General features: G+C 36.5%; 2 protein-coding genes, 1 non-coding gene and 1 pseudogene across 3 annotated transcripts; 3 read left to right on the forward strand and 1 right to left on the reverse strand.

The window, feature by feature from the left end:
* The first annotated feature begins 270 nt into the window (after nt 1-270).
* Nucleotides 271-1,224, forward strand: LOC100588343 (olfactory receptor 6P1). The gene has a single exon (XM_030823167.1). The coding sequence runs from the start codon at nt 271-273 to the stop codon at nt 1,222-1,224; it is 954 nt and encodes a 317-aa protein (XP_030679027.1).
* Nucleotides 1,225-15,486: 14,262 nt separating this feature from the next.
* LOC100604848 (olfactory receptor 6Y1) lies at nt 15,487-16,464 on the forward strand. Its single transcript, XM_003258670.2, has one exon. It carries the CDS (start codon nt 15,487-15,489, stop codon nt 16,462-16,464), a length of 978 nt encoding a protein of 325 aa, XP_003258718.2.
* An 18,977-nt stretch (nt 16,465-35,441) lies between these two features.
* LOC115837699 lies at nt 35,442-35,548 on the forward strand. Its single transcript, XR_004032759.1, has one exon. It is a non-coding gene; the product is annotated as a U6 spliceosomal RNA (small nuclear RNA).
* A 4,917-nt stretch (nt 35,549-40,465) lies between these two features.
* On the reverse strand, nt 40,466-42,365 carry LOC100604513 (annotated as a pseudogene).
* Nucleotides 42,366-72,089: the final 29,724 nt, after the last annotated feature.

Here is a 72,089-nt window from a genome sequence, read left to right on the forward strand (position 1 = left end):
CAGTTCTGAAATCACTCAGAAAGTATTTATCAAGTAACCACTGTAGTTAAGATCGCTATGTAATTGAGTACTCAGGTCTGTTAACTTTTCCTATAAGGTGAGAGTAAAAACAGCAAAGTGAAGAGGAAAAATGATATAATAATTAATATACCACTAAGCATCTTCAGTGGTTACAACCTGTGAGAGTATGTTGGTGGTTTGTTGCACCTATCTTTCAAATCTCTTGTTCTTCCTGTGATTTATTTTAGGCACTCAATTGGACAGAGAGCCATGAGAAATTTGAGTGGAGGCCACGTCGAGGAGTTTGTCTTGGTGGGTTTCCCTGCCACTCCTCCCCTCCAGCTGCTCCTCTTTGTCCTTTTTTTTGCAATTTACCTTCTGACATTGTTGGAGAATGCACTCATTGTCTTCACAATATGGCTCACTCCAAGCCTTCATCGCCCCATGTACTTTTTCCTTGGCCATCTCTCTTTCCTGGAGCTATGGTACATCAATGTCACCATTCCTCGGCTCTTGGCAGCCTTTCTTACCCGGGATGGTAGAGTCTCCTACGTAGGTTGCATGACCCAACTGTACTTCTTTATTGCCTTAGCCTGTACTGAATGTGTGCTGTTGGCAGTTATGGCCTATGATCGCTGCCTGGCCATCTGTGGACCCCTCCATTACCCTAGTCTCATGCCTTCCAGTCTGGCCACTCGCCTTGCTGCCGCCTCTTGGGGCAGTGGCTTCTTCAGCTCCATGATGAAGTTTCTTTTTATTTCCCAATTGTCCTACTGTGGACCCAACATTATCAACCACTTTTTCTGTGATATTTCCCCACTACTCAACCTCACCTGCTCTGACAAGGAGCAAGCAGAGCTAGTAGACTTCCTTCTGGCCCTGGTGATGATTCTACTCCCTCTACTGGCTGTGGTTTCATCATACATTGCCATCATTGCAGCCATCCTGAGGATCCCTACTTCCAGGGGACGCCACAAAGCCTTTTCCACTTGTGCCACTCATTTGGCAGTGGTTGTTATCTACTACTCCTCCACTCTCTTCACCTATGCACGGCCCCAGGCCATGTACACCTTCAACCACAACAAGATTATCTCTGTGCTCTACACTATCATTGTACCATTCTTCAACCCAGCCATCTACTGCCTGAGGAACAAGGAGGTGAAAGAGGCCTTCAGGAAGACAGTGATGGGCAGATGTCACTATCCTAGGGATGTTCCAGACTGATATACAACAGGTCCTGGGAGAGGTGAAAATAGCAGAATCTTAATAGAACCTCCTCAAGGAATCAGAATGGGCTTAAAGGGAACATAAATATAATTTGCCAACATTTTCTCTAAATATTGTCTGGGACCTTCTGATACAAATGAAAGTTTATGAATCATTTATTTTTTACAGGGGTTTTCAAACTAAGGTTGGACTAGCTACAGAAGAATCACCTGAGAATTTGTTAAAATAAAGATACCCCCAAAAAATACATGGAGAGTCTTACTGAGTGAGTATGTGTGGAATGTAACCCTGCCATGAATAATTTTCAAAACTTCCTGGGAATTCCTATTTCATAGACAGTTTGGGATTCCCCAGTCTAGACCAAACCCATTATTTTATAAGTGAGAAAATATAATATGAGAAAAAAAGGGAACTTACTGGTGGACATGCCAAGAAAAAAATTTGGTAGACTTCAATGTAACAATTTCAAAGATCCAGATTCTTAAATCCCACTTTCATAAGAAACTGCACAAGTATGTTATACCCCAAGACCTAATTTCATATCATCTTATCTACAAAACTCATATTCACTGAAAGTCAAAGCAGAGAGAGATGAAGTGCTGATATTCAGCTATATATTCATGACTTAATGTGGCTAACTGTCCTCTCCATCTCACTTCTTTGAATCTCAGGGGCATATAAAGCTGGTTGACCTAACAAATATTGACCAGGTAGTAGGTAAAATGTTCTAGAAAGCTTATATACAGCTCTTCTCCTTCACTATGGCCAGCACCAGTTTTAACTAATTAGTGCCAGGGCTATACCGATTGTGAAATATTTTAAATTGTGTTCCTAGTCAAAGGATTGTAAGAACAGAAAATGCCTTCATAAGAAAGAAGATTGAAGAGCCATAGATAGGATGCAGATATCTCTATGGCAATTGGGATGTCTCGGGTTCATAGCCTGATTCATAGGTATTCTAGCAAGTTTCTTTGATTTTTGTAAAGTTACTCGAATTGCTCAGAGAAATTTTTCTTATCTTGAATCTAGGCTCATTTATGCAAATTTCTGCATATTGAACCAAATTCAATAATTATTTAGATGTGGGATATGTGAAACAAAATAAATATGCAATAACAATAAATATGCATATTGGAACAAATTCCAATAAACACGGATTGTTGGTCAGTGCACATTTGCCTATTCTGAGACAGATTTTGAGGGAGAAAAAGACATGTGTCCATCAGTGCAAACTACTTTATCAACAATCATTTTAGATTTTCCAGTATTAAAAACAAAATAACAATAAAAGACCTGACACTTGAAACAGTTTTTTGTTTTCATAAAATTTCTAAATAGACTTAGAAACAGCTCTGAACATAGCTCAATTTACATTACATTCTCCTCTCCCTTCATAGAATTATGAGAGACATGGAGTTCAGAATTCAGACCCTAGAACCAGCAAATTTCAATTTGATCCTGGCTTTACTAATAACAAGTTATGTGATCATAGGCAAGAAACTTTACATCTCTGCTCTTAGTTTCTCTTTGATAATAAAAATAATATCCTTTCCATCATATGGGCTTGTTGTGAATATTAAATAAATAACACATATGTGGGCAAAAGGTTAGCACTTTTTTTCTCTTTCTTTGTGGATAAATTTGATCTTGGATTAATTTCTAGTTCTGGTTCCCTAGAAACCTAATAAACATTACTACACAAAATTACATATGGCACAAATTATCTCTGAGCAGCAAATGACCTCTGGACTGGGAGGATGATCAATGTGTTATAGATATCTAGTGGGAAATAATAGCTTCAAGCTACTTTTGTAACTTGGCATGTCTTTTGCAGGGAATTCTAGAAGCTATGGATGCCCATGAAATTGTTACAAGTGATATAGGCACTTACAGGGCTTGAAAATTCCAAGTTAAGGTGGACTCTGCACCCCTTAATGAAAATCTTATGTCCTCCTATCTGAGCTAAGACTTTAAATGACAGAGTCTATTCCTTCCACTGCTTTCAGGACTTCTTTTCTGTAAGAGAAACTCCTAAAACTGCCCTTCTGGAATGTTGGATTTGCTATCCTGTTTCCCTGAGTTAATTTTATGCCAGGTGAGGCCTTTGATAGTATGTGAGTTTGTTTGCTGGACCCTAAGAAGACCTTCTGGCATGTAATACCGTTAACTCACAGTAAGCATTTAATAAATGCCAAGTTCCATCATTATTATCATTTTATCATTACATATATCACGATATGCTTTCTAAAGGATATGCCTGTTCCATTAATCATGTATTAAACTCACTCTTACTCAAACTGAGATTGGAGAATTGGCTTTCTCTAAGACACATATAGAAAGGAAAGCTACAAGCAACTTTGTAACTATGTGGAGTAGGCAACAAGTTGATCACAAAGTTTAGCATTCCCAATTATACAATCTAAAATTGGGCCAAGATGTCATCAGATTGAGTCAGTGAAGTTCCTCCTTTAAAAAATGATTAAAACATGCTATTTCTATGACTCTCATGATGTCATAGTCATATTTTTTCCCATTGGAAGATCACAGTGCCTTGGATTTATTCTTCCCCTACTGTGAGAGCGTCCCATAGTGCATTAATTGGTGTTGGTGGGTTTCTAACTACTTACTTCATAGATTTCTTCAAATATTCTATTTTACGCCAATATTTTAATATAAAACATGCTTTGCAAATGGTTCTTATTTGCAACTCAGTTTCAATTAAGAAAATGAGTTGTTGTTTTTTGGTTGCCTGGCCAAAAGTTACCTCATTTTTCATTGCTAGGATAACCTAATTTTTTGAAGCTGAAAACATGCCTGACCCGGGCAATAAACTACATCTCTGCCATACAGTTGATAGCTTATCTTGAAACTAAGACTGGCTGTGTATTTAATATTTTCCCAATAAAACATAAATAGAATTCTGCTGGAGAGGTTATCTTTTAGAGAGAAAGAGGTGGCTGGTGCTCATGCTAGCACTGCCCCTTTTCCTTTTCTGAACCTGGATTTGATGCCTGGAATTCCAGCAGCCATCTAGAAGGTAATAAATATGGGACAAAATTTCAACACACTAAGGCTAGAGATGCAGAAATATATAAAAATCATGGGTGTTTAGTAGTATGGCTGAAAAATTGAACTAGGTTGGTGCAAAAGGAATTGTGGTTCTGGACTGTGAATTTTAAACCATTGTAACTAGGCTCAACCACATCTTTATTAACCAAAATAGGAACCATTACAATCAACACATTTTTGCCAATGAGAAATACGTTTGTTTATTTCTGTAGTGTAAAATTCCATGCTTCAGGGTTTGATGAAATCTTGGAAAGCATTTTCTGCATCCTTCTGATTGTGGAAGTGTTTTTCCTGCAAAAAGTTGTCAAGATGCTTGAAGAAGTGATAGTTGTTTGGTGACAGGTCAGGTGAATGTGGTGGATAAGCCAAAGCTTCATAGCCCAATTCATTCAACTTTTGAAGCATTGGTAGTGTGACATGCATTTGGACGTTGTGGTGGAGAATTGGGCCCTTTCTGTTGACCAATGCCGGGTAAAGGTGTTGCAGTTTTTGTTGCATCTCATCGGTTTGCTGAGCATACTTCTCAGATGTAATGGTTTTGCTGGGATTCAGAAAGCTGTGGTGGATCAGACCGGCAGCAAAGCACCAGACAGTGACCATGACCTTTCCATGGTGCAAATTTGGCTTTGAGAAGTGCTTTGGAGCTTCTTCTCCATCCAACCACTGAGCTGGTTGTCGCCAGTTGTTATATAAAATCCACTTTTCTTCACAAGTCACAATGCATTTGGCCCAGGAACTGCTAACGAATGTACAGTGCAGCAGTGGTTCAAGAAGTTTTGCAAAGGAGACGAGAGCCTTGAAGATGAGGAGGATAGTGGCTGGTCATCAGAAGCCGACAACAACAAATTGAGAGCAATCATCGAAGCTGATCCTTTTACGACTACATGAAAAGTTGCCAAAGAACTCAACGTCGACCATTCTATGGTTGTTCGACATTTGAAGAAACTGGAAAGGTGAAAAAGGTCAATAAGTTAGTGCCCCATAAGATGAGTGAAAATGAAAACAAATAGTCATTTTGAAGTGTTGTCTTCTCTTATTCTATGCAACAACAATGAACCATTTCTATCAGGTGTTATAGTTACTGTCTCTTTAATGTTGCAATTCAAAGGCCTAGCCAGAGAAAAGCAGGTTATTTTTTTCCAGACATGATATGTGCAATTCCAGTAACTACTACTGAGGCTGTTTTGTTTTATTTTGTTGCACTGTGCTTTGTTTTATTTTATTTTACTTGATTTTGTTTTGTTATTTTTTAAGGTTCTTAATCTGTACTCAGTGCAGCCAGCTTTTCAGCAGATAAAGGTAACAGAGAGGGAACAGTAAAGTAGCATGCAGTGAAGTTTATCATGATTTATTTATTTATTTATTTTTTTGGCCATCTAATTTGTTTTTAAAAAATTTGAGTGTGTAGTAGTTGTATATATTTATGGGACACATGAGATGTTTTGACATAGGCATGCAATGTGAAATAAGCACATTGTGGAAAATGCAGTATCATGATTTTTTGAATGAAATTTACCTTTTTTAAAATAGCAGCACTATTCATCCAATTGACTAAAATGTGCTTAAATTTAAAAAGAAAATAACAGTTTTGTGATCTTTATTTACAAGACACTTTATAGAAGACACAAGACATGATTATCTGCTTCAAAATTTTTGTGACTTTAGAGAGGATATAGAAACTTTACAATTTTCAGAAAGAATTATAAAATACTAACACAAACGAAAAATAGGTCCCTAGTAAATTTTAACTTACTCATTTAAAAATTACCCTCTTTCTTCTCACCAAAGATAAATGCATAATCATTCTGAATATTTCCTCAGAGCCAAACTTCTTGCAATATATAAGCATGTGTTTTTGTCACTCTACTTGTAGATATAGTCTACCTATTCTTTTTTAATATTAACTTTTAAAAAGATTTCTTTTTTGACAGAAAATAATAACAAACAGATTTTTTTTCATTTTAAGCACTGATAGTTCTAACTACATATTTTTGTGTCGAGAAATGATTATAAATGAAGAAAAGACCATGTTTTCTTTGTATTCATTCCTCAGTTCACAATACTAGTTAGGAAGATTTTTTTTAAAGATCTAAGATAGTAACCATATTTTTTTCTACAAATCTCCCCACAATAGTACTTAATCAGCCAGGAGCTTCTGCGATTCCTTATTTTTCTCTCCACTAAAGTTACATATTTTATTCATTTAAATAAAATGGGACTCAGCTCATTTCCTCGTTGAGCAGATATTTTAGGTGCCTACTATGTACCAGACATTGTAGTGAAAAGCAATGACTTGGGAGAAGTCTCTTTCCTTGAGAATCCTTAGTCCAGTAATTTTTAAATAATTTTTAAGAGTGTCAATCATTCTATATTTCATCAAATTTTACAAATTAAGTCAACAGAACTTATTTAAGAAGTAGCATACAGTGGGTTCTTTCTCCACTTTCACATGAAAACTGGAAAAATGAGCCGATCTCTTGATGAAGAAGCCAGTTAATGCATGAGTCACTTAGTCAGAAACAGCTTCATTGTTTCTTTCAAATATATTAAAAATTTCAAAAATGGCAAAAATTCTTATGTTCAAGTGCAAGTCAATTGTAAAGGAAATTGGAAATTAAATTAACTTTTCTGAACACCTTCTATTTGCTTGACATAATACAAATACTCACACATAAAAACATGTATTTGTATGGAAGTGTTATTCTGAACAGCTTACCTATATAACCCATACCATCATCACAATAATTCTAAGAGATAAGTACTGTTATTGTTTTATTTTTCCAATTAAAAAAAAAAACTGAGAGACAAAATAATTTTCCCAAGGTCATGTAATAGGACATGGATGAGCCAGGATTTCAACCATGGCACTCTAGCTGCAGATTCTTTACTCGGAGCTGGTACTCAAGACTAACTTTTGGTTTGACGTATCACCTTTTAAAGATGAGGAATGTAATACTTCCAGAGGTTTGAGAACTTACTTACATCCGAGAGCTGACAAAGAGCAATGCAAATCCATGTTTTGCTGACTTGAAAGCCATGTCCTCTTTCTTTTACATTTCGCAGCAATTTTTAATTATCTGTATCATGTTTTCCTTCTCTATTTCAAGAGAATAGAATTAAAACTGAGTGGTATTAAACTTCTGTTTCCTACTTACTGAACTTTAGATAACAGTAAATAGGAAACAGAGGTTTAATACCACTCAGTTTGAAACTCCTCTGTTATTAGAAGAGGTTCCGGTTCTTGAAGTCTATCATCAAATTCCTAAGGGCTGAATAAAACTATTACAGTAAAACTATTTGAAAAGAGTAGTGGCATGTGATCAGAATGGCTTCTGACACTTAGAAGATACTCAATACATATTTATTGAATGAATGGTCAGGTTCCTATAGAATGGTAACACAGAACATCACCAAAGAACCAGTAATGAGCTAAGAGACTGCCTGGAAATAAATGAAGTGTTATTCCAGTTTTCTATGGGAAAAAATTTCCTTTTTAAATTTTTTATCAAATTGAAAAATGGTGAGGAGTAAAGAGTGGTTACTCCTAAAAATATGAACTAGGCCCTTTGGAATCTGAAGGGTTTTGTTATTTTCCTTAGGGGAATTCTGTTATTTTAAAATAAAGAACTTAATTTTTTATTGGGAGTAGTTATTCTTTTTTGGCTAGTTCTCATCTTTCTCAACTCCAGAAAAGCACAGTCTCCTACAATGATCAATATCCTTCATAGTAGTGCATATCAAAACCCAACAGAGCCTGCTCTCTACTATAGACCTGGGTCTGTGGTTCTAAAGCTAATTATCCTGGATGTGCAGGTATCCAAACCCAGGAAGCAACATATATACCTAAAGAGATAACAGTCCAATTTCCATGCCAGTTTATTTTCCATATAATCTTATTGTCATCTACATTCTCTGAGTATCTGTATGCTTCTGAATGTGTACTAGTTGTAGATAATAAGAGTAAATACAAGCCAGACGTGGTGGCTTACACCTGTAATCCCAGCACTTTGGGAGGCCGAGGCAGGCAGATCACGAAGTCAGGAGATCAAGACCGTCCTGGCTAACACGGTGAAACCCTGTCTCTACTAAAAATACAAAAAAATTAGCCAGGTGTGGTGGCGGGCACCTGTAGTCCCAGCTACTTGGGAGGCTGAGGCAGGAGAATGGCACGAACCCAGGAGGCAGAGCTTGCAGTGAGCCAAGATCGTGCCACTGCACTCTAGCCTCGGTGACAGAGCGAGATTCCGTCTCAAAAAAAAAAAAAAAGTAAATACATAGCATGTTCTTACTTTTTTAAAAAAATACAGATACCATCTGAATGCAGTATATTCATCATTCACATCTACTGAGTTACTGATGCATTACAGTTACTTCTGTGTATACTTATAAGCACAATATCTGAGTGTGTTTGGAGTTTGCAAATGTGCATGTGCTCCTACACTTTGGGTCCCCAAATAAGGAAGGGTACTTATCATTTTTATTTTCTGAATTACTTGGATTATAGCACTGTCTTTTTCTGGAAGACCTTTTTATTTGTGAGATTGTTCCTCAGAAAGAGGACACACACACACACACACGTACACACATTTCCCCTCGCCACCTTCCTTTTCCCAAGTCTCGTTGGGGAGGACAGGTGTGTGCTTCCAGCCAGTTTAAGGTCTCTTTTGTGCCTGGAGACTCCACTTAGCTTGCTAGCTCTTCCTTAATATCCTCCCAGGATCCCCTTGAGCCCTGGAAAGGCCAAATATGTGCCTGAAGGCTGTGCCTCTTGGGAGGTCCCTGTGGATAGAAGGGAGTTGGTTTGTCTCCTCCAGTAGCTTGAAAGCAGGCAGAAGCACAAATAGCTCCATTCTGTGCCTTCTTCAAGCAGAGACATAACCAGACTTGCCCAGAAACTCTCTAGGCTTATGTACATTGTTCTCCTTCTCTTGGTCTACATGATTTCTTCTCTTTTCTCAGCGCAAGCTGGCCATCCTTGATAAAGCTAGGTGGGAAAAGGGTTATATTCCTGAAAAAATGGTGAGTTGAAAAAAAGACTCTCAGATATTTCCAAAGGGGAATTTAGCCATCTTTTAATTATTTATTTTTATGAAGGAAAGTAGGGAATAATTGAAGATAAATTGTATGTAAATTACTGATTCATCTAATATTTTATTTTATTGATTTTTAAAGATAGTTTGTCATCTTTAAGCCTATAATGGGTAGTGATACAACAAGTTATAGATGGAGAGGAATTTAGTGTATATATAGATTAATTTCAGTTCAACAAAGATTTTTTTCAGCATCTATGTATATCTAGCCATATGAAATATGTTAAGGATTCAGAAATATAGTGTAATATGGATTCTCATGTCATTTTAAGACTCTACTGTGATAACTTACCCTAGGTGAAATAGGCCTGAGTATGAAAATTTCCCAAAGGTCTGTTCTGAAGATGCCTCAACTTAATGCATCTGCCTAACTCTGCCTTCCAAAGCACAGATTCCAGATCTACTCTGACATAAGGGACTAAAAAAGAGAAAGTGGAATAGAGGATGAAATTAATGGGCCAGTGTAGATGAATGAATACATGTATGCGAGAAGTGGTGGATAGAACATGAGTATGTGAGTAAGCATGTGTGTTTAATGTTAAATAAGAGCAGGGACTGACAAAATGATGTCTGGAGGGTCGGATGGCTTATAATATTATTCCTGCTACATTTTTTCTTTTATTTTTAATTAATATGTATATATATAATTGTACATATTTGTGGGGTATATAGTGATGTTTTGATCCATATAATGAACCATGATCAGATCAGAGTAATTAGCATATTCATCTTCTCAAACACTGACAATTTCTTAGTGTTGGGAACATTCAGTATCCTCCTTCAAATATCTAGCTATTTGAAACTATGTATCATATTATTGCTAACTACAGTCATCCTACAGTGCTATAGAACACTAGAATTTCACTTCTAGTGATAGTGCCATAGAGCAAGAAAAATTCCCTTTCTGTTGTCCTGGTTAGTCAAAAAAAATGCATCACATTATGTGACCACATTTATTTTCAACTTGAAATCCTGAAATAAAATGCAAAGATTAATCATGCTCAAATGAGACCCACAGAAATTAAGCCACTTTTCCCAAAGGACCTAGTTGGAAATTAAATTATTTCAATATACAAGTCATGGTTTTGGAAAGTCATAAAGTATAGAGGATCAGGGATATGAAATAGATATTTTTTCGCTAAAGTCTTCAAAGCCAACTCACAGTAGAAACAGAGAGGTGCAAAGGGGCTTACTACATAGCATCAAGGCAATCTGTCCTACCACAAACCTAGGAGCTGTTACACATATCACCCTGACGCATATTTGTTCCTGAAAAGGCCTAGGAAAAGGGAGCTGGATTAGAATTGTACCGCTTTAAAATTGATTTGAAGGAGTAAGAATGTGTTCCTACCCTTTAGAAAATGGCTATTGAGGGTCCAAGACCCTCAATGTCCACCTCTGGCTAACCTACAGTTTTTTTTCCTCACCTCCCTGCAGGAATTAGTAGAAGATTAGACTGAGCACAAGTGATTGCTCTGTTACTTCTTTCACTACCTATGTTCCATTTTTGAAGACTTCTGAGACCTTCAGATTGGCCAAACCAATCCCCACAGAGCTTGTATGGCAATTTTTAAAATGCCTCCATTACCAGGAGCAATTTGACCATATACATTTTCTTTCCTATACCTCATTTTCCCACAAACAACAGGTCATTTCCTAGACCCATTATTATCCTGGGCTCATTGCCCAGTAGCTATGGGAAAGGTCATATCCACCCTCCCTGGGAAATCAGAAAGAGAGCCTCTTGGTCCTCTCTGGTGGAAGTCTCAAGGGGAAAAAGAAGATATTCTTACTCTCTGATTCCAGAGTGAAACTAAGCCTTAAATACCAATTGTACTTTCCATAGCTTGATGATATTTGTCCCCATTAAATGTCCCAGTTAAGCTGGAATCATCCGAAGAGGATGATCACAAACTTCAGGGAACTGATAACCTGGCTATATATATAACCATACATATATATGGAACTTGGGTGGCTTAATTTAAAAAAGGAGACATGATGAGACAGGGGTAATGGGGGTGATGAGGGGGGCAATTGGAGGTTTAATGGACCTTACAGCTATTTTCAAACAGTGAAATCTATCCTTTGAAAAGGTGACGAGACTTACTTTCAGAAACAGAACCAGGACCCCTGAATGTGGGTGCATTGGGTTTCAGAAGAGAGAGCCTTCCATCTCCCAAATCAAAAGTTTCTCTTATTTAAAGTATGGCTAGTTTTATAGATATTGGATTTCCATTCCTGGAAAAAGTCAGGCAAAGTCTGGGTGAATACTTGTGTCTATACATTGGTGATTCACAAATGTGGTAGGGAGCTAAATCATATTACCTCTCAGGTTCTTTGCCATCCTACAATCCTGTGTTTCTAGAGCTGAAGGATCTCATTCTACTTGCTTAGCAATGTGTGTGTGTGTGTGTGTGTGTGTGTGTGCACGCGCGCGCGCGTGTGTGTGTGTAATCAATACAATGGACAAGCAATTGTGAAAGCTAAAATATATATTTATTGAGAAAATCATAGTTGTAAGACTCGCACTAACTTTTATGATTCTATTCAAATCAGGCTAAAACTTAAGATGATTTGTCCTTCTTGAAAATTGGGTCAGATAAGCAATTAATTTGAATGAAGTTGTGTAAGATAACAGCGAGCCACAGAAGGAATTAAATTGAATGAATTGTATAAGACAATTGGGGATTAAAGCTTGCCAGGGACTAAAATGTAATCATTAATAAATTATTACTCTGCCACTATATAGTTGTTTAAACTTAGAGAAAATCACTTAAATCACTCTGGGATTTCCTTATCTGAGGAAAATAAAGAAGTTTGAATTAAAATACCACTGATTTTAAAATGCTATTATTTCATGAGACAAGTCCACAATGCGTAACTGAGAGTTGGCTACAAGAAAAAGTGAGATGGTTTAACCTGCTGCTAGGTAATATGTTTGAGATCCGTAGTACTGGAACCTTCAACTGACTCTTGGCTCTCAGCCCAGCCCTTTGATTCTCCTTAAATTTTCATTCCTTTCATACAGTGCCATTAAAACTATTTTTAAAGGTACAATTTAATTCTCAGAAGAAAAAAAAAGCCTCACCCAATTCATAGATCATCCTCTACATACTCATACACAAAAATCAGTGGATTATAAAAAATAAATTTGCTATTTAATTTCAATTCTGCTGTTAAGCAATTTAGCTGTGTATCATTCAGCTAGACATTTAATATCTTTGGGTCAAGTCAGCACTGTGACATTGGTGCTAACTCCATGATGGTCAACATCAGATAGAATGATGTGAAAGTGCTTTCACATACACAAATGTGAGTTATCATCCGGCAGTAAAGATGCTTCCATATATTCAGCATAGCCTCCTCAGAATCCAGTTGCTATAAAACTTCCACTGGAGGGAAGGCTGTTAACTATGTGAGCCTTGCTCTTTTCCTCACAAGCCTGCCCAATGGACTATCTAAACAGTCTTAGAAGGCACTAGGATGTGACTCAGACAATCTAGCTCTAGAAATTAGGAATCTAGACCCCTTACTATAGCTACAATGTATGTGCCTTTTGATAAAGTACTCCAGCTTTTTATACATTAACTTTCACACTTATCAAAATATAATTCTCTATATACATATGTGTGAATAATTTTGAAACTTGAATGTGAGCATATTGTGCTCTGAATTGTTTTCCTCTTCTACTTGACTGCTAGGGACCTCAAAGCTAAATTCCATGCTCAAATGATAAAGCTGCTTAATCAGATGTTCTTTATATATACTGTATACTCCCTTTCCTTTTTATTTCTTTGTATTTTTACTTTGTGGAGCTTCATCTGGACTGTGCTGGAGTTAGAGGAAGAATGAATGAATGCATATTTCTGTGAAAATATCCCCTACTTTATTTACTTATTCTTATTCTTAAAATTAAATTAGATGTTTTTATTTCCAGCTTCATGTCTGAAGCAGCTACCCAAGAATGACAATATCTATTGCAAAGGAATGGAGAATATATTACATTATTTAGTAGAATTATTCTAACTATGCTTTTTAGGCTAGGCATCTTCTACAGGACACTGTGGGTGGTTCCAAGAAAAGAGGACATTAGGGTATAATGTCTTGCCTGTAGTTTTCCAGAATATTTTTTAAAAATAGACGCAAAGATTAAGCCCAAGAACATGGCTCTGGAGACTGGTATCCTATTACTATGGACCAAGAAAGTGCCTCCCAAACAGTAATACTACCTTCAATAGCTAGAAACATGTTCATTTCATCAATTCATTATAAATGGTGGTGATGTAGTAAGAGAGAGCAAGATGGAGACTGGCCTACACTCTTCACAAATAGATTTTAAGTTGGTTTGAATTTTTGGACTCAACGATACTTTTTTAAATCAGGATAAAGAAAAAGATAAGGAGGATTCATAAATCTTGCCTTGCTTGTAAGTCCCACTCTCACTCTGCCTAGTGAATACCAAGCTGCGGTGAGCAAGGACAAGTTTTGTGTTGACTGTGTGTGTGTTTGTGTTTGTGTGTGTGTTTCTCAGGAACTGTATTCCAAAAGAAAAGAAAATTATTTGCATTTACACTGTTATATATTCTTTGCCTTTTCTGAGTTATCTGTGTCCATTTCCCTCTCTAAGAAGGAATAATCCTGCCTTTCTATTCTGCCTTTCTTTCAGGAATCTGAAGCTGAAATCCAAGTGGGAGGAGGAAATGGATAGTATGGGCAGTAGTTTTCTGGCTCTGCAACCTCATGATCATTACTTAGAAAAAAAAACCCCTCCCCTAGTTGTCCTACATATTTATGCCATAAAATAGAGCTGTTGAGAAATGGGGAGCAAGAGTGACTGTGGCTCTGGAGAAGAGCAGAAAAGAGAATTGAAGCAATAGGACACAGAGCAAGACTTGAAATGGGAAGGTGTTTAGTATCAATAGGTTTGGGAATGATTATCAGCCTAACACAAAAAGAGGTCACACATTTTGCTAAATTAATGAACAGAAATGCAGAAGAGTCACTAATAGAATTCTTGCTTGTTTTCTCTGATATTACTCCCAACAGATTACGGTTTTTAAATTTATTACCCTTGGAAAATTCCCACAGTCCTCTCCCTTTTCTCGTTAACAATGGCTGCTGTTTGCACCAGTTTTTTTGCTGTTTTCGGCAGGGGTCGAAGTTGGGGTGGGGGAAGCTTTGTGTGGGGTGGAGTGTGTGTTGTTTTAAAAGGAGGAGGAGCTATGTATGTGGGTTAAGTAGAGTAGCCTGGAAAGGTAACAGCAAATATCATAGGAACTGAATTTAAACTCTAAATCCCATTTGATGTTCACAAAATGTGAACCCCATTGTATTATCCCCATTTTAGAAATAAAGTAACTAATATTCTAAAAGATTATGTGGTATTCTCACTTAGCTATACAAAGACAAAAGTTGGATTTGAATGCACTTTTGTCAAACTCCTAAGCAAGCATTTTATACAATGGATTGTATTGAAGAAACTATTACCCTTCATGTTATCCATTCAATTTCGTTCTCTGAAAAGCTGGTGAATAATTGCATCAAACCTGATTTTGCTGTTAATCCTGTGGGTATGCTCAACTATTGCTTCATTCAAGCTTAAGCACCTTGTTAGACAAAAGCAAGAAAGTTCTCTCCATTTTACAGATAAGTGGGGTCATGCAACCACTCCAGAGTCACACAAATTGCCCCTAAAGAATGGGAAATTGGGCCTTCTTTCTCCTCTCCATATTTAGTAGATGGGGATGTTTTGCCTGTAGTGAAAGGATGGTCTGGAGACCATGTTTTTATGTGCCCAAAAGTGATATATTGGCAAAGCACAGAACTGGGATTTAGAAAGTTATAACCTCTATTTTGTATGACCTTGGACAAGTTACTGCTCTTGAGAAAATTTGAAAACAAGTTAAAATATAAGCTCTCTAAATTCCATCTTTTCTCAAAAGCTTTGGTTCTCTTCATAATCCAAGAGGCAGTAAGATAAAAAAGCAGAAAGCTCCTATTGTGATAAATTTGCTGGTAGTGGGCTCTATCAATACAAATAACCATAGACCAGTGCTTGTGTCACGGAAGGAACTGACTTTGTCTGTGCCCACAGCCAATCATGACCACCATAATTCTGGAAGCAGATAATCGTACAGTGACAACATATTTCATTCTTCTGGGGTTTCCAACAAGACCAGCCTTCCAGCTTCTCTTTTTCTTCATTTTCCTGCCAACCTATCTGCTGACACTGCTGGAGAATCTTCTTATCATCTTAGCTATCCACAGTGATGGGCAGCTGCATAAGCCCATGTACTTCTTCTTGAGCCACCTTTCCTTCCTGGAGATGTGGTATGTCACAGTCATCAGCCCCAAGATGCTTGTTGACTTCCTCAGTCATGACAAGAGTATTTCCTTCAATGGCTGCATGACTCAGCTTTACTTTTTTGTGACCTTTGTCTGCACTGAGTACATTCTTCTTGCTATCATGGCCTTTGACCGCTATGTAGCCATTTGTAATCCACTACGCTACCCAGTTATCATGACCAACCAGCTCTGTGGCACACTGGCTGGAGGATGCTGGTTCTGTGGACTCATGACTGCCATGATTAAGATGGTTTTTATAGCGCAACTTCACTACTGTGGCACGCCTCAGATCAATCACTACTTTTGTGATATCTCTCCACTCCTTAACGTCTCCTGTGAGGACTCCTCACAGGCTGAGCTGGTGGACTTCTTCTTGGCCCTCATGGTCATTGTTATTCCTCTTTGTGTTGTGGTGGCATCCTACGCTGCTATCCTTGCCACCATCCTCAGGATCCCTTCCGCTCAGGGCTGCCAAAAGACATTCTCCACCTGTGCTTCCCACCTGACCGTTGTAATTCTCTTCTATTCCACAACCCTTTTCACCTATGCCCGTCCCAAACTCATGTATGCCTACAATTCCAACAAAGTGGTATCTGTTCTCTACACTGTCATCGTTCCACTCCTCAACCCCATCATTTACTGTCTGAGGAACCGTGAAGTAAAGGCAGCCCTCAGAAAGACCATACATTGCAGAGGAACTGGGCCCCAGGGAAATGGGGCTTTAAGTAGTTAAAAAATCTATAGATTCCTTTCAGCCTTGAACTGAGAGAGGATCACTACACACTTTCCCCCTCAGTCTTGTCTTTGGTTATTCCCCAATCTCCAGTACTGTAACACTGCTCTCCTCTGTGTGCGTGTGCATGTGTGTGTGTGTGTATACACAATCATGATCAGAGAAAAATGTTCTCAAGAAGTAATGTCTGCTATCAGGCTGAGAGAAAAGTTTTAAAATGTTAGAAAAGCTATTTGAAATCAGGAAGAAACACAGAGAGAGAGACAGAAAGAGTGGGTGGTAGGAGGGAGGAAAGGAGGAAGATAAATACTTTTTCCACACAACTTATCAAAATAAATGCCAGACAGGACAAACAATTAAATATAAAGAATAAAACCATCGTTTATTTCTCAGGTGGTTAGAAAAGGGTTTTTAAACTCTCTATATTGTAGAAGTAAAAGAAAAAGATCGACATAAATTAATGCCTGTTAGGCACAGCGGCACATACCTGTAGTCCCAGCTACTCAAGAGACTGAGGCAGGAGGATCCCCTGAGTCCAGGAACTTGGGCCCAGCCTGGTCAACATAGGGAGACCCCATCCACTTCCCTCCAAATAACATAAATGATTAATTTGTTAAGGCTTTTAAAAACAAAAGATTAAGTTTATACCAAATAACAAAGTGAAAACTATTACTAATTTTTATTATTAATGTTATAATAACATATACCAACCTTAAATATTAAAAACTGCTTTAAAATAAACTTATAAAAATTAAACTGTCAATGGAAAAACAAGTATATAAACACAATATTAAAAGTAGGTAGTTGTTACGGGCAAAGTTATGTCCCACTCCTCCCTCCCTCCAAAAAAGTACGTTGTCCTAACCCCAGTCTCTCAGAATGTGACCATATTTGGAAGTAGGGTTTTTATAGTGGTAATCAAGCTAAAATTTGACTGCTAGGGTGGGCCCTAAGACAATATGACTGGTGTCATTATAAAAAGGAAAAATTTGGACACAGACACACACAGAGGAAAGACAATGTGCACACACACAGGGCAGAGAGCAACCATGTTTCTGCAGTAATGCATCTATAAGCTAAGGAAGAAGTATTGCTGGCAAACACCAGAAGCTAGAAGCAGCAAGGAAGGATGTTACCCTAGAGCTGAAAGAGAGAGAGAGAGAGTATGGCCCTCCCAAGTACTTGATTTCTGATTCCTAACATCAAAAAATACTGAGACAGTATTTGGCACTTTGTAATGGCAGCCCTAGGAAACTAATATTGGAGCCAATAAACCTTAGTAATTTTTAAAAAGATATTAAAAAACAAAAATTGACAAATGGGATATAATTAAACTAACAAGCTTCTGCACAGCAAAAGAAATTATCAACAGCGTGAACAAACAACCTACAGAATGAAAACATTTTTGGCAAACCATACAACTGACAAAGGTCTAATATTCAGCATCTATAAGGAACTTAAACATATTTACAAGATGAAAACAAACAACTCCATTTAAAAGTGGGCAAAGAATGTGAACAGACACTTTTCAAAAGAGAACATACATGCAGCCAACCATCATATGAAAAAAAGGCTCACTGATCATTAGAGAAATGAAAATCAAAACCACAATGAGTGGTTTTATTTTATTTTTTTATTTTATTTTATTATTATTATACTTTAAGTTTTAGGGTACATGTGCACAATGTGCAGGCTTGTTACATATGTATACATGTGCCATGTTGGTGTGCTGCACCCATTAACTCATCATTTAGCATTAGGTATATCTCCTAATGCTATCCCTCCCCCCTCCCCCCACCCCACAACAGTCCCCGGAGTGTGATGTTCCCCTTCCCGTGTCCATAATAATAGCCATTCTAACTGGTGTGAAGTGATGTCTCATTTTGTTACCATCTAACACCGCTCCGAATGGCTATTACTAAAATGTAAAAAAATAACAGATGCTGGTGAGGTTGTGGAGAAAAAGGAACACTTATTCACTGTTGGTGGGAGTGTATATTAGTTCCATTTATGTAAAAGTGTAGTGATTCCTCAAAGACCTAAAAACAGAAATACCATTTGACCCAGCAATCCCATTACTGGGTATATACCTTTAATATAAATCATTCTACTATAAAGACACATGCACATGTATGTTTATTGCAGCACTGTTTACAATAGCAAAGACATGGAACCAACCACAATGCCCATCAAGAATAGACTGGATAAAGAAAATGTGCTACATATACACCATGAAATACTATGCAGCCATAAAAAAAGAATTAGATCATGTCCTTTCCGGGAACATGGATGGGGCTGGAGGCCATCACCTTTAGCAAACTAATGCAAGAACAGAAAACCAAATACCACATATTCTCACTTGTGAGTAGGGGCTAAATGATGAGAACTCTTGGACACACAGTAGGGAACAATGACACTGGGGCCTATTTGAGGGTGCAGGGTGGGAGGAGGTAGAGGATCAGGAGAAATAACTAATGGGTAATAGGCTTAATACCTGGGTGACAAAATAATCTGTACAACAAACCCCCATAATATAAGATTACCTATATAATAAACCTACACATGTACCCCTGAACTTAAAATAAAAATTAAATTAAAAAATTAAAATTTAAACAAGATTAAGATACCCAAAAATTTTAATTGGTTATTTATGTGAGACATTACCCATCACATAAGTGACATAAGAAATTGTATAATACTGCCTGTGGTTATATAAATTATTTCAAACTCTGGAAGTCAATTTAGAAATAGTTCCCTTGGCTCTATAATTTCAAATATAGGAGTCTGTATTAGGGTTATAATTTATGAAGCTATATGCACACACATATTCAATGAAGCATATTTAATTTTAAAAGCGTGTACATTTTCCAAATAATTGGAATATTTAAGTAAAGTATGGTTTACCTATGAAAGGGAATACTATACAGATATTGCAAGTCATATTTTGAAAGAAAACAATGGTACAAAATAATTATCATATTAAATTAAAAGGTAGAATATAAAATTGTGGCATAGTTTGATATTATGAACAACTACATTAATAAAGATATAATTAATGATAGAAAGATAAATGTGTATGTGTGTATGTAAAAAAATTCTAGAGAGATTTTAAGTGATACTTTCAAATTATTTTCTCCACAGTTATGGCTTATTTTATAATTACCCGTATTTTATAAAAGTTCTATAATGAACATGTATTAACTCTATAATTACTATTCACCAAAAATATTAACCACATGAGGGAAAAGAAAACATGTCCTGGTGTTTTTGTTTTTCTTGAATACATTTCCTTCATTTAAATTACATTAACTATAAAAATTCAGTAATTTGTAGTACCTGATTGTAACTGATACTGTGTTGGGGGTTTTATGAAGCCATATATCACTACTCTTATGCCTGACCATGTTCTTAAGCCAGTTGAGAAGTAAAACAAATCAGACGACAAAATGAAAATCAAAATCTCATCTTTGGCCAGACTTTGTGGCTCATGCCTGTGATCCCAGCACTTTGGGAGGCCAAAGGAGGAGGATTCCTTGAGCCTAGGAATTTGAGTCCAGCCTGGGCAACCTAGCAAGACCTTATCTCTACAATAGTTATAAAATTAGGTGGGTGTGGTGGTGTACGCCTGTGGTCCCAGCTACTTGGGAAGCAGAGGTGGGAGAATTGCCTGAGTCAGGGTAGTGGGACTGAGGTGGGAGAATTGCTTGAGCCAGGATGGTAGGGGTGCAGTGAGTTGTGATCTCACCACTGCACTCTAGCCTGGTTGACAGAGTGAAACCCTGTCTTAAAAAAAAAAAAAAACAAAAAACTATCTTTATTAGTGTTTATGGCTAAGTTGGAGGAATACTAAACCCTCCAATTAGACAGACTTCTGTACCCAATGAACTGGCATAGTCAGACACCTTCAGTTCTCCCCTAATGTTTTAGCCTCTTGTGACTTGTTGGTTCCCAAAGAGAAGAAAAAGAGAATGGGGATGTGTAGAAGGCCCTCCTCCCAGATATGGCAACACACACTGGGGTCTGGTGGTGGAGGGTGGAGACTGGGTGAGGGAAAGGATTAGGAAAAATAGCTAATACATGCTGGGCTTAATACCTAGGTGATGGGTTGATAGGTGCAGTAAACCACCAGGCACACATTTATGCAACAAACCTGCATATCCTGCACATGTATCCCAGAACTTAAAATAAAATAAAATATTTTTTAAAATAGAATGATGGATTAAGAACCTCTGAAAATTCATTCTTTCATATAAGAAGCAACAACACTGGCAAAAATTGTCAAAATCAACTTTTCAAAATGCATATAAACTAGAAATTATGGCCTACACACAGAAAGATAAAGTAGTAAGTAGAAACTGTCCCTTAGGAAATCCAAACATGAATTTTACTAGCTAAATCTTTTAAATGAGCTATTGCAAATATGTTTAAAGAATTAGACATATTATTTCTAAAGAACTAAGGAAAACATAAGAACAATGTCTCATCACATAGAAAATATCAATAGAGAGGCTGGGCATGGTGGTTCATGCCTGCAATCCCAACACTTTGGGAGGCCGAGGCAGGTAGATCACTTGAGGTCAGGAGTTTGAGACCAGTCTGGCCAACATAGTGAAACCCCATCGCTACTAAAGATACAAAAATTAGCTGGGTGTGGTGGGTCATGTCTGTAATCCCAACTACTTGGGAGGCTGAGGCAGAAGAATCACCTGAACCGGGAGATGAAGTTTGCAGTGAGCCAAGGTCACGCCACTGCATTCCAGCCTGGGCGACAGATTGAGACTCTGTCTCAAAAAAAAAAAAAATTAAATTAAATTAAATTAAATAATAAATTTTTTTAAAAAAGAAAATATCAATAGAGAAAAATTCTAAAAAAGAACCAAATAGAAATTCCTGATTTAAAATCCAATAACTGAAATAAAAATTTTACTACAATCTCAACATTAAATTTGAAATGGCAAAAAAAAATCAGCAAACTTGAGGATAATTGAAATTGTCTAGTCTGGGAAAAAAAAAGAATGAAGAAAAATGAACAGAACCCCAGCGATAGGAATTAGATCTGTGTCCCTGCCCAAATCTCATGTTGAATTGTAATCCCTAATGTTGCAAGTGGAGCCTAGTGGGAGGTGACTGGATCATGGGGATGGTTTCTAATAGTTTAGCACCATCCCCCTAGTGCTGTTCTCTTGGTAGAGTTCTTATGAGATCTGGTTGTTTAAAAGTGTGTGGCAACTCCTACTTTGATCTCATTTTCTCTGGCTCCGGACATGTAAGGCTTGTCTGCTTCCCTTTTGCCTTCTGCCATGACTGAAAGTTTCCTGAGGCCTCCCCAGAAGCTGAGCAGAAAACTCTATGCTTCCTGTACAGCCTGCAGAACCATGAACCAATTAAACCTTTTTTAAAATAAATTACCCAGTCTCAGGTATTTCTTTATAGCAGTGCAAAAACAGACTACTAATACACCTAGAGACCCATGGGACACCATCGAGCAGACCAATATATACATAATGATGTTCTAGAAGGAGATGAGAGAAAGAGGAAGAATGAATACTTGGATAAATAAGCAAAAGCTTTCCAGATTTGATAAAAGCACAAATCTATATACCCAAGTGTATCCAAGAAGCTCAACAAACTTTACATAGTATAAACTTAAAGAAATCTATATCTAGAGGCATAATATTCAAAATTTCAAGAGCCTGTGTTGATGGGCTTATCATAAATAAAGACATAACTGATATAATAATAATAATACAAAGCAAAGAGGAGGAAAGAGAGATATATAGAAGTAAATACTTTGCATACAATTGAAATTAAATTGATATCAATCTGAAACAGATTGCTGTGAACTAAGAAACTAATTGCAGTCCCCAGGTCAAACACTGTGTATAACTAAAAATATATATAGTAAAAGAAATGACAAGGAAATTTAAGGTATACACAATAAAACATCTATTTAATGCAAAAAAAGTAGGAATTGAGGAATGAGAAGACATAAGATATATAGAAAACAAATAGCAAAATATCAGATTTAATCTGTCTTATAAGTAATATACATGGATTGATATTTCAATCTAAAGACAGAAATTAACAGAATGCACTGAGTGTTGTGTGGTTAGTCATCCTCATAATCCTGGGGTAAAAAGGGCCTCTCAATAATAGAATTAATAAGAATGATTAAAACATCCAGCTACGTGCTTTCCACAAGAGATATATTTCAGACTCAAAGACAAAAGTTAGTTAAAAGTAAAAAGATGGAAAAGCTATACCACATGAAACAGTAACCAAAAGAGAGCAGTAGTGATTATGTTAATGTCAGACTAAACAGACTTTAAGACAAAAATTGTTTTTAGAGACAAAGTAGGATATTTTATGATGACAAAAGATTCAATCCATCAAGAAGACTTAACAAATGTAAGCATACATTCATCAAACAACAGAGTCTTAAAATATATGAATTGAAAACTGGCAATATTGAAGGGGAAAAAGACAATACAACAATAATAGACAAAGGTTTCAATACCCCACTTCAATAACTGATAGAACAATCAAACAATAAAACAGCAAGGATATATAAAAGTGAAACACTATAAACTAAATACACTTAGACATCTGTGGAATACTCCAGCAAAACAAAATATAAATTTTCTCAACTGTACATGGGACATACTTGAAGACAGACCTAGGACATAAAACAAGATGCAATAAATTAAAAAGCATGGAAATCATATAAAATATGTTCTCTAACTCATAATAGAATAAAGCTAGAAATCAATAATAGAAGAAAAATAAAAAATTTTACAAATACGTGGAAGTTAAACTACGTGCTCCCAAATAACTAATGAATCAAAAAAGAAAGCAAATGGGAAATTTAAAAATACTTGAAGATTAATAAAAATGAAACTCAAAATATATGACAAAATATATGACGTGCAGCTAATACAGTGCCTGGGGTGAATTTGTAGATAAAAATACCTATACTAAAAATAAGAGATATCTCAAATTAATAACTTGCCATTTTACCTTATAAAATTACAAAGAATAAGAACAAACTAAGTCCAAAGCCAGAGAAAGAAGAAAACTGGGAATAAAACACAATAGAGGAAATTGACAAGTTCAAAATTTGGTTCTTTAAGAGCATCAACAAAATTGACAAATCTTTAGCTAGACTGACCAAAAAAAGTGAGAGACAGAAATGCAAATTACTAAAATTGGAAATAAAAAAGACCTCACTACTGACCTACAGAAATAAAAAGGATTATAAGGGGATATTATGAACAATTTGTATTAACAAACTAGCTAACCTGGATGAAGTAAACAAATTTTTAGAAATACACAAACTACTGAAACTAACTCAGGAATAAACAGAAAATACAAATAGACATATAACCAGAAAACTATTGAATTCATATTTTATAAAAAACTAGGACCAGATGGCTTCATAGCAAATCTTACCAGCACTCAAAGAATTATTAATTTTAAACTTCCACAAATTTTCAAAACGGAGAAGAGGAGGGAATACATTCCACCTCATTCTATGAGACCAATATCACCTGATAATAAACCAGAAAAATACATTACAACATCACAAGACAATAAAACTATACGGCAATTTGTTTCCCTTTTTTTTTTGCATATAGACACAAAAATCTTCGCCAAAATACTAATAAACTAAATCTAGCAACAAATAAGAAGGCTTATATACCATGACAAGTGGATGCAAGAATGCTTCAACATATAAAAATCAATCTATGTAATATATGATAATAAGATAAAGGACAAAAATCACATGATAATCTCAGTAGATGCAGAAAATGTATTGGACAAAATCCCACACCACTTCCTAATTAAAACACACACACACACATACGCACACACTCAAACTAGAACAATACGGGAACTTCTTCAATCTGACAAAGGGCATTTATGGAGTATCCACAGCTAACATCATGCTTTCTGGTAAAAAACTGGATGTTTTACCCCTAAGGTTAGGCACAAAGATGTCTGCTTTCACTACTTCCATTCAACATTGCATCAGAGGTTTTACACAGGAAGAATTAAAACTACCTGCATTTGCAAGTGACATGATCTTGTGTATAGATAAACCTAAGCAATACATACATACACACACACACACACACACACATACACAAATGTTAGAACTAATAAGTGATTTCAGCAATATTGCAGGTTGCAAGGTCAACACACAAAAATCAGTTGTATTTCTCTAACAATGAACAAACCAAAATGAAATTAAGAAAACAATTTCATTTACAATAGTATCAAAAAGAATAAAATATATAAGAATAAATTTAACAAAATAAATACAACTTATACACTAAAAACTATAAAACACCAGATAAAGAAATTAAAGAAAACTTAAATTCAAAGATATTTTATATTCATGAATTGGAGAACTGTTAATAGATGGCAATAGTCCCCAAATTCATATACAGATTCAAGACACTTTTTATGAAAATACCAGTTGGCTTTTTTGCAGAAATTGACAAAATGATCATAAAGTATGTATGGAAATGAAAGAGACAGAAAATAGCCAAAAATTGAGGGTAAAGAAGAATAAAGTTGAACAAATTACATTTTTCAGTTTAGCAATTTACTGTGAAGCTACAGTAATCAAGATAGCATGGTACTGGCTTCAGGATAGACATACAAGTCACTTGAATAGAATTGAGAGTTCAGAAATAAACCTTTACATGTATACTCAATTAATTTTGAACAAATTGAAATTGAAACCACAATAAGATACACTGCACATCCACTAGGGATGTTAAGTCTAAAGAAAAAAGAAAGAAAGATAGTAACAAGCTTCAGTGAGGAGGTGGGGAAATTGGAACTCTCTTGTAATCTTGATGAGAATATAAAATGGTACAGCTGCTTTGGAAAACAGCATGGCAATTCTTCAAAAAATTAGTTTACCCTGTAATTTTCCTGCTAGGTTTACCCAAGGGAGTTGAAAACACAAGTACACAAAAATCTTATACACAAGTGTTTATAACAGCATTATCTATAATAGCTATAAATGAAAACAAGCCAAGTATCCATGAACAATGAACAGATGAACAAAGCATGATATACCCATAAAATAAATTAAGCACTGACATATGATGCAACATAAATGATCCTTGAAACATTATAGTAAGTAAAAATGGCAAAACACAGAAAACCAAATTTTGTATGATTCAATTTATATGAAATGTTCAGAATAAGCAAATCTTTGGATACCGAAAGTAAATTTGTGATTGCCTAGGGTTGAGTGGAGGGAGAGAGGGCAGTGGGGAGTGGCTGCTAAGCAGTATGAGGTTTCTTTAGAGGGTGATAAAAAGGTTCTGGAATTAAATAATGACAGTTGCAGAACTTTGCAAACAGTGAAAACTGCTGAAATTGTATGCTTAAAAATAATAAACTAGACAGATGAGAGATGAGAGAGAGAGAAAGGCAGAGAGACAAAATTTGTGACCTAAGATAATGTCTACATTCAGAGCCTGACAACTGACCACCCCAGACTTCTCTAGACCTGTCATTTTATCTTAGATTGAAAGCTTAAACTAAATCTTATTCAGCCCTGATACTGTGTCGTTCCATGTCCTCACAAATAGTCCAACTCTATCACTAAAAATCTAGGCCCTAAATGATCAAGGCCGAGATTTTCTTCATAACCCTGGAAACCATTTCAGAATGCTGACATAGAATTTATACCTGTGCGCTCTTGAAAACCATGTTGAATCTTTACCTTCAGAAATCCTCAAAATGCCAATTTGTCTATGTCTGAAAAAACAAAAAAAATAATGCTTGGTTCAAATTCCCAAGAAGGGAAGACATAGAGGATATTAGACCAGCTTTCTTTTGTGTGGTTCTCTCTTCCACATAAAGACAGTTTTTGCTCTCAGGGATTGAGGTCACACATTTCTAGACCCAAATACAGTAACTGCTTACTCTTATAAATTAGAATCCTAGACCCCACCTCTGTTCTTTTGTGATAGTACCACAAAGGGAATCTAACTTCTCAAGCATTATTTGTTGTCAAGTCAACAAATAACCAAACTAAATTTCAATTCAAATTCTCTTTTCCTGTTCAGGTTCTCACACTCCAACAGGTCTTAAGTTGGAAGAAGTTTTGGTGGCTGCACATCTCTTTCAGGATATTTGACCTCTTTCCCAAACGCACTGTCAAGTTAAGAATGGGAAGAGACTAGCCAGGGTGTCAAGGACATTGGAGCAAGACAAGTAGGCCAGGACCAGATACCCTTTTAATAATATCACTGATCAAGCTAGTTTCTCAGAGCTGAAATTTTCTCATAATTTTCTGTTTTGTTTTTATTTTTAATTTTTGTAGGTAAATAATAAGTGTATAATTTATTGGGTGCATGAGATGTTTTGATATAGGCATGCAATGTGAAGTAAATGCATCATGGAGAATGGAGTATCCATCTCCTCAAACATTTATCCTTTGTGTTAGAAACAATCCAGTTACACTCTTTAAGTTATTTTAAAATGTACAATTAATTTATTATTGACTATTGTCTCCCTGTTGTGATATCTCATGAAATTTCCACATACCTGAATTTTTGGGAGGAAGGAGGTTATAAGTCTAGCATTCTTTGGAGAGGCTAACCCCGTTGCAGTGGAAAGATCTAAAACAGAATAAGAGTTATGTAATAAATCACCTTCTTCTGTACCTAAAACTATCAAAGCCCCTTCCTGCCTTAGTTTCTTTTCTCTTGCTTCCTTGACCTAGAATACACAAGGATGATTTCCTAACTTCATTAAAATCGCCATTAAAGAAGGCTTCCTGAACCACCCTGTCTCTGCTATCAATTTTCTCATTGGTTTATTTATTTTTGTTTTCAGAATACTGTTTTGCCCTTACATGTATGTATTTGTTCATGTTTATAATTTTCTCCCACTAAAGTGCAGATTCCAGGAGGAACTTCTGTCTGTTTAGTTTACTAATATTTCATGTGTACATTCAACTATGGCACACATTAGGTCCTCAATAAATTTGTCAAAAGAATAATTGAATAAGTATATGTTCAGACATAGAAATGAAAATGGGAATTTTGAATACATTTTGACTATTTGCTGCTTCCAATTCCTCCTTTATGAATGTTTTTGTTCTGACTTTGTCATTTGTTAGTTTTTCATCTCTTCTAGTTGTTTATATTTTTGTTCTATCTTTTCAGTTATAGATTTTTTTATTTCCTTACTCTCTCCCTCCACTTTCTCTGACCCTGTCAATTTTTCTATAAAGACACGGACATTTGTTTATTAAAATAAACTCACCATCTAATTATAATTGACTCATTTGTAGATGAGAAAGTTCAAAGTCAATAAATGGCCCAAGCTTCAGGAAACACCAATAAAAATTAAGAAAGTACATCATTATATTTTCAAGATTTTAAGCATTAAAAGAGAAGCTTTTCTATATTTCCTCATCAGAGTTTTTACTAGAAATTACTTTTCACTTCTTTCTCATTGATATTATAATACCTTTTTAAAAATATGTTTTTAGGGTAATTCCATTCAATAAAATTCACCTTTTTAAGGCTACTGTTCAACAAATTTTGAAAATGTGTATATTCTTAAGCAAAAACAATTAATATGAATGTTTTTGTTCTTTAGGACATTTTCATCAACCTATAAAGTGTCTTCATGCCCCTTTACATCAAATCTCCTACCCATCCCCCTACCCTTAGTCACCAGCAATTAATATTCTTTCTGCTCCTTTAGCTTTGCCTCCTATAGCAATTCACATAAATGGAATCATCCAATGTGTGGTCTTATGTGTCAGGCTACTTTCCCTTACCATAATGTCTTTGAGACTATCTTCCACTTTGTTTCATGCATCAGTTACATGGAATTACTGAGTGATAACTCCATCATATGGATGTAACACAATTGTTTTTCTATTCATCAGTTAATAGAAATCTGGGTGATTTTTAGTTTGGACTGTTGGGGACCAGCCTCAACACCACCTGTAGGGTATCCAAAGTTTGGTGACAAAGAAAAGGAATGAGAAGAGACAGGTTAAGAATACAAAAAGAGTGGGGTGCCAGGGGGCCAATGCATTTTGGAGGCTGCAAAGGCGCCAAGCTCTGGTCTCCACACAATATATTTATTGAGTACAATCACTTAGATCTAAGAAGCAGATGTTTAGGGGTGAAACGGTGAAAGGGGGATGGTGTGTCATACACCTAATCTATAGCAGTGGCGGTTTAGGTAAATTTTCTTTGTGCTGAAGCTGCATAAACTTAACTACTGATTTATTCTTTAACTTACCGGAGAGCAGCTGTGGGGAGTGGGCTTAACTAGGAGCCAGCATATCTGGCCACATTCCAATGCTTCAAAGGAGTGTCTTTCTCCTTGAGCACAGTGTTTATAGATAAGAGAGCAGGTCACGCTCTGGTCATGGGAATGTGACAGCAAAAAGGAGGCTTTCCTTCTCAGAGGCCTCCTGTGGCTTTCCACAACTTATTGTCTCATATTTTTATGGCCAGTTTATACAGCCACCCCATAAGCCTTTTTCCCAACATTGGACTATTAGTAATAAAGCTGCTATGAATATTCAAGTTTTCTTGTGAACACAGACTTTTGTTTCTCTTTAGGAGATGAGGGTTGGTTGGGGAGATTATAAGTGGAAAATATGAAATTTTATGCTTACGTTTTGCAAAATTGGAAAACTTTACTAAGTGGCTGAATGATTTTACATTCCGACAAACAATCTGTGAGAATTTCCATTGATCTATAACTTCACAAATGATTAATAATGTCAGTCTTTAGATGTGATAATTTTAGAGGGCATATAGTGGTCTCTTGTTGATTTTAACTTGCATTTCCCTAAGGACTATTGAGGTTTAACATCTTTTTATTTATTTTCAATTTGTAAAACATCTTTTTTGAGATCTAATCAAGTATTTTGCCCATTTTTAAATTGGATTTCTTTTTAAGTATTTGAATTATTCTTGCATTCCAATGCAAGTATTTGTCAGTTATATGTTTTGCTAATTTTTTTGACTTAGTAGCCTTTATCTGTTTCCTTAAAAGGCCTTTTGAAGAGCAAATGTTTTTAATTTTCTTGAAGTATAATGTATTGAATTCGTCTTTTAACATCTGTGATTAAAAGATCTTTGTCTAAGGTCACAAAAATTTTCTCCTAAGATTCTTCTAGAGACTTACACCATCCTTATAGGTTATGTATAAATAAGTTGGTCTTAGTTTTTAATCCAATCTGACAACATCTTCTCTTAAACTATTTTTTTCTTTTTACCGCCTTCTTAAAAGCATTAATTAAGTATTCTTTTAATGTTTCCACTTACCTCACTTTTGGCTTACTAATGTTTGTTTAGGGCAACTTTCTGGGATAATGGAAATATTCCGTGTCTGTTCACTCCAATACAGTGTCAACAACATGTGACTATTAATTAAACATTAAAATGTAGGTAATATAAACAGGGTGCTAAATTTTTACATTTATTGAATCATAATTAACTTAAAAGTAAATACATGTAGCTAAAGATTACTTCATTAGCTAACATAGCTCTAGATATGATGTATAATATATAACTGCCACCATTCATGTAATATTATATAATTTAATATATAATGAAAATCCTTATTACCTATTATTTATACTATTATTGCTACGTATTTTACTTCAACTATTCTAAACATACAATTCTTTATTATTATTTTTGCTTTAAGACATCAATTATCTTTCAAAGGTTTTTTAAATGAAAGAAAATGAATTTTATATTTACACTTCTATCTAGCATGTTATTTTCTCATCATATTTTTGTGTAGATGCAAATTTTCATCCAATAACTTCTTATATACCTGAAGCTATATATAGTATCTATTGGTGGTAAAAGTATGCTAGTGATACATTTTCACAGCTTTGGACAGTCTGAACAAGAGTTTATTTCATCTTAATTTTTGAAGATATTTCTCCTGGCTAAAGAACTCCAAATTGATAGTTTTTGATACAAAACCAATGTAACCAAAGACAGTGTAGTGATTCCTCAAAGACCTAAAAACAGAAATACCATTTGACCCAGCAATCCCATTACTGGATATATACCCAAAGGAATATAAATCATTCTATTATAAAGACACATGCATGCATAGGTTCATTGCAGCATTATTCACAATAGCAAACACATGAAATTAACCTAAATGTCCATCAGTGGTAAACTGGATAAAGAAAATGTGGTACATATACACTGTGGAATTCTATGCAGCTATAAAAAAATGAGATCATATTCTTTGCAGAAACATTGATGGAGCTGGAGGCCATCATCTTTAGCAAACTAATTCAGGAACAGAAAGCCAAATTCCACATGTTCTCACTTACAAGTGGGAGCTAAATGATGAGAACACATGGACACACAGAGGGGACCAACACACACTGGGTCCTATTGAAGGGTGCAGATGGGGAGAAGGGAGAGGATCAGGAAAAATAACTAACGGGTACTATGCTTAATACCTGGGTGACAAAATAATCTGTACAACAAACCACCATGACACAAGTTTACTTATATTACAAGCCTGCACCTGCACATGTGCTCCAGAACTTAAAATAAAAGTTTTTTTAAAAAAACTACTCTAATATTCATATGAAACTAAAAAAAAAAAAAACCTGAATAGACAAAACAATCCTAAACAAAAATAACAAAGCCAGAAGCCTCACATTAGCAGACTTCAATTTATGCAACAAGGCAACAGTAACCCAAACAGCATGATTCTAATACAAAAACACAGCCTCACATCTCTTTTTTGACAAAGTTGACAAAAATAAACAATAAAGAAAGAACTCCCTATTCAATAAATGGTTCTGAGACAAATGATAGCCATATGAAGAAGAAAAAAACTGGACCTTGATTTATTACAATAAACAAATATTAACTCAAGATGGATTAAAGACTTAAATGTGAGACCTCAAACTGTAAATATCCTAGGAGAAAACCTAGGAAATACCATTCTGGACATTAGCCGTGGCAAATAATTTATGACTATGTCTCCCAAATTAATTGCAACAAACACAAAAATTGAAAAGTGGGTACTGATTAAACTAAAGAACTTTTGCACAGCAACAGAAATTATCAATAGAGTAAATAAGCAACCTACAGAATGGTAGAAAAGATTTTCAAATTATGCATCTGACAAAGATCTAATATCCAAAATCTACAACGAACTTAAACAATTAAAGAAGCAAAAAACAACCTCACTAAAAGGTCAAAAAGGACATAAACAGACACTTTTCAAAAGAAGTCTTACATATGGCCAACAAGCACATGAAAAAATGCTCAATATCTCTAATCATCAGAGAAAGCCAAATCAAAACCACAATGAGATACCATCTCACATCAGTTGGAATGGCTATTATTAAAAAGTTTAAAAAATAATGAATGCCGCAAGATTGAGAAGAAAAGGGAATGCTATACACTGCTGGGGGGAATGTCAATTAGTTCAGCCATTGTGGAAACCAGTGTAGAGATTTCTTTTTTTTTTTTTTTTTTTTTTTGAGACGGAGTTTCACTCTTGTTGCCCAGGCTGGAGTGCAATGGCATGATCTCAGCTCACCACAACCTCCGCCTCACAGGATCAAGTGATTCTTCTGCCTCAGCCTCCCAAGTAGCTGGGATTACAGACATGTGCCCCCAAGCCAGGCTAATTTTGTATTTTTAGTAGAGATGGGGTTTCTCCATGTTGGTTAGGCTGGTCTCAAACTTCTGACCTCAGGTGATCCACCCATCTCAGCCTCCCAAAGTGCTGGAATTACAGGTGTGAGCCACCATGCCCAGCCTGAGATTTCTTAAGGAACCTACAACTACCATTTAACCCAGCAGTTCTATCACTGGGTATATCCTCTGAGAAATGTAAATTGTTTTGTATCCTGAAACTTTATTGACATTGTTTATCAGTTCTAGAGTCTTTAGGCAGAAGCTATAGAGTTTATATTCTAGATATAGAATCATATCATCTGCAGGATGTTTGACTTGCTCTTTCTTTTTTTTTTTGTTTTGGATGCCTTTTATTTCTTTCTCTTGCCTAATTAGTCTGACCAGGACTTCCAGTACTGTATTGAATATAAGTGGTGAGAGAGGGTATCTGTCATGTTCTGATTTTCAGGGAGTGTGCTTTCAGCTTTTGCCCATTCAGTATGATGCTGGCCATGGGATTGTCATAGATGGCTCTTACTATTTTAAGGTATGTTCCTTTGATGCCTAGCTTGTTGAGGGTTTTCATCATGAAGGGACATGGTATAATTTTGTATGCTTTTTATGCATCAATTGAGATTGTCATATGGTTTTTGTCTTTAATCCTGCTTATGTGGTTAATAACATTTATTAATTTACATATGTTGAACTAAACTTGCATTCCAGGAATAAAGCCTATGTGATCATGGTGAATTAAATTTTTGATGGGCTGCTGAATTTGCTTTGCTGGTATTTTCTTGAGGATTATTACATTTGTGTTCATCAGGGATATTGGTCTGCAGTTTTCTTATTTTGTTGTGTGTTTGCCAGGCTTTGGTATGAGTATGTTGCTTGCTTAATAGAATGAGCTGGAATAAAGTCCCTCCTCCTCAATTTTTTGGAATATTTTCAGTAGCATTCGTACCAGCTTCTCTTTGTATGTCTATTAGAATTCTGCTGTGATTCTATCTGGTCTAGGGCTTTTGTTTGGTGGTGGTGGTGGTGATGGTGGTGGTGGTGGTGGTGGTTGGCTTTTCACGAGCAATTTAATTTCAGAACTTGATATTAGTCTGGTCAGGGTTTCAACTTCCTTGTGATTCAATCTTGGGAGGTGGTGTGCTTCCAGTTATTTATCCATTCCCTCTAGATGTTCCAGTTTGTGTGCATAGAGGTGTTCATAAAAGTCTCAGAATCTTTTGTATTTTTGTGGGATTGGTTGTAATGTCATCTTTGCCATTTTTGAGTGTGATTATTTGGATCTTCTCTCTTTGCCACTCTAGCTAGTGGTTTATTGGTCTTGTTTATTCTCTCAGGTAATCAGCTTTTGGATTTATTGATCCTTTTAATGGATTTTTGAATATCAATTTTGTTCAGTTCTTCTCTGATTTTGGTTATTTTTTTCTGCTAGCTTTAGGTTAGTTTGTTCTTCTTTTTCTAGTTCCTCTTAGTGTGATGATAAATTCATAATTTGGGATCCTTTTAAATCCTTGTTGTAGGAGTGTAACATCATAAACTTTCCTCTTAACATTGCTTATGCTGCATCCCAGCGATTTTGGTACGTTGCATCTCTGTTTTCCTTTATTTTAAAGAATTGTTTCATTTCATCCTTAATTTCGTTGTCCATCCAAAAGTCATTCAGAAGCAAGTTGTTTAGTTTCCATGTAATTATGTGTTTTTCAGAGATCTTCCTGGCATTGATTTCAATTTTTATTCCCCTGTGGTCCAAGAGTATGGTTGGTATGATTTCTATTTGTTTGAATTTATTGAGACTTGCCTTACGGCCAAACATGTGATCACTCTTAGAGTACATTCTATGTGCAGTTGAGAAGAGCATATATTCTGTGGTTGATGAGTAGTCTGTAGAGGTTTTTTTTTTGAGACGGAGTCTCGTTGTGTCACCCAGGCTGGAGTGCAGTGGCGCGATCTTGGCTTACTGCAAGCTCCACCTCCCGGGTTCACGCCATTCTACTGCCTCAGCCTCCTGAGTAGCTGGGACTACAGGCCTCCACCATGCTTGGCTAATTTTTTGTATTTTTAGTAGTGATGGGGTTTCACCATGTTAGCCAGGATGGTCTCGATCTCCTGACCTTGTGATCTGCCCGCCTTGGCCTCCCAAAGTGCTGGGATTACAGGTGTGAGCCACAGTGCCCGGCCATGTAGAGGCCTTTTAAGTCCAATTGGCCAAGTGTCAAATTTACGTCCAGAATTCCCTGATAGTTTTCTGCCTCGATGATCTGTCTAATACTGTCAGTGGTGTCGAGTCCCCCACTTTTGTGTGGCTGCTTAGATATTTTTGTAGTTCTAGGTGTACCTGTTTTATGAATCTGGGTGTTCCAGTGTTAGGTGCATATATATTTAGCATAGTTAAGTCTTTATGTTTAATGGAATCCTTTATCATTACAAAATATACTTCTTTGTCCTTTTTTACTGTTGTTGGTTTAAAGTCTGTTTTACCTGATATAAGAATAGTGACCCTTGCCGGGCGCAGTGGCTCACGCTTGTAATCCCAGCACTTTGGGAGGCCGAGGCGGGCGGATCACAAGGTCAGGAGATTGAGACCACGGTGAAACCCCTTCTCTACTAAAAATAACAAAAAATTAGCCAGGCGTGGTGGCGGGCGCCTGTAGTCCCAGCTACTTGAAGAGGCTGAGGCAGGAGAATGGCATGAACCCGGGAGGTGGAGCTTGCAGTGAGCCCGAGATTGCGCCATTGCACTCCAGCCTGGGCGACAGAGCGAGACTCTGTCTCAAAAAAAAAAAAAAAAAAAAAAAAAAAAGGAATAGTGACCCTTGTTCTTTCTTTTTTGTTTTCTCTCTGTGTGATAAGTCTTTCCACAATCCTTTACTATGAGCCTGTGGGTGCCATGACATGAGTGATGGGTCTCTTGAAGACAGCAGATAGATCGGTTTTGTGTTTTCTCCAACTTGTCCCTCTGTACCTTTTAAGTGGGATATTTAGACTATTTAAATTCAAGGTTTTGATCCTGATGGTCATGAAGTTTTCAGCTGGCTGCTTTATAGTCTTAACTGTGTACAATTGCTTTATTAGGTCTGTGGGCTACTTATGTGTGTTTTTATGGTACCCAGTATCATTCTTTTGTTTCCATGTTTATAATTCCATTAAGGATCTCTTGTAAGGCTGGTCTACTGGTAAGAAATTCCTTTAGTGATTGATTGTCTGATAAAAATTTTATTTCTTCTTCGCTTATAAAGCTTAGTTCATCAGGATATGAAATATTAGTTGGAATTTCATTTCTTTAAGAATACTGAAGTGCTCACTTCAGCAGCACATAAACTAAAATTGGAATGATACAGAAAAGATTAACATGGCCCCTGCGCAAGGATGGCACGGAAATTCGTGAAGCGTTCCATATTTTTAAGTGGGCTTCATCCCTGGGATGCAAATCAGTAATCATATGCAAATCAGTAAATGTAATCCAGCATATAAACAGAACCAAAGACAAAAACCACATGACTATCTCAATAGATGCAGAAAAGGCCTTTGACAAAATTCAAAAACGCTTCATGCTAAAAACTCAATAAATTAGGTATTGATGGGACGTATCTCAAAATAATAAGAGCTATCTATGACAAACCCACAGCCAATATCATACTGAATGGGCAAAAACTGGAAGCATTCCCCTTGAAAACTGGCAGAAGACAGGGACGCCCTCTGTCACCACTCCTATTCAACATAGTGCTGGAAGTTCTGGCCAGGGCAATCAGGCAGGAGAAGGAAATAAAGGGTATTCAATTAGGAAAAGAGGAAGTCAAATTGTCCCTGTTTGCAGATAACATGAATGTATATCTAGAAAACCCCATTGTCTCAGACCAAAATCTCCTTAAGCTGATAAGCAACTTCAGCAAAGTCTCAGGATACAAAATCAATGTACAAAAATCACAAGCATTCTTGTACACCAATCACAGACAAACAGAGAGCCAAATCATGAGCGAACTCCCAATCACAATTGCTTCAAAGAGAGTAAAATACCTAGGAATCCAACTTACAAGGGACGTGAAAGACCTCTTCAAGGAGAACTACAAACCATTGCTCAATGAAATAAAAGAGGATACAAACAAATGGAAGAACATTCCATGCTCATGGGTTGGAAGAATCAATATTGTGAAAATGGCCATACCGCCCAAGCTGAATTATAGATTCAATACCATCCCTATCAAGCTACCAATGACTTTCTTCACAGAATTGGAAAAAACTATTTTAAAGTTCATATGGAACCGAAAAAGAGCCCGCATCGCCAAGTCAATCCTAAGCCAAAAGAACAAAGCTGGAGGCATCACGTTACCTGACTTCAAACTATACTACAAGGCTACAGTAACCAAAACAGCATGGTACTGGTACCAAAACAGAGACATAGATCAATGGAACAGAACAGAGCCCTCAGAAATAATGCCGCATATCTACAACCATCTGATCTTTGACAAACCTGACAAAAACAAGCAATGGGATAAGGATTCCCTATTTAATAAATGGTGCTGGGAAAACTGGCTAGCCATATGTAGAAAGCTGAAACTGGATCCCTTCCTTACGCCTTATACAAAAATTAATTCAAGATGGATTAAAGACTTACATGTTAGACCTAAAACCATAAAAACCCTAGAAGAAAACCTAGGCATTACCATTCAGGACATAGGCATGGGCAAGGACTTCATGTCTAAAACACCAAAAGCAATGGCAACAAAAGCCAAAGCCAATTGATAAATGGGATCTAATTAAACTAAAGAGCTTCTGCACAGCAAAAGAAACTACCATCAGAATGAACAGGCAACCTACAAAATGGGAGAAAATTTTTGCAACCTACTCATCTGACAAAGGGCTAATATCCAGAATCTACAATGAACGCCAACAAATTTACAAGAAAAAAACAAACAACCCCATCAAAAAGTGGGCGAAGGACATGAACAGACACTTCTCAAAAGAAGACATTTATGCAGCCAAAAAACACATAAAAAATGCTCATCACCCAAAAATGAATCAACCAATGAGATACCATCTCACACCAGTTAGAATGGCCATCATTAAAAAGTCAGGAAACAACAGTGCTGGAGAGGATGTGGAGAAATAGGAACACTTTTACACTGTTGGTGGGACTGTAAACTAGTTCAACCATTGTGGAAGTCAGTGTGGCGATTCCTCAGGGATCTAGAACTAGAAATACCATTTGACCCAGCCATCCCATTGCTGGGTATATACCCAAAGGACTATAAATCATGCTGCTATAAAGACACATGCACACATGTTTATTGTGGCACTATTCACAATAGCAAAGACTTGGAACCAACCCAAATGTCCAACAATAGACTGGATTAAGAAAATGTGGCACATATACACCACGGAATACTATGCAGCCATAAAAAATGATGAGTTCATGTCCTTTGTAGGGACATGGATGAGCTGGAAACCATCATTCTCAGCAAACTATCACAAGGACAAAAAACCAAACACCATATGTTCTCACTCATAGGTGGGAATTGAACAATGAGAACACATGGACACAGGAAGGGGAACATCACACACCGGGGACTGTTGTGGGCTGGGGGGAGGGGGAAGGGATAGCATTAGGAGATACACCTAATGCTAAATGATGAGTTAATGGGTGCAGTACACCAACATGGCACATGGATACATATGTAACAAACCTGCACATTGTGCACATGTACCCTAAAACTTAAAGTATAATAATAATAAAAAAAAGAATACTGAAAATAGGTCGCCAATCTCTTTTGGTTTTTAAGGTTTCTGCTGAGAAGTCTGTTGTTAGTCTGATGGGAATCCCTTTGTAAGTTATCTGACCATCTTATTTAATTGCCTTTAAGATTTTTTTCTTTAGTGTTGACCTTGCTTAGTCTGGTAATTTGGTGCCTTGTTGATATATATTTTGTAAAGTCTTTCTCAGGTGTCTACTTCTCTGGCAAGATTGGAAAATTTTTCTTAAATTATTCCCTCAAATATGTTTTTCAAGTTTTTCACTTTTACTGCTTCTCTCTCAGGAACGCCAGTAACCCATAGGTTTGGTCACTTTACATAATTGCATATTTTTCAAGGACTTTGTTGATTTTCTTTTCTTTTCTTTTATTCTTCTCTCTTTCTCTGTGTGTGGTCTGCCTGAGCTAGTTTAAAAGGCTGAAATTCCTTTTTTTTTTTCTGCCTGGTTTAATCTATTGATAAAACTTTCAATTGTATCTTGAAATTTCTTAAGTGAGTTTTCAATTCCAGGATCTCTGATTAATTCCTTTTTAAATGTTTATGTCTTCTTTCATTTCTTGAACAGCTTTAGTAGTTTCCTTGTGTTGATTTTCAACATTTCCCCAGACTTCATTGAGCCTTCTTGCAATTCATGCTTTGAATTCTTTAGCTGTCATTTCTGAGCTCCCATTTTGGTTATGAGTCCTTGCTGGAGAGCTAGTGTAATTCTTTGGTGATGTAACAAGATTCAGATTTTTTATGGTGCCAGAATCCTTATCCTGGTCCTTTTCATCTGGAGAGGATGGCACTTCTAAGTTTTGTAATTATTTTTGTGTGGATAGGATTTTTTTTCTTTCCGTATATATTTTATTCCTTTCCCCTTTTCTCTAAGTGGTGCGACTGTAGCGTATGTCAAGTAGGGTCTTTTGGCTTCGTTTCTATACCCCTTTTCACTTCTTTTAGCAGTTTTTATATTAGGCAGCGCAATTTGACCTGCGGAGCAGTAGATGGCGCTTAAGGGTAAGAGACAGCTGTAGCATAAGCAGATGGCTATGAATTTGATCTTTGTTTACTCTCAGGTGTTCTCTGTTATTTCAGGTGATGGCCTGGATGGGCGTTCCAGGTTCCCTAGCTTCCTGTTCCATGGGGATGAGGAGACACATCTGGGCAAAGCTGTAGTGTTTCAATTTTTGTTTATTTCCATATACATTTGATTTTCCCTTTGATTTTTTCTCTGATCGATTGGTAGCTTATGAGTGTGTTGTTTAATTTCCACCTATTTGTAATTTTCTAAATTTCTTCCTGTTACTTATTTCTATATTTATATCATTGTAGCCAGAAAAGATACTTGAGATGATTTTAGTCTTCTTCAATTTGATAAAATTTGTTTTGTGACCTAACATGATCTATTCTGGAGAATGTTCCATGTGCCCTTGAGAAAATTTTGTATTAAACTTCTGTTGGGCGAAATGTTCTGTATATGTTTATTAGGTCCCTTTGGCCAATGGTGTTACTGAAGTCTCCTGTTTCCACATTGATTCACTGTCTGAATGATCTGTCCATTTTTAAAAGTAGGACAGTGAAGTCTCATTATTATATTGCTGTTTATTTCTCCCTACAGTTCTGTTACTACTTGCTTTATATATGTTTAGGTGTTCCCATGTTGAATGCATCTATCTTTACAGTTCTTATATCCTCAAGATGACGTCATCCCTTTATCATTGTACAGTGACTTTCTTTTTCTCTTACAACAGATTTTGATTGAAAGTCTATTTTGTCTAAAGGAAGTATACCTTTCCTAGATGTTTTTTTTGGTTTACATTTGCGTAAAATATCTTTCCCTATCCCTTCACTTTTAACATGTGCTCTTAAGGCTAAAAAGAGTCTTTTGTAGGCAGCATATCTTGGCTTTTTTTTTTTTAATTCGTCTGTATTTGTTACAACTTTAAGCAGAATGTGACTCGGGCACTACATTTCCATCCACAAGACTGACTCTGAGTTATTTTTTGAAAGCTTTGTGATAGGCTTCAGTAGGCATATAACTTTGCTCCTCCAAACAATACTTTTCTTTGGAAAACAAGAACTCTCTGGAAAATTCCTTCCATCAAGTTGCTTCAGTTTAACCTATTTCTAGAGGACTAGTTCATACAGAACTAGCAACTACAGGGGATGAAAAGTTCAAAAGTAGATCCTACAAAATATAACAAATACTTCTAAACATCAAGGTATAGCTCAGGAACACTTGGATAACAAGATTTGGCCTACTAAGGAATACAGATTGATAGCTAAACACTTTAGACCACAAAGTAAACATCACGTTACATACATCCTACAACACACATTACCTCGATCTGTTAAAATAAGCCAATGTGAAACAAAAAAAAAAATTACTAGCTCTGCTTTAGTGCTTAAGGTATCATAGCATCACTTAGAAGTAGAAAGAAATCTTATCTTCCCCTTAAAGTAGTAGTTGTCATGCCATACAGACTTTTTAATGTTAACAAAAACTAAAGAAAAATATTCTTGGAAATATATTATCAGAGGAATTGTAGAGTACTGAACCAGTGTTTAAGTCTTCCCTCAGCTGGAGCTTAGTCTATTTCTTCCATGCACGATGTGTCATCATCTCCTTCAAGGCGTGACATTTCTTCAGTAGTATCAGCAGTAGGGCTATTTTCATCAATACCCACACCAAGTTTAATCATCCTGTGGATCCTGTTAGCATGTGTCTGGGGATCTTCCAGACCAAAGCCAGAAGACAAAAGAGTAGTTTCATAAAGCAAGATGACCAGATCCTGCACAGACTTGTACTTATCTGCCTCTGCCTTTTGCCTTAAGGTCTCAATAATGGAATGGTCAGGGTTTATCTCCAGGTGTTTCTTTGCTGCCATGTAACCCGTTGTTGAGTTGTCTCTTAGGGCTTGAGCTTTCATGATTCTTTCCATGTTTGCTGTCCAGCCATATATGCTTGTGATAATACAGCATGGAGACGTTGCCAATCAGTTTGACACAACCACCTTTTCAACTTTTTTCTCCAATATGTCTTTCATGATTTTGCAGATGTTCTCAAACTTTGTTTTGTTTCTCTTCCTGTTTCTTTTTTTCTTCTTCATCCTCTGGAAGTTCCAAGCCCTCTTTGGTGACTGACACTAAAGTCTTCCCTTCAACTTCCTTCAGTGTTGGACACAGTACTCATCAATTGGCTCTATCATATAGATCACTTCTAAGCCATGTTTCCGAAGACATTCCACAAAGGCTGAGTTAGCTACCTGGTCCTTGGTCTCACCTGTGATGTAATAGATATGTTTCTAGTTTTCCTTCATTCTGGTGCAGTAGTCCTTGAGAGAAACCATCTCATCGCCAGAAGCAAATGTGTAGTATCTTAACAGCTCTGAAAGCTTCTTCCAATGTTGAGAGTCTTTGTATATTTCAAGCTTTACACTTTTAGAGAGCTACTCATAGAACTTCTTGTACTTCTCTTTATCTTCTGCCAGTTCGGTAAAGAGTTCTAAGCATTTTTTAACCAAATTCTTCCTGATAACTTTCAAAATTTTGCTTTGTGGCAACACCTCAAGGGAAATATTTAGACAGAGAGCCTTTGAGTTCACCACCTTTCCAGTGAAGTTCAGATATGCAGGGATTAGCTCCTCACAATTATCCATGATGAAAACTCTGTGTACATACAATTTGATGTTGTTCTTTTTCTTTCTCTTTTCAAACAAGTCAAAAGGAGCATGTTGTGGGACAAATAGAAGGGCTCTGAATTCCAAGTGTCCTTCAACTGAAAAATGCTTCACTGCCAAGTGATCTTCCCAGTCATTGGTCAAGCTTTTGTAGAATTCTTACTCCTCATTAATAATATCATCAGGATTTCTGGTCCAGATGGCTTTTGTTATGTTGAGTTTTTCTTTATCGATGTACTTTTCCTTAATCATCTTATTCTTTTTGTCACCATCCTTCTTTTCTTCTTCTTCTTCATCAGAACCAACATCTTCAATTTCAGGTTTGTCTTTGGACTCTTTCTCTTCCTTTTTCGTTTTCTTCTTCTTTATCTTCCCTTTCTTCAGCTTCATCATCACTGACTTCTTTATCATGTTCCTTCTCCACAAAAAGAGTAATGGGATATCCAATAAGCTGAGAATGTTTCTTCAAAAATTTTTTTATTCCTCATTCCTCCAAGTACTCATTTGGTCTTCTTTCAGGTGTAGGATAACCTTTGTTCCACGACCCGTAGGTTCACTCGTCTGTCCTCACTGCGAATGATCCCCCTACTGAGGACTGCCAGGTGTACTGCTCATCATTGTTATGTCTGATGATCACAGTTACTTTCTTGGCAACCAAATAAGCAGAATAAAAAACAACCCCAAACAGGCCAATCATAGAGATATCTGCATCAGCCTGCAAAGCTTCCGTGAACACTTTGGTCCCAAACTTGGCGATAGTACCGAGGTTATTGATCAAGTCAGTCTTGGTCATTCCAATTCCAGTGTCCACAATAGTGAGGGTTCAATCTTGTTTGTTTGGTACAAGGTTAATATGCAGCCCTTTCCCAGAGTCTAATTTACTGGGATCCATCAACCTTTCATATCAGATTTTGTCCAATGCATCTGATGAATTTGAAATTAATTCTCTCAGAAAGATCTCTTTGTTTGAGTAGCAAGTATTGATGATCAGTGACATCAACTGGGCAATTTCTGCCTGAAAGGTGAACGTCTCAACCACCTCCTCCTCCATCGATTGGTCTTGGGTCTGCATTTCCTCAGGCATCTTGGCTAAGGGACCGCATGGGCTCCAAAGCGCAGCAGTACCAGGATGCTGAAGCACCTTAGCTTCTTTTTTTTCTTTCTTAAAATCCATTCAGCCAATCTGTATCTTTTGACTGGAAAATGTAATTCATTTATATTTAAAGTAATTATTGATACATAAAGGACTTACTACTGGCATTTTGATTTTTGCTGACTGCTTTGCAGTTCTTGTATTTCTTTTTTCCAATCTTCCTTTCTGTCTTTATAATTTGTTGAATTTTGATAGTTGCACACTTTGATTCACGTGTTTGTTTTTTGTGTATCAACTAGAGGCATTTTTCTACTTGGTCATCATGGGGCTTATGTAAAACATCTTATAATTATAACATTCTAATTTAAGCTGCTAACAACTGAAATTGAATACAAAAGCTCTACGCTTTTACTTCACTCTGTCCACATTTTATGTTATTCATGTCACACTTTACATCTTTCTAGATTGTGTATTCATTACCAAATTAGAATATAGTTATTTTCAATACTTCTGTGTTTTAAACTTTTATGATAGAATTTAAATGATTTACACAGTATCATTACAGTATTAGATTATTCTGGATTTGATTATTTACTTTTACTCATGGCTTTTTTTAACTATTAACTTTTTAAAAGTGTTTCATGATATTTATTTCTTTATTTTAGAGATGTGATGTTGCTATGTTACCAGGCTGGTCTTACACTCCTGAGCTCAAATGATCCTCCCACCTTGGCCGCCCAAAGTGATGGGATTACAGGCATGAGCCACGCCACCTGGCTTTAACATCTTTTTGTTATAACTTGAAGAAATCTAGTATTTACTATTATTATTTTTTTTTACATTTTACTTTAAGTTCTGGGACACAAGTGCAGAACATGTAGGTTTGTTACATAAGTATATGTGTGCCATGATGGTTTGCTGCCCCTACCAACCTGTCATCTACGTTTTAAACCCTGCATGCATTAGCTATTTGTCCTAATGCTCTCCCTCCCTCCCCTTGCTTCCCAACCTCCGACTGGCCATGGTGTGTGTTGTTCCCCTCCCTGTGTCCATGTGTTCTCATTGTTCAACTCCTACTTATGAGTGAGAACATGCAATGTTTGGTTTTCCATTCCTGTGTTACCTTTAGCATTTCTTATAACACAGGTCATATGGTTACGAACTTCCTCAGTTTGTGTTTGTCTGGGTGTGTCTTTACTTCTGCTTCATTTCTGACAGAGATTTTCTACATATAGTATTCTTTGGCAGTTTTTTTTTTCTTTCTACTCTTTGGCTATATCATCCCACACCATCCGGGCTTACAAATTTTTTTTTTTTAGGTTTTATTTTGTTTTGTTTTTGCCAAGTTTGCTGATATCCTTAAAGGGGTTCCCTTTTATGTGGCAAGTTTCTTTTCACTTCTGCTTTCAAAAGTCTCTTTTTGTGTTTGACTTATGATAAGTTGATTATAATGTGCTTCAGAGTGTTACTGTTTGTGTTGATATTGTTTGGACATTTTGATTTTCATGAAACTGTATTGAGTCTATATCTCTTCCATGATTTTGGAAGTTTTCAGCCAGTATTTCTTTAAATAAGTTTTATGCCTCTTTATTTGCTTCTTTTTCCTTCTGAGACACCCATAGTTTATTATTGTTTTTCTAATTTCAATTCATTTTCTATGTGTGTTTTCTTGCATTCCTTCAAGATCTTTAAGATGGTTATTTTGAATTCTTTCTCAGGCAATTCCTAGATCTCTATTTCTTTGTGACTTACTACTGAAGCTTTACTAGTTTCTTTTGTTGGTGTCATGTTTGCCTAATTCTTCGTTATCTGTGTAGATTGCATTGATGTCTGTGCATTGATATCTGAATAAACATCTTTTCTGGCATTTAAACGCTGCTTTTGGCAGATAAAAGCTTTCTCCTGTTTAGCGTCTATGCTAGTGAGATTGCCCCCAGAAGCCTAGTAAAGTGGGTTTTGAGCTAGATCATGTGGCTGCCTCTTTATCTATAATGGGATCTGTGCTTAATAAACCTGTTACCAGGGCCTCCAGTGGGTATGGATTCTTTCTGGTCCCCGGGAGGACTGAATTACCTCCAGTACATTGGGCATTAGGGTTGGTGCTAGAATGAGGATCCATTTCAGAGTCTACAGATGGTAAGCCTGTTACTAGGTTTGTGGATGGGTATGGTTTCCTCCAGGTCTTTGGGACAGCTCCCATTAAGTGACTGGGTAGGTCCCTTTGCAGGCAGTACTTGTCCTGGCCTGCAGTTGAGAGGAAATGAATATAAGTCACAGGGCTGCAGTAAAGACAAAGATCTGCAGGCCTGCCTCTGAGGTCAAGGTTTGGTGTATCCCCCATCTGGTCCCTGGTCAGGCAAAACTGCCCTCAGACCACACCTGAGAGGGGATGAATCCAAGTTACAAGGCTGTGTCAGGATCCTCTGTGAGACTGACGGCAGCAGGTCTGCCTCAGGGTCATAGACAGGCTCGTCTTTCTCTTGGTTCTTGACTGGACAAGCCTACTCTCAGACCACAGCTATTAATGCCTGGAGTTGAGTTTCAGAGCCATTTCAAGTTCCACACCTGGGTCAACAAGCTTGTTATCTGAAGAACTAGTATATGTGACTCCTCCTGGGCTCCTTGACAGATGGCAAAATAAGGCTGTATCCAAGTCCACAACAAAACAAGTCCATTGCTAAGTCTAGAGCTGAGACCACTGTTGGCAGTTCTGCCCCCTCAAAATGGCTTTCCTAAATCTTGATCTTCACTAGGGTTTCACAGTCTCCTATCTAAATCTCAAGGCTCCCACAAAGAGGTATTTCCCATTGATGGCTGTGAAATTATTGCTGCTGTTGAGGAACATAAGCAGTGGACTTTCTATTTCACCATCTTTCTCTCCTTTTGTCTCTCACTATTTTTAAAATGTTCTTTTTATCATTACTTTTTAATAATTGAATTCTTATATGTTCTAGAATAATTTTGGTTTTTATTCTGCTTGAAATTTCTGAGACTTTTGGGTTTGGGGGTTTATAAGGGATCTCAATTACATGAATATTTGACAGCTTGGCACTTTACCATAGGTCATCAAGCCTCTGTTTTTGTTTTGTTGTTGTTGTTGTTATTTGGGGTTTTTGAAGTTTTGCTATAATTACAGTTTGTTTTCTTGGCTACGTGTTTAAGTTAATTGACCTTTTCTTTGGCAGTGTCTGCAGCTAATCCTGCTTAGTGTATTTTTAAAATTCAGATAATTTTTTTATTTCTATAAATTATACTTGATGGCTGTTAGGAATATAAACTCTTCTGTGTGAGCTCTAGGACTTGTTTTGTCTATTGCTTCCAGTAGTTGTTCATCTTCTACAAGAAGTTTACTCTAACAAATGAATGAATTAGCACTCTTCCAAAGATTTGAGGAGATCCCTTTGCAGCTATTAGACCTCCCTCTGTGTGTGCTAATCCCTTCTCTTTAGTTATCTGTCTTGAAATGGCCCCTTTGTCTTCTTTATACTCTAATCTTTATCTAATCTGTCTCATTAATAATCTATGTAATCTAGTCTTCTGTATAATCTTTATCTAATCTAATCCTTAATTCAGTAAGACTACTTGACATATTTTGGTATCCTCTGCTGCCTCTCTCTCTCTCTTTTTCTCTCTCTTTCTATATATAAACACATAAATATACACACACATATATACACATACAGAGCTTGTATTATTCCATCAGTTACGTCTCAGTATTATCCAGTATTATCTCGGTGTTGTTATATTTTTAAATATAAGAAGTGTATAAATTTCTTATATTTAAAATGCTTTAACATATTTTGTCTCAGTCCATCATGGTCACACAGTGTCCAGTACTAAAGTCCTATGGAATTATTTATGTTCAACTGGATAATACTGAGACACAAGTGTTGGAATAATTCCAGCTGAAGTTAATCATGGGCTGTGTTTTCTCTTTCACTCTCTTAACTCCCATTTCCATCTTCAGTTTTTCTTTAGAACTAAAATTAGAATTGTCTAGGGTCTGTTACAGGGTCCACATTTCTTTGCTTTGTACTCTTTGAATACTTTTTAAGTCATAACATGTGGAAATCATTTATTTCTCTTTTCTCAAGAATAACAGTCTTATTCTGTCTCTTGTCTAATGTCTACAAACTGCTATGTCACATATTTTTTTAACTTTTAGTTTTTTAATGTAGAAAGTTAAGTACAATTTATATTAATCCATCTTGATAGGATTCTCTACCTTACTGCTGTTCATTAACTTACTCAATGCCTTTTACATAACATATTTTTGAATATTTTAATTGTAAAATAAGTAGAAAAGGAGGCCACAGAAAAAGAAAAAAAAATTACTTAAAATGTGTACAAATAGAATTTTCAACAGTTTTTACTTAATAAAAGAAACAAGCACACAGTCACAGATTGTGTTAGAAGAATTTCTAGGTCTCCTGATCCCTGCCTAGTGCAACGGTGTTTCCCTTCAGGATGCTTCTCAGGTGAGCTCATCCTCTTTTTTGTTGGAAAAACACTGTTGAAAAAATACTGCAGCTTAGAAGGTGCCACTTCAGAGCACATCCAGAAATCCTAGATTGTTTTTCTTTTTAGCCCTATGGGATTCCCACCTATATACTGGCCTTATGCCCAAGAGAATGTACTTCGTATATTGTGTTACTACTGGTTCAATAGGAATAATAATAAGGTTTGCAACAGAAAAGAAAAAAGAAAACTACTCTCTTAACTGAGTGAGGATCTGGGGGAAGTAAGTAGTAGATTCAATATTTCGAAAGCAGAAAAAATGGATCTTTCATTGTTGTAACTTCCATTGTCAAACTCAATATACAGTTGATGAAAGAGTAAATAATTGATAGACTCTTAAAGGCAGCTTTATTTATTTATTAAATTGCTATTAGTCAGTCAATTTGTCTCCTTTATTTTCCAATGTCTATACTAAGGCTGCTTTTCCTACCTATAAAACCTTGACAGGGAGGTCGAGGTGGGCAAATCACAAGGTCAGGAGATCGAGACCATCCTGGCTAACACGGTGAAACCCCGTCTCTACTAAAAACACAAAAAATTAGCTGGTCGTGGTGGCGAACGCCTGTAGTCCCTGCTGCTTGGGAGGCTGAGGCAGGAGAATGGCATGAATCCAGGAGGCGGAGCTTGCAGTGAGCCGAGATCGTGCCACTGCACTCCAGCTGCGGCAACAGAGCAAGACTCCATCTCAAAAAAAAAAAGCTTGACAAATCAAGGGGTAGTAAGAGTGCCTTCCTCTAGGATTAATTGCTTGGCTTCCTTTTGAGTTGCTGCAGCTTTCTGTTAGATCTACTACTGAAGGGTAAGTGTGGGTAGATAGAACCAGTCTGAAAGTATCCAACCTGAAAACAATTTATACGCATTCATTCTTTGTGTTTATTCACAGAATGTTAGATTCTTAATCCCTGGTTTTCAAGACACGAAAAAGAAAGCAGAGAAATATCATTCTCTGTATCTTTTCCTATTCATTTCTTATCACAGTGTATTTTTGTTAAAATGAAGAGAAAAGCAAATCTTGACCAACAAAACGTGTAATATAAGCATTAACAATAGTTGTAAATGGCATAACTGTTTTAGAATATCACTGCCACAAAGGAAGGTTATGAGAGATATGTAGTGGGAGACATGAGATACTTGACAGAAAGTAATGCCATGGTATTTTTCTCTGTGGCAATAGAAGAAACTTTTCCAGGTACCTCGGGTAATTTCTTACTTTTGCTTCATAAGATCATGTCCCATCCACCACAGATCCTGCCTCTACCATCCTGATTATTATGAAGTTGCCTAGGTAATCTGGTAATCCAGGTAATTCTTATGGCATCAGGAATTAATCTGTTCTAATTCACCCATGAGACTTATATTATTTCCAAGAATATGGTTTTTGTTGTTGCTGTTGTTGTTGTTGTTGTTTTGAGATGGACTCTCACTCTGTCGCCCAAGCTGGAGTGCAGTGGTGCGATTTTGGCTCACTACAACCTCCGCCTCCCAGGTTCGAGCAATTCTCCTGCCTTAGTCTCTTGAGTACCGGGGACTACAGGTGCATGCCTCCACTCCTGGCTAATTTTTGTATTTTTAGTAGAGACGGGGTCTCACTGTGTTAGCCAGGATGATCTCGATCTCCTGACCTCATGATCTGCCTGTCTCAGCCTCCCAAAGTGCTGGGATAACAGGCGTGAGCCACTGCACCCGGCCCAAGAATATGGTTTTTAAAAGGGTTATCTATTACATTTACATTTACTTACATTTTAGAACTTGTAAATGTTAAAGAAGAACATATTTTCAATGATTCCCATTATGTGATGGAGAGGAAATCAAGCATGAGGGTGTGTGTCCAAAATGAAGCTTGTGGAGACTGAGTGATAAGTGATTTCATTTGATTGAGTATCTAAGACAAAGGTATGAACATCTGACCATATTACCATGATTCACATTCACCTCTTGCCAGGCATCAGTTTTCAACCATAGTTCTCTTTGCCATTGAGCATTGGAATCCACACAACCACTATTAATTGTGTTTTCATACAATACAAATACTGTTTATTATTCAAGTCTAGAAGAGATACAAGGAAACAATAAGAGAGGCAGCCAGTAGATTGCATATTATAAAGGGGATGTGAAAAGACCTTCGTATTCTGAAACTATATGATAAAATCAAAAACAGTAATTTAAAGGAACAAATTCCAAATATAATATTGTTTTAAAGGATAAAATTAAACTAAACTAAGCATAATAGGTTTCATAATCATAGGGTTGTAGATATATAACATTAAACTCTTTAGTCTAAGCAACTTAAGGGTCAGAGGAGAGCACATATATGGTAGAACTGATAGAGAAGTAGTGAACTTTAAGCTGTATTGACGTAAAATTGACTTCCAGAATAAGGAAAGTGATTATCTTAACTCACTTGCAGTGTTACCTCATTTCCTGGTAAGTCATTTTAAGAACACTGTTAACAAAATGGAAAGTATCTAAAGAATCTAGAGAAAGATAACCAAGATTTTGAGGAGCCTGTGAACTCAGATATATCACGCAGTTCAAAAGCATCTTCAGGTAGGTTAAGTGTTTCATGGAGGCATACATTATGCTTCTTCAAATATTTGAATTGTTGCTGTGTAGGTTAAATATTATATGCAAGCTGTATATCTCTAGAGACAATAGGAGCAAAAGGAGGATGATACATAAAAGTGGAACTTTGTAACACTTAGAAATATTTAACAGTGATGTAATGCTTATTGAGCAGTTAATTGAGGCTAGAATGCTGCAGGTGAGAATCCTACAATGAATGAGAAGTGGACATGATAGCCCTAGGTTCTCTCCGACACTAGTAGCTCATAATTATATAAAAAAATTCCATTACATTGGTTCCATTTTCTTTATAATCTCGTTGTAAGGTGCCTTACTAAGATTGCTCTAGACGATAGAGAAGTTGTAATAGTTGAACCTTCTGTACTAAATTACCACCCATGATGTTTTACTTATCTGTCACCAAAGAAACTAAAACCATCCTTTAAGTATACCGAGAAATCAAAATACTTACTTGTTCAAGTTTGAAAAGTCTTTGAGGCTTGAACCTGATTTTTAATAAACCCAAGTTTGAGATGGCATCCCACAAATTTCATTAAAATAATATCGTGGAAGCATGTACTATGAGGCTAGTAAAGCGCTATGTGAATGAAAAACAAAAGTATTATTAACATTATAATTATCACTATGTCCTCTGAAATAATGTTTCTGTAGATGTGAAATAATCTTATTATACCTTTAGGAGGAAATCCTCCTTGGCAAATCACTTTCCAAATGGCCATCTGAACGTTCTTATTCTTGAAGCTATATACCATGGATTCGACAATAGAGCACAACTGTGTAAGGTCACTGTCACCAGCCTGTTCTTGCTAGATGATTATTTGCTGGATGATTATTTGGCTGATGGTCGCAGGTAGACAAAGGAGGCACAGCCATAATGGACAATGACCATAATAAGATGCGAGGCACAAGTAGAGATGGCTTTGTGCTTGCTTTCACATATGGGATCCTCAGGATGGTGTGAACAATGCAACCATAGGACATGCAAATAAAATCAGAGGAACCATAAGTGCTAGAATTCCACCAATGAAGATGACTAGCTCCCTGATGTAGGTATCAGTACAGGCAAGCCAAATAACCAGTGAGATGTCACAGAAGTAGTGGTTGATCTTGTTTGGGCCACAGAAAAGCAGCTGAAAATCTAAGAAGGAGCCTATCAGTGAGAACAACAACAACAACAAAAATAATCACAGCACACGTTGCTGCCAGTTGTTTACATATCTGCCAGCTCATAAGGACAGGGTAGTGAAGTGGATGGCAGATAGCAACATAGGAATCATAAACTGTCATGCCCAGGAACATGAAATTAGTGATGGAAAAACCCAGAAAGAAGAACAATGGAGTGGCAGTTAATAAATGAGATTGTTCTGAGCAAAGACAACAGATCTATGAGCATCTTGGGCAGAATGACAAAGGTATAGCATGTCCCAGAAATGGAGAGGATCCCTAGGAATAAGTATACAGGTATGTGGAGGCTTTGATCCAGGCAGATGACAGTGACAGTGGCGATATTTCCACTCAGAACAATCACATATAGTCACAAGCAGACAGAAAAAGGATCTGCTGGATTTCTTCAAGGCTGGAGAACCCAAGAAGCAGAAACTCTGATAGAGGAGAAGTTAGCTTGATTGACTTGGTCCCAGAGATTGACCTCCAGAGAACAAAAATGAAAGAACAGATAGTTTACCCTAAAAGATGCAGAGAGTTAGTTACACTATGGATTGAGAAACAATAAATCAGAGAAGGGGGTAGAACCTGTAGTAGTAAATGCCCTAGTGATCGTATCTATTCATTGTATTGTTTCAAAATACTCAGATTACTTTTGTTTCCAGTGACATGTTTACATCTCTTATAGTGTTTTAGTCTAGGTGATCGTTTCACATTGCCTACTTTAAATAGCAAACAGGAAATTAACATGTGAACTTAACTACTTTATTAAATAAACACACATTTAATAAATACTTATTGTCTATATTACACAAGTTCCTTAGGCTGTATAAGCAAAGTATAATTCTTATCAGGAATGATGCTAAAGCATCTTACTTTCTTCACCAAGTGTTCTCTCCTGTCCCCAACCACTCTCCTTAAATGCTCCAACTAAAAAAAGAGTTTTTTTTTTTCACATTAAGACTATGTTTTCTCATCTTGCAGCACCTCACCTCTGTGATTTCCTCATCTCTTTCCCTCTATCTGGAAAATCTTTATCCACTTTGCATTCATTTTTGATGACCCAAATAGAACTATAACCTCTGGCAACTCCGGTCTCTGAAGATAAGGGTGATATAAACTTTCCTTTCTTTTAAGTTATGTAGCAACTTTCTATTCTATAGTAGAGTGAATCACAGAAGATAGATATGAACTCTAAGTTCACAATATGCAACTCTAAATTCATAAAATTGGTTATATAAATTTATTTTTTCTTTAGTGCCCAGCACAGTGCTATTCACAAAAATTATTAATATACAATGATTGAATAGTCAATTGCATGACCTTGAAATGCACTTTTTCCTCTTTTTTTCTTCTTTAATTTTTTTTATTATTATTATACTTTAAGTTTTAGGCTACATGTGCAGGTTTGTTACATATCTATCCATGTGCCGTGTTGGTGTGCTGCACCCATTAACTTGTCATTTAGCATTAGGTATATCTCCTAATGCTATCCCTCCCCGCTACCCCCATCCCACAACAGTCCCCAGTGTGTGGTGTTCCGCTTCCTGTGTCCATGTGTTCTCATTGTTCAATTCCCACCTATGAGTGAGAACATGCAGTGTTTGGTTTTTTGTCCTTGTGATAGTTTGCTGAGAATGATCGTTTCCAGCTTCATCTATGTCCCCACAAAGGACATGAATTCATCATTTTTTATGGCTGCATAGTATTCCATGGTGTATATGTGCCACGTTTTCTTAATCCAGTCTATCACTGATGGACATTTGGCTTGGTTCCAAGTCTTTGCTATTGTGAATAGTGCCACAATAAACATACGTGTGCATGTGTCTTTATAGCAGCATGATTGCTAATCCTTTGGGTATATACCCAGTAATGGGATGGCTGGGTCAAATGGTATTTCTAGTTCTAGATCCCTGAGGAATTGCCACACTGACTTCCACAATGATTGAACTAGTTTACAGTCCCACCAACAGTGTAAAAGTGTTCCTATTTCTCCACATCCTCTCCAGCACCTGTTGTTTCCTGACTTTTTAATGATGGCCATTCTAACTGGTGTGAGATGGTATCTCACTGTGGTTTTGAGTTGCATTTCTCTGATGGCCAGTGATGATGAACATTTTTTCATGTGTTTTTTGGCTGCATAAATGTCTTCTTTTGGGAAGTGTCTATTCATATCTTTTGCCCAATTTTTGATGGGTTTTTTTTTTCTTGTAAATTTGTTCATTGTAGATTCTGGATATTAGCCCTTTGTCAGATGAGTAGGTTGCAAAAATTTTCTCCCATTCTGTAGGTTGCCTGTTCACTCTCATGGTGGTTTCTTTTGCTGTGCAGAAGCTCTTGAGTTTAATTAGATTCCATTTGTCAATTTTGGCTTTTGTTGCCATTGCTTTTGGTGTTTTAGACATGAAGTCCTTGCCCATGCCTATGTCCTGAATGGTATTGCCTAGGTTTTCTTCTAGGGTTTTTATCGTTTCAGGTCTAACATTTAAGTCTTTAATCCATCTTGAATTAATTTTTGTAAGGAAGGGATCCAGCTTTCTACATATGGCTAGCCAGTTTTCCCAGCACCATTTGTTAAATAGGGAATCCTTTCCCCATTTCTTGTTTTTTTCAGGTTTGTCAAAGATCAGATGGTTGTAGATATGCAGCATTATTTCTGAGGGCTCTGTTCTGTTCCATTGGTCTATATCTCTGTTAAATGCACTTTTCATATATCAGAGCATAAAAGCCTTGGAGTAATTTTGTATTCCCCATAACATCTACAAACAAATTGCTATCTAAAAGCTATTTGTTTAATTAGTTGATTATTAAATATTTTATTCTATAAAGGGCATCTGTAAAAGGCATTATTTAAGCTCATTAAGGGTGTGGTGGAATTTTAAGCCTCGAAAGGAAATTGATGGGAATAAAGAGCCAGTTTGCAACCTAGTAGATCACATTACATATTTATAATTGTACTGCCCACATTTTGATCTTTCACATGACCAAGAAGTTGTGGAATATGAACTGGATTTAGCTGTCATGAATTTCCCTACTGTGGCATTTATTTTTATTTTACTTTGTTGTCTCTCAGTCTGGCTCTTCACAATACTTTATGTATTAACTGGTGACTAGCGAAACAAATAGCACCAGGATCTTCCCTGAGGAGTGCAATTTATTTACCTCCCCAGTTGCTATCTCTGAGGCTTATGCAGTAGATTTTTTTTGTCCACAGAATGTTAGGATGGTGAGATTCAAAAACAGCAGAAGGTCTGTAAAGAATGGCAAGTTAATTAGACACTCATTTTTTTACCTCCTCATTGCTTGGACATTTCTAATATACCTTTGTCACCAGATAATACTCTCATGTGACATTTGAGAATGAAAAGTGAGTGAACTGTTGAAAGCTCATTCTTGACGGAGAGTTATGGGTATCCATTTTTTTCTTTTTCAGTTACTCAGAGAAGCCTTGCTTAAGGGCTCAGTCTTTCTGAGATGGCTCATAGGGAAGTAATCAGTGCTACGGGCTCAATATAACATATTTCATGGCATTTGCTTGAAGCAATAGCTTACTGTAGCTCATTTGGTGAGGCTCTATTTTATCTCCCCCAAGCCCTATACTATCTTCCATTTTTTCAAGCTATCATATACTATCTCACTATCACTGAGTAACTAGATAAACAAACTAAAACTCACGGGAGAATAAGAGCATTTCTAAAATGAGCATGGTGACTGGTACTTTTCTGTTGGTAAATTCACATACTATCTTCATTCAATTTCCCACATAAAATAATCCAAACAGGGTTATTTTCTGATGTTCCCTAGAACTTAGCTATTGTAATCCAGTGAAATCTTCTAATGAGATGAGACTCAAAAATTAATATTATCACAACCATTTCTATATTGAAATAACACTATTCTATTCCTTTCTACTATTAATCTCTCAATGCCCCAAACTGTGTATTCCTACCTGCTCTTCTGATAATTCTGAGAAGCATCCCCCAAAGCATCACTGGAAAACTTTTCATTAGTCTCTTATTAGCCAGGGCCCCAAAATGTTTCTTGGTACTTATACTTTCCAAAACTCCAGGGAGTCATTATTGCAATATTATTTTTGGCACAGTTCTGTACTTCTCTCACTTAGCAAAGGGGATGCAGAAAACACCACAGATCCAAAATCTCACAGGTCTAATAGAAACAAATAATAAAATAAAAAAACAAAAGGTGGGGCACAGTGGCTTACGCATGTAATCCCAGCACTCTGGGAGGCCGAGGCAGGTGGATCATCTGAGGTAAGGAGTTTGAGACCAACCTGGCCAACGTGGCGAAACCTAATCTCTACTAAAAATACAAAAATTACCCAGGCATGGTGGCAGGTGCCTGTAATCCTAGTTACTCAGGAGGCTGAGGCAGGAGAATCACCCGAACTCAGGAGACAGAGGTTGCAGTGAGCCAAAATTGTGCCACTGAACTCCAGCCTGGGTAATAAAATGAGACTCCGTCTCAAAAAAAAAAATGGAAAAAAATGGCATTGATAATTAGTTGATCATCTCTTCCAAGTTCCCTGGTGTCTCTTAGAGGCTGAAAGCTATTGTAAATTAAGGAAGTACAAGTGAATATGGAAAAAAATCATACTATAGGAGATAATTCAGGCCTGTCTTTTATGAGGCCTTTTTTAGTGAAGGAGAAGCTTTTTCCTTAGACTTCATCAGGACAAAGTCTTGCTTTATCATTGTCAAAAAAGAAACAAATTTCTCTCTTTTAGTCTGTGATCATCTGAAGCCTAACAATTGAGTTGCTGCACCAAGGAGAGGAGCATAGGAGCACAGCATGAGGGATGGGGAAAAGAGCAATGTTTTGATGACACAGCTGAAACTTTGAAGAACAGCAGGAAATAATATATATTTAGAGACCGAAGACAAATTTTGGAGTGCTTAAGTGCAGGTCACAGAAGTGATACTCTGCTTTTTTCTAGCTTCCTGGAGGGGAAAATAACTTTAATCAAGGGTCCGCCTCAACGTTTGTGAATGGGAGTAAAGCTTTGTGGGTAACCTCCTAGAGGGCTTGGGTAGTCCCCCCAGTTATTCTCATTCTTTCCTGCAACTCTCTAATAGTCTGACTCAAGATGGATGAGAGAGACTTGGGATTGGAGAGAAAACAATTAAGTACCTGTCTACATTTGTGCACCACTGTTGTGCGACCCTGAATTTGAAATTACGTTAAAAGTCGAACTTTTTATTTCTGGACTCAGGTAACACAGTATCTATATCTTCAAGTTTCCTGGAAATTGTTATTCTTCCTCCTCTGTGAGATAACAGAGGAAAAATCTGACCTATTTATTCTCCCTCAGCTTGTTATGAGTGACTCGCAAGGGGAAGGCAGAGAGAATTGAAGGCACTTAGCATCGAGGTCTTCCCCAGCCTGACTCTATTTGTTGCAGTTTCTGTCAGTGGCTCCCAGCAGACGTTCCTGGCATTGTTCCCAGCAGGTGCTCTAAGAGCAGCAGAAACTCCCAAATGAGAGGATTCCTGTCTCAGAGTCTTTTTCTTTCCAATTATACTAACCATTGTCACAGGTTACCCACAGAGATCCCATGGCAGCTACTGCTGCTTCTAGCAATTTTCAAATGTTCACAAAGTTTATTTTTTTTCCATTTGCAGCTGAGTTTTGGGGTTTTTTTGGACATCTGGTCTGCTCAGTGCATCTTCCTAAATAAACATTTCTCCACAGGATGCTGGCCAAGTCCCCAGCCTTGGTACTGCATAACTCTAGAAAGAAAACTGCCCAAAAACCTCTAAAGTATTAGAACAGAAATAGGCCTGGAAAAAATACTATAGTTAGTCACACTTACAGAAATACTTCTTGACACAATTTGTGGTGAACTCAGGCAGGACCCCAAACCAGTAGCTACCTCTGCTCACATTCTCATGTACCTGAGGATAATTTTCCAGGAAATTAAAGATAGTTTAATTTTTTAAACTGGAGTTTAAACCCAAGTTTCCAGTAAACTTAGTATGATACATATTTCGTCGCAAATACACCAACACAGTTCAAATATGCAAACAAAGAATATCTTTTATTTCTACATTCAGAGAAAGGGACTTGAATTACTTCATTATGCTCAGTCTTCATTCAGAGGTCAACCTCTGAAAAACATCCCCATTATAATTTACTTTTTATTCTTAACATATATTAGAAATTTCTGTGTAATTATGATTACATGTTTTCCTTTACATATCTCCATTTTCTGGTTTTGTGGGGTGATTTTTTAATGTTTTGCTGAATGTTTAGCCCCATCATTTAGGATATTGCCTGATAACATAGTAAAAAGGTAACATATATTTGTTGAATGAATAACTAAATACTTTTTCTTTCTCTGTTTTACTTGATTAAGTTTCACTATATGTGCTATATTTCTTTTTCATTGGCCTGGCTTTATCCAAATTACAGAAAAAAATGAAGGTAAAAGCCCTAAATATATGTTCTTAGCAATTCAAAAAGCTGAAACATTCTCAGTCTTATGTCTCCTATATATGGGATGTAATCATGTCTTTTGCAGGGACATGGGTGAAGCTGGAGCTATTATCCTTAGCAAACTAGCACAGGAGCAGAAAACCAAATACCGTGTGTTCTCACTTACAAGTGACAGCTAAATGGTGAGACCACATGGACACATAGAGAGGAAGAGCACACACGGGGGCTATTGGAGGGTGGAGGGTGAGATAAGGGAGAGGATAAGGAAAAATAACAGTTTCAATATTTTTAAGTTAAAATTTAAAATATTTTAAGTTAAAAGTTAAAGTATTTTTAACTTAAAATATTTTCATCTTATAACGGATTTATCTGGATATAACCCCATCATATGTCAAGGAGTATATTAAATGTGTGTCACTTTTGCACCATCATAAAGTCAAAAAATCCTAAATTGAAACATTGTATATAGGGAATCATCTGTCTATAGACAGATACAGAATACTGTATTACTGTAATGGTGATGTAGCAATATCACTTTTAATTCTAACATAAAATTGAAAAGATTAAACTATTAAGAATAACTAAAACTACATAATTTGTCAAGGTATCCACAACACCACATAAAAAGATGTAAATTGTGATTTTAGTAACATGAATAAGGGTGAAGAGTAGAAGTTTAGAGTTTTGTATGCAATTGAAGTTAAGTTGTTATCAGCTTGAAATTAACACCCACAACCTTGAAAAGTCGTATAAAAGTTTTATGGTAGCCACAAAGAAAATACTATACAATATGCACAAAAGGAAAGTAAAAAAAAAATCAAAGCATACCATTACAAAATTTAACAAATCATAAAGGAAAAGAGAAAAAGAGGAACAAAAGGACAATAAGACAGAAAATGGATAACAAGATGGCAACAATAAATCTTTATCAATAATTACATTAAACTTAAATGGATTAAACACCTCAATTAAAACACATAGGCTAAATTGATTTAAAAAACACAAGATCCAATTTTATGCTATCTACAAAAGACTCACTTTGGATTTAAGAACCCACGTGAACTGAAAGTACAAGGATGGAAAAAGACAATTAAGTAAATGTTAACCAAAAGACAGAAGGGGTGGCTATACTTATATTAAATGAAAAAAACTTTAAGTAAAGAACTATCATAAGAGAAAGAGAGGCTCTTTATATAATGACAAAAATGTCGAGTCATGGGAACAAGATAGTTGATTAGAACCATCCAGCAATTGTCCCTTCATAGGAACACCAAATTGAACAATCATCCATGCAAGAAAGGACCTTCATAAGAACCAAACAATCAGGTGAGCAATCACAGTACCCGTTGTTAACAATATCAAGGAAAGAGGCACTGAAGAGGTTAGGAAAGACAATCTTCCTTTGCCTATATCACCTCTCCCCCAATCCCTGGCAGCACCACATGGAAAAGAATCTGTGTGCTTGGGGAAGGGATAGTGAAGTGAAAGTGATTAGGAGACTATGCATTGAAACTCAGCGCTACTCTGTCACAGCAGAGCTCAACACAGGAGAGAATTCTGCCAGCACCCATGGAGGAAGCAATTAGATCAGCCCTGGCAGGAGGGAACTAAGTTCTGGCTGGTTCTACCACCAGCTCACTAATGTGGTCTGGGACCCAAAATAGACTTCAGAAGTAGTTAGGCCCTAAGGACTGCAGTCTCTGGGCAAGCCCTAGTGCCATATTGTGCTTGGAGGCAATGCAATTGGGGCACATAAGACCCAGTAACACACAAAGTATGGTGGCCAAGGGAGTGCTTGCACAGCTCGGGAAGAGACCCTTTCTGCTTGGGGAAAGGAGAGAGAAGAATACAAAAAACTTTGTCCTGTACATTGGGTACCAGTTTAGCCACAATAAAACAAAGCATCAAGCAAATTCCTGAAGACCCCATCCAGGCCTTCGCTCCTAGATAGCATTTCTAGACCCACCTTGGACCAGAAGGGAACCTGCTATCCTGAAGGGAAGGACCTAGTCCTCATGGATTTATCATCTGCTGACTAAAGGGTCCTTGGGCTTTGAATAAATAACATCAGTAGATAAGCAATAGTTTCCATAGGCCATGGGCAAGACTTAGTACTCTCTTGGCTTCAATTATCACCCAGCAGAATGCCAGTTGTGTAGCCAAAGGAGTGCTTGCATCAACACTCCCCCAACTCCAGGCAACCCAGTACAGAGAGACATTCTTTTTGATGAAGGGAAAATGAAGGAAGAGAGTGAGAGACTTTGCCTGGTAATCCAAATAATTCTCCTTGATTCTACCCAAGCCCACTAAGGCAGTGACTCCAGGAGTCCAAAAGAGTCACAGCACTACTGGATTGGGGTGCTCCCTAGTGCTGATATTGCTGTGGTGACAGTAGGCTTACAACCCAACCCTCAATTCCCTTTGAATACATGGAAAACCTTTTCAAGAAGGTTAGGTGCAAACAAGCCCCAACTGGTGATATTGAAACAAATACCTAACTCCTCTATGCCCAGGCATTGCTGGACATTCACAGGCCTCAAGAACATCCAAGAAAACATGACGCCTCCAAACAAACTAAATAAGTCTCCAGTGATCAATCCCAGAGTAATGGAGATATGTGACTTTTCAGACAGAGAATTCAAAATAGCTGTCTAGAGGAACCTCAATGAACCTCAAGATAACATAGAGAAGGAATTCAGAATTCTATCAGAGCAACTTAAAGAAGAAATTGAAATAATAAAAAAGCAAAAATTTTGGAGCTAAAAAATTCAATCAAGAAGGTGAAAATGCATGAGTCTTTCTACAGAAAAATTGATAAATTGAAAGAAATAGTGAGCTTGAATTCAGGATATATAAACATACACAGTCAGGGAGAAAGGAGAACAAAAATAAAGCACATCTACAAGAGTGAGAAAACAGTCTCAAAAGGGCAAATCTAAGACTTATTGGCCTTAAAAAGGAGGTAGAGAGATTGTTGGAGTAGAAAGTTTATTCAAAGAAATAATAACAGAGAACTTTTCAAATCTAGAGAAAGATATCAATATCCAGATACAGAGTCATAGAACACTAAGAAGACTCAACTCAAATAAAACTATCTCAAGCCATTTATTAATCAAAACTGAATGATCAAGGATAAAGAGCAAATCCTAAAAGCACTAAGAGAAAAGAAACAAATAACATATAAAGGAGCTTGAACATGTCTGGCAGAAGACCTGTCAGTGGAAGCCTTACAGGCCAAGAGATAGTGGGATAACATATTTAAGGGGCTAAAGAAAAAGACTATTATCCTAGAGTATTATATCCAGCAAAAATATCCTTCAAACATGAAGGAGAAATAAAGCCTTTCCCAGACAGACAAAAGCTGAGAGATTTCATCAATACCAGATTGATCCTACAAAAACATGCTAAAGAGAGTTGTTCAATCTGAAAAAAGGACATTAATGAACCACAAAAAATCACCTAAAGGTCTAAAACTCACTAGTAATAGTAAATAAACAAGCAAATACAGAATACTCTAGCACTGTAGCTGTGGTTACACTCATATCTTGAATAGGGAGAACAAAATACAAACATCAAAAATAATGACTACAAAAAAAAGTTATAAATAGAAATGACAAAAACTCAAAAAGCAGGGGGAATAGTGTCAAAGTGTAGTTTTCATGTTTTCTCTTTGTTTTTCTTTTTTAATAACCAGTTAAATAGACATCAATTTAAAATATTTGGTTATAAGATGTCATTTACCAGCTCATAGTAACAGCAAATCAAAAATCTACAAGAAATACACAAAAAATAAAAAGTAAGAAATTAATACTTACTATCAGAGAAGATTACACAACAGAAGAAAGGAAGGAAGAAAAGGGTCAATTCATAAGAAGATATACTAATTTTAAATCTATATATAAGTGTGTGTGCATCCAGCATCTAAGCACAGAAACATATAAAACAAATATTGACAGATCTGAAGAAAGAAATACACAGTGATAGCAATAAGGATAGGACATTCAGACAGGATATCAATAAAGAAAGAGTGGACAAGAACAGTGCAATAGATCAAATGATCCTAATAGACATATGCAGAATATTGCAGCCAACAGCAGCAGAATACATATTCTTCTCAAAAATACACAGAACATTCCTCAGGAAAGATCATATGCTAAGACTCAACAAATAAAAGAAGATTGAAATCATATGAATATGGTTTGGATCTGTCTCCCTGCCCAAATTTCATGTAAAATTGTAATTCCCAGTATTGAAGGTGAAAACTGATGGGAGGTAATTGGACCATGGGCATGGATTTCTCATAAATGGTTTACCACCATCCCCTTTGTGCTGTTCTTGTGATAGTGAGTGAGTGAGCTCTTATAAAATCTGGTTGTCTAAAAGTGTATATCACCTCTGTGTCCTCACTCTGTCTCTTGCTCCTGCTATGGCTGAGTGATATGCCTACTCACTCTTCACATTCCACCATAATTGTAAGTTTTCTGAGGTCTTCTCAGAAGCCAAACAGATGCCAGCATCATGCTTCCTGTACAGCCTACAGAACCATGAGCCAATTAAACCTTTTGCCTTAATAAATTACTCAGTCTCAGGTATTTCTTTGTAGCAATGTGAGAATGGACTGATACACATAAAAATATCTTTTCAACCACAATAGAATGAAGCTAGGAACCAATAGTAGGAAAAAATGAAAAATTTACAAATATGTGAAAATTAAACAACATACTCTTGAACAACCATTGAGTCATAGCAGAAATCAAAGGGAAATTAGAAAGTATTTCAGGACAAATAAAAAAATCTTATGGAATGCAGCAAAAAGAGCAGTAAGAGAGAAGTTTATAGCAAGAATTAAAAAAGAATGATCTCAAATAAACCATCTAACTTTAAACCTAAAATAATTATAAAGATTAAAGCAGAAATAAATGAAATAGGGAATATTAAAACAATTGAAAAAAATTTAAAACCAAGAGTTAGTTTTTTGAAAAGATAAAAAAATGATAAAAAGTTATCTAGGCTAAAAAAAAAGTCTCAAATAAATTAAATCAGAAACAAATGAGAAGCCATTACCATTGATGCCACAGAAATGAAAACCATCTGTCTTAATCAGTTCCAGCTGCTATAACAAATTACCATAGACTGGGTGGCTTAAACAACAAACATTTATTTCTCACAGTTCTGCAGGGAGGGAAGTCCAAGCTCAACTACTCACAGATTCAGCATCTAATAAGGGGGCTTGCTTCAGGATTTCAGATAGTCGGGGTCTAATTATATCCTCACATGGTGAAGAACAGAGAAAGAGCAACAAGTTCTTTCTTGTCTTTTATAAGATTACTAAGCACATTCAATAATATTCCAGTGTATGTATATAGTACATTTTCTTAATCCACTAATCTGTTCATGGCCATTTAGGTTATTTTTTTCTTGGCTATTGTGAATAATGTTATAATAAACATGGGATTGTTAATGTTACTTTAAAATCCCAATTTTAATTATTTTGAATGTATGCCCAGAAGAGAAATTGATACAGTATTAGTCAAACTCATAGAAACAGGAAGTAGAATAGTGGTTGCCAGTATGCAGGGAAGGAGAAAATGTGAGTTCCATTTTGTTGAATATAAGTTTCAGTTATATAAGATAAACAAATTCTAGAAACCAACTGCACAATATTGTGATTTGATATAGTCTGAATATTTGTTTCCACCTAAATCTCATGTTAAATTATAAATCCCCAATGCTGGAGGTGGGACCTGGTGGGAGGTGTTTGGATCATGGGGACGAGTCCCTCATGGCTTGGTACTTTCTTTGTGACAGTGAGTGAGTTTTCACAAGATATGGTCAGTTTAAAGTGTTGCACTTTCCCTTCCACTCTCTCTCTCTCTTGCTCCTGCTCTGACCAAGTGATGTGCCTGCTCCCACTACCTTCTGCCATGATTGAAACTCCTTGAGGCTTTACCAGAAGCTAAGCAGTTGCCAGCACCATGCTTTCTGTAAAGTTTGCAGAACCATGGGCCAATTAAACCTCTTTTCTTTATAAATTACCCAGTCTCAGGTATTTCTTTATAGCAAGGCAAGAATGGGATAACACAAGAAATTGGTACAGAGGAGTGGGGTAGTACTATAAAGATACCTGAAAGTGTAGAAGTAGCTTTGGAACTGGGTAATGGGCATAGAATGGAAGAGTTTGGAGGGCTCAAAAGAAGACAAGAAGTTGAGATTTAGTTTAGAACTTCTTAGAGACTGGTAAAATGGTTGTAACCCAAATGCTGATGTGTGATATAGACAGTGAAGTCCAAATTGAGAAGGTCTCAAATGGAAATGAGGAACATACTGGGAACCGAAGCAAAGGTCACTTTTGATATGCCTTAGCAAAGAACTTGGCTGCCTTCTGTTCATGCCCTAGGGATCTGCGGAAGTTAAAATTTTGAAATGATAATTTAGGGTATCTGATGAAGGAAATTTCTAAGCAGACAAGCATTCAAGATGTGGCCTGGCTGCTTCTAATGACCTAACTCAGATGTGGGCACAAAGGAATACCTTAAAGCGGAAACTTATATTTAAGAGGAAAGTAGAGAATAAAAGTTTGAGAAATCTGCAGCCTGGCAAAGGAAGAAAAAGCTCTTGAGGGGAGAAGCATTCAAGCAGGTTGTGGAACAACCACTTTACTAAAGAAATTTGCATACCTAAATGGGCCAGGCACAGTGGTTCATGCCTGTAATCCCAGCACTTTGGGAGGCCAAGGTGGGCGGATCACAAGGTCAGGAGATCGAGACCATCCTGGCTAACATGGTGAAACCCCGTCTCTACTAAAAATACAAAAAAAAATTAGCCAGGCGTGGTGGTGGGTGCCTGTAGTCCCAGCTACTCTGGAGGCTGAGGGGGGAGAATGGTGTGAACCCAGGAGGCGTAGCTTGCAGTGAGCCAAGATCACGCCACTGCACTCCAGCCTGGGTGACAGAGCAAGACTCTGTCTCAAAAAAAAAAAAAGAAAAGAAAAAAGAAATTTGCATAACTATAAAAGATCCAAGTGCTGATAGTCAAGACAATGGGGTAAAAGCCTTGAAGGCATCTCAGAGAACTCTGTGGCAGCCCCTTCCATTAAAGGCCCAGAATCCATACTGCCACGCACAGCTTCATGACACGGCTCCCTGCATCCTGCTGCTCCAGCTTCAACTGGGGCTCAAAGGGGCCCAGGTACTGCTCAACATGCCACTTTGGAGAATTCAAGCCACTGTAAGCCTTGGCAATTTGCACATGGTTTTAAGCCTGTAGGCACACAGAGTTCAGAGTGAATGAGAATTGGCACCATCTGCCTAGATTTCAGAGAACATATGGAAAAGCCTGAGTGCCCAGACAGAGGCCTGCTGCAGGGGTGGGGAACCCCACAGGGAACCTCTATTATGGCAATGCAGAGGGGAAATGTGGGTTTGCCCTGCCCCGGCCTCTGAGTTCCCACTGGGGCACTCCTTAGTGGAGCTGTGAGAAGGGGACCGCCATCCTCCAGACCCCAGAAAGGAAGATCCACTGTCAGCTTGCGCTCTGCACCTGGAAAAGCCAAGAACACTCAACACCAACCCATGGAAACAGCCATGGGGACTCAACCCTGCAAAGCCATAGGGATACAGCTGCCCTAAGCCTTGAGAGCCATGATTGACACCTCCCTGAGGAGCTTGAAGCAGTGTGGCCTGGATGTAGAATATGGAGTCAAAGGATATTATTTTGGAGCTTTAAGATTTAATGACTTCCTTCCTGCCTTTAGGACTTACATGGGGCTTGTAGCCCCTATTTTTTTTGGCCAATTTCTTTCTTTTAGGATAGCAATGTTTACCCAATACCTGTATCCCTATTGTAACTTGGAAGTAAATAACTTGGTTTTGATTTTATTGGTTCATGAATGAAAGGGACTTTCCTTGTCAAAGATGAGACTCTGGACTTTGGATTTTTGAGTTAACACTGGAACAAGTTAAAACTTTGGAGGACTGTTAGGAAGGCATAAATATATTTTGCAATGTGAGAAGGACATAGATTTGGGAGGAGCCAGAGAAATATTGATATAGTTTGGATATTTGTCCCCACACAAATCTCACATTGAATTGTAATCACCAGTGCTGAAGGTGGGAGGTGTTTGGGTCATGGGGGTGAACTTCGCATGGCTTGGTCTATTTTTATGATAGTGAGTAAGTTCTCACAAGATCTTGCCATTTCAAAACTTGTGGCACCTTCCCCCAACTCTCTCTCTCCTGTTCTGGTCATGTGATGTGCCCACTCCTGCTTCACCAGAAGCCAAGTGGATGCCAGCACCATGCTTCCTGTAAATTCTGCAGAATCGTGAGCCAACAAAACCATTTTTCTTTATAAATTACTCAATCTCAGGTATTTCTTTATAGCAATGCAAGAATGCATAATATATGATTACAGTTACCAATACCTTTTGATCGGGAGTGGATTCATGTTAAATGTTCTTACCACACACAAAAAAAGTCAGTGTTGACCTAGTTGAAAAACTAGCATATCTGTGACCCATGCTATATTAAAAAACAACTACTGAATAAATCAAGAGTGCTATTGTTTTTTCTGAGTGAAATTGTACTTGACCTCTGTAACTCTTGTTTCAAACGTCCTTGTTAGAATTTTCAGAAAAATTTTAGTGGAGTATACTTTATAAACATCTCTTGACATTAACATAATTCCAGGGCTCATAGAGATGAATAAAAACTAAATTCTGTCAAAATTTTAAAAAGAAAGAAAATTAAGAATGTAATTGCCTTTTAGCTCCAAATCTACCTTTATTTGTCCTGGTTGTGTTACTGGAATGTTTCTCCTTTACCAGCAGACATGATGTTAAGCTCTTCTGTAGAAGGTGTGAAGGGACATTGAAGTTAAAATGGAGTTCTCTTCCCATTTCTGGCTGCTTTCATCTGCCTGGACATGCTGTGTGTGAAGTCTCATAACAAGTAGGACGCCCAGTAGCGCTACTTGGTACCATCATCAAAGGTATTTTCCCAGAAGGTTGCAAACAAAATCATCTTCCCATAGATGCCCCCCACCCGCAGAGTACTTCAGAGAGTGGTTTTCCAGCAAGTTCTAAACTATAGCACTTCCTTGTGGATGGCTTCCCATGAGGACTAAGAGGGCAGAATCCAGAGGGCATTACATTGATTTCAAGAAATGTTTATTAAGCTACACTTTAAAAGACAGTTTAGTATTAGTATAAAGATGAACAAATATATTAATGGAACAAAACAGAACATTCAGAAATAGAAACACATATGTATAGTTAATTTTCTACCAGGCCTCAAGGCAATTTAATGGTAGAAGAATACTCTTTCCAATAATAATGCATTTGGATAGAAAAGAATCTTGACATTTTTTCACACCACTTACAAAAATTAACTAGAGATGAATCACATCCTGCTTGTAAGAACTAATATTATTAAAAAGAACACTAGATAGAACCTTAGTGAGCTTGAATTTTTCAGAAACTTATTAAGTATGACAGAAAACACTCAAACTATAAAAGTCAAAGTCAATAAGTTGGACTTTATCAAAACTAAAGGAAACTTCTGCTCTTCAAAAGGCATGGTAGAAAATTAAAAGCAAGTTACAATATAGTGAAAATATTTGCATAATATACAAGTAACAAAAATATATATACCTGGAAAACATAAAGAACTCTTACATTTCAACTATGAAGACAAAGGAACCAATTCAAATATTGGAAAGAAGAAAATATGCCTCTGAGGAATGGACAAAAGATCTGAAAAGGCACTCAACTAAAAAATATGTAGATGACCAATATACACACAAAAAAATATATTCAGTATCTTTAGTCATCAAAAAAAATTTAATTCTAACCACAGTTGAATACTATTATGCATCTACTTAATGTATGAAATTAAGACTAACACATTTTGTTGAGAATGTTAAGCAACTGGTAACTCTCATATGTTTCTGTTGGGAGTGTAAGAAAATAAAACCTTTGTGTATACATACACAATGGTACAAAAAGAAAGAACTGCGAAGTCACATACAACACAGATAAACCTCAAAAGTATGCTTAGTGATAAGAAGTTAGAAAGCAAATTGTTATTTTATTTTGATAAGATTCTTTATTGTCAAACTAAATTCTGGCAATAGAAAGCAAATCATTGGTTTCCTGGGGCTGACGGTGGTATAGGGGACACAATGGGATGGGGCATGTGAGAAACTTTAGGAGTAATGGAAATGTTCTATATCTTTTTTCATTTTCAGTATCATTTTTATGAAAAATTGCCTTGAGGGCCTTGTAGAAAATTAACTGTACATATCTGCTTCTATTTCTGAATGTTCTGTTTTGTTCTATTCATCTATTTGTTCATCTTTATACTAATATAAACTGTCTTTTAAAGTGTAGCTTAATAAAAATTTCTTGATTTTTTTAAGTATTTTAAAACAAATACAGACTGGATATTCTATTGTACAACTTTTAACACATTTGAAATAAGCAGAAAAGTTGCTTTGGGTAAGTCTGGGGTTAAAGATTTGCCTATATCTGATTTTAATTGAAAAGCATTGCAAGAAGGGATAATATAAAAAAATAAATAACTCTCTTTTAACTTGAAATTACTTATCTGTATAAATAAGTAATAAGTACAATACAAATATAATGCAGAAACACATTGGAGGCTGAGCCTGATGTAGGGTAGAAACTGTCACTGATAACCCTTTGTTTCTGTATTACATGCAAAGAAATGTTCTATATCTTGATCATGGTGGTGGTTACATGTTTCTACATATATGTCAAAACATCAAACTATACACTTAAAATTGGTGTCTTTTATTGTATATAAATTATGTCTCAATATATTTGATTCAGACATAAAACATAAATGAACCTGCACCACACATACGAGCTCATACTATAAAGCTCTAGGCACAAATATAAGGGAAGGTTTCTTCGATCTCAGTTTCGGAAAACATTTATTAGACAAGACACAAGAAGTACTAAATATAAAAGAAAACAATTGTAAATTTAATTAATCAAAATTCTATAAAGCTTGCCCTCATTAAAAGACACTACTTAAATAATAGAAATGCAAGCCACAGACTTGGGGACAATATTCATAGTACATATGTTTTCCAAACAAACTTAATTCAGAATATATAAATAATAGGATTCAATAATGTTAAAATAATCTTATGAGCAGAAGACTAGGGTAATTTACTAAAAAGGAATGAATAGTCAATAGGCAAATGATAAAATAATGTTCAACATAATTAGGTACCAGGCTAATACAAAATAAAACTAAATGAGGTACTACTTACCCTCACTAGAATTATTAATATATTAAAAATACAGGAACATAAAACAGGCAGTGCCAAAAGTTGGAAAGAATGTGAAGCAGCTGGTAGGAAAGTTATGTGGTGTATCCATACTGGAAAACATTTGGGAATCATATTATGGAGTTAAATGTGTACCTACCTTATGATCCCAGAAGTGCTACTCCTAAACATATAAGAGACAGGACAAATGTCCACAGAAGATTTGTTCAAAATATGTTCATGGCAGGTTTATTTATAACAGACAATAATTAGAATGAACCAAATATCTATCAACAGATAAATGAATAAATATGTTTTTGCATATCCATTCAGGTGAATACATCAATAAAAAGACAAACTATTTTACATGCAGTAAGATAGATGAATCTCATCAGCATTAAGTTTTCTGAAATAAGTTAGACACACAAGAGTACCTACTATAATATTACATATATCTCAAATTCAAGAAGTGCAAACTGAACTATATTGATAAAAATCAATTCTGTGTTGTCTCTGGGTAGGGAGTCACCTGGAAATTCGCATGAGATAACTTTTGGATGTGATGAAAATATCATATTTCTTGATTGGTGGGGGTGGTTAAATGGGTGAATGTATTTGTAAAACCTCAAATAACTGACACTTAAAATACTTAAATTTTTAAATGTAAACTATTCCTTAATTTAAAAATAAGGAAAAAAGTGAATGTAAAAGAGAAATTTAAAATCCTTATGACCATGTTTTTTAAAAATCTAATTAACAAAATACACACAAGGAACTCTAAGTATAGTATTAGAAATGGTGATAAAGAAGAGCAAAAGAACAACTTCTGGAAGTACTAATATCGGGAGAACAACAAGAACAACAAAAAACAACTGCCAATGGTAATAACTTAAAAAGTCAGTTGGCTGATTTGATATTAGCCAAAACAAGGAATGTTTAGAGGCTCCAATTAACAATCGAATACTTTCTGAAGACAACACAAGAGGGAGCTCAACAGCTGCAAAACTAGGAATACCATCCTCCCCTTACAAAAGTACATGAAAACAAATCTCACTAAACATGAATTCAGGAAAACATCATGCCTATACCTCATATGAAATTATTATGAGAAAAAAAAAATCATCAGCAGTACAATATTACTATAGAGAATAACTGTGCACCTACTGAGTGAAAACCAACATATCTTGCCCAGGTTCTCCTTCAAATAAAGGACTTGTTGTCCCCCAGCTGATGGTAGCTCTGTCAGTAGGCAGACTTTAGCTGTCAACTTAGTCATTGTGTCAGCAACACAGACACCTTGTCGAAAGTAACAGGCTTCGTGGAGCAGACTACACCCAAACAAAAATATGCAGATTAATAAAGCCCTGGCCATCACGGCTCAGCTCAGGATGCCTCTGAATGGTCATTCTAGCTACAGAACTCACTGTTGGGTCAGCTGAGGCTGTCACTAGGAGTACATTCGGCTTGACTTCTCTCTGTACCCGATACTTCCCCCCACATTCCATAGGTGTTAATCCCATGCATTTATTAACAAATATTCTATATGCCAAGTGATCTCAGAATATGCTTCCCAGGGAGCACAACCTGCAATAGCTGGGAAGATATGACTTCAAAATCGATGAAAACTCTAACTAAATATTTCAAAATGAAGTCAAAGAAGTTAAAGAAGTGATAGAAAATACAAAATAACAGCAAAGATCAGAATCATAAACTCAGTCATGACTGAATAGAGGAGAAGTTTTGGTAAGAGGGGATAGATTAGGAAGCAGTTGGAAATGAAAGAAAAATTATTTCATAAATGAAGGTTAAACTTGGAGGAACATAAGACAAAAAACATGATGGATAAGGCTATAACAGCAAAAGATACGAAAAGAGAAACTAGAGTAAAAGAAAATAATAATACTAGGGAATATAACTCTGTAATTATATTGTTATAAAGAGTGAAGGCATGAAAATACTAATGCATGATATTAGAAGTCATGAATATTGTTTCTGTTGGAGAATAGGTAGTGGGTAATGAAGTATTTGGAATATTATATTTTTTGACCTACATATATTCACTTTGTGATAATTAATTGATGTATTCATCATAATTTGTACACTTTTCTGTGTGTTTGTGTTTTGATCAAAAAGTGTACATGGTATACTGTTCTTCTTTCATGGTTCCAATATATTTTATACCAAGATATCAATTATTTTATTTTTTATTCTATGCATTTTCTGTATATCCCCCTGGGGATTCTCTCTTATCTTTAGGTGTCTGTGTTTCATGTTAAAGCCTTCTTCAAATGCCTGATAACTCTTGAATGTTCAAATATATTCCAGACCACCGCACTAAAAAGCCTGTTTGAAGCTCTCTGTACATGGGTAGACCTTGTGAACTGGTGGGTTCCAATGCAGAAGTCAGGCAAAGCAATGCTATTCATTTTGTTGAAATTACTCCTAACTTCTCATTACCTTCTCCAGAAAGAAACACTCCTACTACCTAAGTGAAAGGTGTAAGACTGGCTGTCAATCTGGGGTCTGAGTGTTGGGAAAGAGGCTGGTGGTGCCTCATAGCATGAAAGCACTCACATTTAATCCTCTGCTTGAAGTATAGCCCCTTACATTTGCCTCTGTTCTACCGAGTGTTTGAAGTCAGAAGTCCTTAGTTTAACTGCTGTAAAACGTAACCTCCAATCTTAACCTGGCATGCAACAGATACAAAGCAATGCTACTCCAGTGGGAGTTGGCAGTATAGTGCTGATTTATGAGCTTTTTGTTATTGGCTTGTAATGAGACAGGTATAGAAACTAAACTATATTTTTGTTACTTACCCGTGGTAAGCAACTATTATAAAACTTGGTATTACTGAGACATACAAGCACACAATCAGACACATTTTTGGAACAGAATATAGAGTAGCTCAGGTGCTTTTCATTTCTTTTTTCTAGTAATTGATTTTTATTGTATTTTACTGAAGTATTGGCCTTCTACGAAATGTAAAAAGAAACTGGTTCTTTACTGTAGATGATTTGAGAAGCACTGATGGAGAGGTTGAGTTCCTTATTCAGATAGTAAGCCAATCTTACTCTTTCCAATGTCATCTGGGTGACCCAATTGTGACAAGAATGTCCAGATACAGTTTGGTGTTGTGAACTGGTTGGCTTCCCCGTTTTGCAGGTGTGTTTTCAACTTTCTCTCTTTCTCTTACAACCATGTCAATCATCCTTTTTATTTTTGCTTCTATAATTGTTTTGATGTCTCCCCTGTGTTGTTCTCTCCTGTTTATCTTCTTGATGAGGGCTTATATGTATTTTTTTAATACACCTACTATTATTTTAGTGCATTTATTAGGTAGAAATACATGTTAAATCCCAAGAGGTTTACTTAGTATGTAATAAAAGATTTCACAACAAAATTCAACATCAATGTTGTTAGAAGTGT

The sequence above is a fragment of the Nomascus leucogenys genome, chromosome 12 (assembly GCF_006542625.1).
Source record: "Nomascus leucogenys isolate Asia chromosome 12, Asia_NLE_v1, whole genome shotgun sequence".
NCBI lineage: Eukaryota > Metazoa > Chordata > Mammalia > Primates > Hylobatidae > Nomascus > Nomascus leucogenys.

Coding starts and splice junctions, on each gene's coding strand:
- LOC100588343 (XM_030823167.1), top strand. CDS start 271: ATGAGAAATTTGAGTGGAGGCCACGTCGAGGAGTTTGTCTTGGTGGGT.
- LOC100604848 (XM_003258670.2), top strand. CDS start 15,487: ATGACCACCATAATTCTGGAAGCAGATAATCGTACAGTGACAACATAT.